At 39.2% G+C, this 72089-nt stretch overlaps 1 protein-coding gene across 1 annotated transcript; it reads right to left on the reverse strand.

Moving 5' to 3' along the window:
* Positions 1–21301: 21301 nt before the first annotated feature.
* LOC309826059 (interferon-induced very large GTPase 1-like) lies at positions 21302–52702 on the reverse strand. Its single transcript, XM_082660035.1, has 3 exons — positions 52636–52702; positions 46485–46554; positions 21302–30345 (listed from the first exon to the last, which is right to left on the reverse strand). Exon 3 carries the CDS (start codon positions 30341–30343, stop codon positions 23045–23047), a length of 7299 nt encoding a protein of 2432 aa, XP_082516161.1. The 5' UTR covers positions 30344–30345; positions 46485–46554; positions 52636–52702; the 3' UTR covers positions 21302–23044.
* Positions 52703–72089: the final 19387 nt, after the last annotated feature.

Consider the following 72089-nt stretch of genomic DNA (forward strand, 5'->3'; position numbering starts at 1 on the left):
GCAAGAAGAGACTGGAGTGAAATATTTCAAGTTTTGAGAGAAAAAATCCACTGACTTAGAATTGTGTACCCTGAAAAATGATTCTTCAAAAGTGAAGTAGAAATACTTTCACAGACATCAGAAACTTAGATCTGTATAAAGAAAGGAAGAGCTTTGGAGAAGAAACAAATAAAGGTTAAAAAAAACAAAACAAAACACAACTTATTTTTATTTAGTCTTAACTGACCTAATAGATAAATTTGTTCAAAATAAAGAAGGAAGGGGGCTTCCCTGGTGGCGCAGTGGTTGAGAGTCCTCTTGCCGATGCAGGGGACGTGGGTTCATGCCCCGGTCCGGGAGGGTCCCGCTTGCCGCGGAGCGGCTGGGCCCATGGGCCGTGGCCACTGGGACTGCGCGTCCAGAGCCTGTGCTCTGCAGCGGGAGGGGCCACAACAGTGAGAGGCCCGGGTACAGCAAAAAAAAAAAGCAGACATAGAGAATGGACTTGAGTACATGGGGAGGGGGAAGGGTAAGATGGGACGATGTGAGAGAGTGGCATTGACATATATACACTACCAAATGTAAAATAGATAGCTAGTGGGAAGCAGCTGCATCGCATGGGGAGATCAGCTCGGTGCTTTGTGACCACCTAGAGGGGTGGGATAGGGAGGGTGGGAGGCAGTCGCAGAAGGGAGGGGATATGGGGATATATGTGTACGTATAGCTGATTCACTTTTTTATACAGCAGAAACTAACACAACATTGTAAAGCAATTATACTCCAATAAAGATGTTAAAAGAAATAGCAAGAATATATTTAATTATGTATGCTTATGTATACATCTTTTGTAAGTATAGGTTATGAATGCTTATTGAAAGTGAAATGAATTGGTAGCAGTGATATAAGGGACAGAAGGTCAGAATTCATATTTTCTCATTACAAGGTACTTGCACTACCCATGAAGCACTATAATGCTCTTTAAAAGTGGGTTTGTGGGGCTTCCCTGGTGGCGCAGTGGTTGAGAATCTGCCTGCCGGTGCAGGGGACACAGGTTTGAGCCCTGGTCTGGGAAGATCCCACATGCCACGGAGCAGCTGGGCCTATGAGCCATAACTACTGAGCCTGCATGTCTGGAGCCTGTGCTCTGCAACAGGAGAGGCCACGACAGTGAGAGGCCCGCGCACTGCAATGAAGAGTGGCCCCCACTCGCTGCAACTAGAGAAAGCCCTCGCACAGAAATGAAGACCCGACACAGCCAAACAAAATATATAAATAAATAAATAAATAAATAAGTGGGTTTGTGTTGCCTTGGAAAACATGACTAAAGCGTAACTGAGGATTGTGTTTCTCTGGCCTGGCTTCTCACTTGTATCATAAAGGTGATGGCCCAGACGTTAACTGTTCTGAGTAGCATGATCTGTTTTTGTTCATCTGCTTTCTGGGATGGGTATACAACCTATATACTCATTACGTTTTTCCCACTATCCCAACTAATAGTGTCATGCTCCCTCTTCCTCTACCAGTATGTAGCCTAAATCCAAAAGGAGAAAACTGGATCACCTATTTTTCCCCAGTCTTACACATTTTGTTAAGCCATTTCAGAAACCATAAGAGATGACCTGCTTTCTCTAGTATACTCATCAATTCTGACACATGGAATAGCAAATAAAACTGGTTTATATGATGCCAGTGTCTTTGTACTTCCGCACTTTGGAACAAGCACATTTCCAAATAGTCAGCTCCAGGAATGTTAAAAGGTCCTCAAAATATTAGGAATAATATCATCTCTGGTAGTCATTTTTCCTAAGGCAACAGTAAATAAAAATTTAACCATTCTTGTATATAAGCGTATTATTCTTTTCCTGAATAACATGCAGATGAGTAGCATATTAATGGCTGACTTTAAATTAATCTTGATTTCTCTATCATGTAGGCCTAAAACTCACTGTAAGGGATTTCAGTTTTTTTCTTCAAGTGACAATTTCAAGCTTCCTAAATACTCACACAAGTCTTTTTTCTTAGGAAAGAAAATAAGGCTAACCTTGGCCACTGTAGGCAGCTGATAGTTTTCATATATTCCCTGAAATATTTCATACTTAAAAATGAAATTCTTCCTTAAAATATCACTGTAATATACTGCATCAGCATTTTTCACTCATTTTCAATTTTGTAATCACCTTTTATGAGAATATTTCCCAAAATTTAAAAAATCATTTCTTTGTGTCATATAACAAAGTAATTTTATGTTAAATCCATGTATTAAGGGGTTTAGTCTTAAGTATATTTACTAATCAAAACTTTTAAACAAATTTGTACATTAATAGTATTCTAATTTTTAAAAATTGTACCAAAGGCTATTTAATGAAAAGTGAGTTTCCTTACCATCCCTTATCCAGTCCCTTAGGCAGCCATTGATAGCAGTTTAAGCATTCTTCCAGAGGTATTCTATGCATATCTAAGGGCATCTGTCTATATCTCTTATTTTAAAAACAAATGATGGCATATAATATTTGCTGGTTTGCATCATGTTTTTTTGTTTTGCTTAACATATCTAGTTTATAATAACTTACAGTGTAAAAAAATATACAAAATCTTTAATGACCTAATGTGAAAACTTTGCATTTGTCTTTAAATATGTAATGGTTTATTTTTATAATTTTTGTGTCTATACGGTTCGCAAGCCATATGTAAATAGACTTTACTATTAATAGCAAAACCAATTTGGATAGAAAAAAAATGAATTTGGATTAGTTGTATCTTTCAGAGAATAGAAGCAGAGGGAGTACTTCTTGACTCATTTGATGTGGTTAGTGTTACCCAAATACCCAAACCGGACAAGTCAGATCAAAAACTGATAGCTAATATTTCTCATGCACATATGAAAAAAATCCAACAGTGTATAAAAGGAATTATACACCACAGCCAGTTGGGATTTATCTCAGGTATGCAAGGCTGGTTCAGAATTTGAACATCAATTAATGTAATACATCACATCAACAAGCTAAAGAAGAGAAATAGCATGGTCCAATAAATAGGTGGAGAAAAAGTGTTTGATGAAATCTAACATTCATTCATTATCAAAACTCCTGGCAAACTAGAAATAGAGGGGAACTTCCTCAAATTGATAAAACATACCTACAAAAATCTTAATGGTGAGACACTAGGAGCTTTCCCCCTAAATTCCGGAAGAGTCAAGGATGTCCCCTATCACCACTCCTGTTAAGCATCTTCTAGCTAATGAATTAAGATAAGAAAATGAAATTAAACATATATAGATTGGGAAGGAAGAAATAAAACTATTTGCAGGGGACATTATTGTCTGTAGAAAATCCAGAAAAATCAACAGCAACAAAATCCCTGGAACATAGAGAACCAGGGAAGTCCCTGTTGGAAGATTTTTAATCACAGTTTCAATTTCATTACTTATGATTGGTCTGTTCATATTTTCTGTTTGTTCCTGGTTCAGTCTTGGAAGGCTGTATTTTTCTAAGAATTTGTCCATTTCTTCCACATTGTTCATTCTTTGGTATATAGTTGCTTGTAGTAGTCTCTTACGAGCCTATGTATTTCTGTGGTGTCAGTTTTAACTTGTCCTTTTTCGTTTCTAAGCTTATTGTTTTGAGTCTTCTCCCTTTTTTTCTTGATGAGTCTGGCTAAATGTTTATCAGTTTTGTTTATCTTCTAAAAGAACCAGCTTTTAGTTTCATTGATCTTTGCTATTGTTTTCTTCATTTCTTTCTTTTAAAAATTCATTCATTCATTATTTATTTTTGGCTGCACTGGGTCTTTGTTGCTGTGCACGGACTTTCTCTAGTTGCGGCGAGCGGGGGCTACTCTTCATTGCGGTACGCGGGCTTCTCATTGTGGTGGCTTCTCTTGTTGCAGAGCATGGGCTCTAGGCACACGGGCTCAGTAGTTGCGGCTTGCGAGCTCTAGAGTGCAGGCTCAGTAGCTGTGGTGCATGGGCTTAGTTGCTCCATGGCATGTGGGATCTTCCTGGACTGGGGATCGAACCCATGTCTACTGCTTTGGCAGGCGGATTCTTAACCACTGTGCCACCAGAGAAGTCCCTGTTTTCTTCATTGCTATTTCATTTATTTTTGCTCTGATCTTTATGATTTGTTTTCTTCTATTTACTTTGAGTTTTGTTTGTTCTCTTTCTCTTACTACTTTAGGTGTAAGTTTAGGTTGTTTATTTGAGATTTTTCTTGTCTCTTGAGGTGGGATTGTATTGCTATAAAATTCCTTCTTAAAACTGCTTTTGCTGCATCCCATAGGTTTTGTATCATTGTGTTTCTTTGTCATTTGTTTCTAGGTAGTTTTTATTTCCTCACTGATTTCTCCAGTGATCCATTGATTATTTAGTAGCATATTGTTTAGCCTCCATGTGTTTGTGTTATTTACAGTTTTTTTTTCCCTGTAATTGATTTCTACTCTCATAGCGTTGTGGTCAGAGAAGATGCTTGATACGATTTCAATTTTCTTAAATTTACTGAGGCTTGATTTATGACCCACGATGTGATGTATCCTGGAGAATGTTCCATGTACACCTGAGAAGAAAGTGTATTCTGCTGCTTTCAGATGGAATGTCATATAAATATCAATTAAGTCTATCTGGTCTAATGTGTCATTTAAGGCTTGTGTTTCCTTATTAATTTTCTGTTGGATGATCTTTCCATTGGTGTAAATGAGGTGTTAAATTCCCCCACTATTATTGAGTTACTGTCGATTTCCCCTTTTATGGCGGTTAGAATTTGCCTTATGTATTGAGGTGCTATGTTGGGTGTGTAAATATTTACAATTGTTATATCTTCTTCTTGGATTGTTCCCCTGATTATTATGTAGTGTACCTCCTTATTTCTTGTAATAATCTATATTTTTTAAAGTCTATTTTGTCTGATATGAGTATTGCTACTCCAGCTTTCTTTTGATTTCCATTTGCATGGAATATCTTTTTCCATCCCCTCACTTTCAGTCTGTATGTGTCCCTAGGTCTGAAGTTGGTCTTTTGTAGACAGTATATATATGGGTCTTATTGTATCCATTCAGCCAGTCTGTGTCTTTTGTTTGGAGCATTTCATCCATTTACATTTAAGGTAATTATCGATATGTATGTTTCTATTACCATTTTCTTAATTGTTTTGGGTTTGTTTTTGTAGGTCTTTTTCTTGTCTTGTATTTCTTGCCTAGAGAAGTTCCTTTAGCATTTATTGCAAAACTGGTTTGGTGGTGTTGAATTCTGTTAGCTTTTGCCGGTCTGTAACGCTTTTAATTTCTCCATTGGATCTGAGTGAGTTCCTTGCTGGGTAGAGTAATCTTGGTTGTAGGTTTTTCCCTTTCATCACTTTAAATAGGTCTTGCCACTCCCTTCTGGCCTGCAGAGTTTCTGCTGAAAAGTCAGCTGATAACCTTACAGGGATTCCCTTTTATGTTATTTGTTGCTTTTCCCTTGCTGCTTTTAAGATTTTTTCTTTGTATTTAATTTTTTTTGTTGTCGTTGCGGTATGCGGGCCTCTCACGGTTGTGGCCTCTCCCATTGCGGAGCACAGGCTTTGGATGCACAGGCTCAGTGGCCATGGCTCACGGGCCTAGCCACTCCGCGGCATGTGGGATCTTCCCAGACCGGGGCACGAACCCGTGTCCCCTGCATCGGCAGGTGGACTCTCAACCACTGCGCCACCAGGGAAGCCCTATATTTAATTTTTGTTAGTTTGATTAATATGTGTCTTGGTGTGTTTCTCCTTGTATTTAACCTGTATGGGACTCTCTGTGCTTCCTGTACTTGGTGACTATTTCCTTTCCTATGTTAGGGAAGTTTTCAACTATAATCTCTTCAAATATTTTCTCAGAGCCTTTCTCTTTCTCTTCTTCTCCTGCGACCCCTGTAGTACAAATGTTGGTGCATTTAATGTTGTCCCAGATGTCTGTGAGAATTTCCTCATTTCTTTTCAATCTTTTTTCTTTATTCTGCTCTGCAACAGTTATTTTCACCATTCTATCTTCCAGCTCACTTATCCATTCTTCTGCCTCAGTTATTCTGCTATTGATTCCTTCTAGTGTATTTCTAATTTCAATTATTGTGTTTTTCATCACTCTTTTTTCTTTAGTTCTTATAGGTCCTTGTTAAACATTTCTTGTATCTTTTTCATCTGTTCCTCTGTTGTATTTCTGAGATCTTGGATCATCTTAACTATCATTACTCTGAATTCTTTTTCAGGTAAATTACCTATTTCCTCTTCATTTTTTTGGTCTTGTGGATTTTTACCTTGCTCCTTCATCGGTGCATATTTCTCTATCTTCCTATTTTGTGTAGTTTACTGTGTCTGTGGTCTCCTTTTCACAGGCTGCAGGATGGTAGTTCCCGTTGCTTCTGGTGTCTGCCCCCTAGTGAGTGAGGTTGGTCCAGGGGCTTGTGTAAGCTTCCTGGTGGGAGGGACTGGTGCCTGCACTGTGGTGGGTAGATCTGAATCTTGTCCCTCTGATCGCCAGGACTGTTTCAGGTGATGTGTTTTGGGGTGTCTGTGAGCTTAGTATGACTTTAGGCAGCCTGTCTGTTGATGGGTTGTGTGTTCCTGTCTTGCTGGTTGTTTGTCATGGGGTATCCAGCCCTGGAGCCTGCAAGCAGTTTAGTGGAGCCAGGTCTTGATGTCGAGATGGAGACCTCAGGGAGAGCTCCTGTTGATTAATATTCCCTGGGGCTGGAAATTCTCTGGTATTGCAGTGTCTTGGTCTCAGTGCCCTTACCTCAGAGTCTCAGGCCCAACCCCTGGCCTGGGAACCAAGACCCTGCAAGTTGCATGGTTTGGCAAAAAAAGAAAAAAGAAGAAAAGTAAAGAAAACAGACAAAGAAAACCAAAATCAAATGATAAAAACAAAACCAATCAAAGAAAAGAAAAAAAGAAAATGAAAATCAAGAGAACAATATAACAAAGAAAACAACCCCAAAACAAAAACAAACAATAAAAACAAAACTAACAAAAATGAAAAACAAAAAGCAGAACAAAAACAGAAAGCAAACTAAAAAATAAAATGAAAAACAAACACACAAAATCCATCCAAAATAAAACCCCCAAGAACAAAACCAAAAACAAGAAAAAAAACAGAAAACAGCAGAAAAGTCAAGTCATAATAGAAAAATAAAAAATATATAATATATATATATTAAAAAATTGAAAAAAGAAAAGGAAAATAACTAAGAAATAAAACAGCAGACAAGAGAACAAAATGAAACAAAAAGAGAAAACAAAACAAAAAAATAAGAATTATTATATTTTCCTGAGGCATCCACTGTCAGTGTCCTTGCCCCCCCACCCCAGTCAGCCACATCCAAACCCCACCTCCCCAGAAGGCCTTCCAATACCTCTAGGTAGGTCTCTGGATCCACTGTGATCACTGTGGGAGCAGCTCAGGCTCTGACCTGGCCCAACTCTCATGTGCACTTTCTCCAAAGTCCACAGCTTCCAAAGTTAAACCAGTCTCAGTTGTGGGAGTTCTCATCCATTCAGATATTCTGCAGATGCAGGGTTTACCAAGAGCATCATGAGGATTTATTTTGCAGCTTGTGCAGCTTCACAGAGAGATTTGCATACCTCTGCCTTAGTCACATAGCCCCTGGGGCTCAGCTTTGGCTTTGGCCCCAGTTCTGCATGCAGGCTCCCCTCAGTAGTCTGTTCCCCACCAAGGTGAGAGGGGGCAAAAGCAGCTGCTGATTGGGGCACTTAATCATTCAGGCCCGGGAGGGATAAGGTGGACACAGCTGGGGCATGCGTGAAGTTCCTGTGATGGCAGATACCGGCAGGAAGATGCAACAGACTGGGACATGCTCGCTCTGGTGGGAGTTCCAGTGCCTGGGGAGGCAGGGGTCATCGGGCGGGGAGGGGGTTTGCAATGGCAGCCCCGCCCCTTGGGCGCCACTCAACAGTCATGCCTCATTTCCAAGGCAGACTACACTTCCTCTTGGAGCATTCCCAGCCATGGAGCCCCTCACTCCTGTCCCCTTAGGTTGTCTCTGCATAGCCAACAGCGGTCCTCTCCCTGGGTCCACTATCCTAACCCCACCTTTTAGAACTCAGCCCCCGCCAGCATTGGCATCTTGCTGTCTCAGGTTGGAGCACTCAGGGCTGATTCTGGAGGAGGCTTTGGTGTGGGCAGTGCATGCAGGCCCTGTGTGTGGTCAAAGGAGGCTTTGGTGGTGGCAGCGCTCAGGACCCTGGAGTCTGCGCCAGCGGAGGAGACCTTGGCTTGAGGGGCGGGCCATTTGCTTGGAGTATCTTCCTCCAGCCCTTTATTTTGAACCTATGTTTATTTTTAGAGCTGAAATCAGTCTTTTGGAGGCAACATATAGCTGGGTCTTGGATTTTAATTCATCCAGCTACTCTGTGTCTTTTGATCGGTGATTTAACCCATTTATATTTAGGGTGATTATTGATGAATGAGGACTTAGTACTGCCATTTTATCTTTTGTTTTCTGGTTGTTCTATATAAGTTCTTTATTCCCAAGCTACCTTAAAAATTGTTTCTTTGTTATTGACTTTTGACAGTTTTACTCTAATATGTTTTTGAGAAGGTCTTTTTGCATTGCAGTAATTAGGTGTTCTCTTAGCTTCATGGATTCGTACATCCAGTTCCTTCCCCAGATTTGACAACTTCTCAGTTATTATTTCTTTAAATGCACTCATTTCCCTCTCTTTTCCTAGGGGATACCATTATACTTATGTTGCCTTTCCTAATAGAGTTGGATAGTTCATGTAGAATTTCTTCATTTTGAAAAATTTAGTTCTCTTTCCTCTTCTACCTGTATCATTTCTAGATTTCTGTCTTTGAGCTTGCTAGTTCTCTCTTCAATACAGTCTGTTCTAATGCTTTGTAGTGTGTTGTCTCATTTCTTGAGTCCTTCAGTTCCAGGATTTCTGTTTGGTTGTTTTGTAGATTTTTAGTCTCTTTGGTAAATTATTCCTCTGTTCATTAATTTTATTCCTGAGTTCATTGAACTGCCTTTCTGAGTTTTCTTGTAGCTCATTGAGTTTCTTTATGACAGCTATTTTGAGTTCTCTGTCAGCTAGAACATATTATTTTGTGTCTTTAAGTTTGGTTTCTGAAGAATTGTCATGTTCTTTTTGTTATACTATGTTACCATGGTTTTTCATGGTGTTTGATGAGCTGTTTATCTGCTGGTGCATTTGAAGTAGTGAATACCTTTCTTTAGGCAGAGCTTTTTTCACTTGATTCTATTTACTCAACAGATGAATAATTAGAGCACTTCCTTTTGTTTTTCAGTAGGTGGCACTATAGCAGAGGTTTCTGGTTTCTTTTACCTGAATTACCCCTGGTTAAATATGAGTGTCTACACTTTCCACCCTCTATCTCTGTCAGAGATTTTGTCCTGTGCCGTTGTTGTTGTTGTTTGTGCCTCCAGGGTTGCCAGTGACTTGCTGCTGCCAGTGCTGCTGTTATCAATGGTGTTGCCACATGGGACACTCAGATGGCAGTTACCTCTGTTTTACCTGGAGTCATCTGGTTCATAGGCTCTGTTATAATAAGGAAAGGTGGGGAGAAGCTGGGGTTGTGGGTGCCTCTGCCATGTCCACGGTTGTCAGGTTTGTGGGTACCACTACTGCAGGTGGGGGAGTGGTGCAGAGTCATGGATACTTCCACTGCTGGAGAGACAGGGTGTCAGGCTCTACTGTTGCTGCTGCCCCGTTCCCTGTGGCTGAAGGCATCGTGCCTGGGAAGCTGGAGTCATGTGCACTACTCCCCTCTTGCTACTGGGTTCTCTGGGGCTGTGGGCTCAATTGTTGTATCTGGGGGTCCAGGATTATAGGCACTACCTCCACTGTTAACCTGGTCTGCCTCCTCTATGTTTTCTAGTTCACCCACATTTAGATGTACGGATGTGTGGAACTCTGGCATCCTAGTGTGTTAAGCAGAGGAAACTTTGTTGAGTTAATGAATATTTTACTGGTTGTAGATTGAAGGGAAGAGACAGAGGGAGTGTCTCATGCTACCATGATGCTGACATTACCTTCTTCTTCAGCTGTTTTAGTGGTTTTCAGTTGGATTGGCCTGTACCAGTAGATGGCATGAATTCCCCCAGTGAATGTGAAAATTATGATTCTCCTAATAGTAGTTGCAGAGGCTAATTATGAGAAGGCAAGTATACTCATCAGATGGGCTGCTCTACTGGTTACCCAGGTACTTAGATTCTCTGTGTGAGGAATCCATGGCCGTTGCAAAGGCTGGAGGTTATTTGAGAGCATCAGTCTGTTTCTGTGTCAGTCCCTGATGCTGCCTTTGGAATTTTTCATATGACTCTCTTATTCTCTTTAGTGAGAGAATTTTTCTTGTGGCTTTATCCTAGACTGGAAGGCCACAGCTCTGATTCCTGGGACTGGTTCAGCTTTTCTGTAGCTCTTTAACTTTCACCTTGAGCATAGCATGAGCACTACAGTTCCCTGATCCAGCTGTCTGTGGTCTTAGGGATTTTTCAGGTATTGTTGGAAAAATTTACTTAAAAACAAACTTCCTTTTTCACATATGCTAAGTTTCACATGTCTATATCTATATCTATCTGTATAATTTACCTATATCTCTACATATATGTGTATCAGGTTTCATATATATATATATATATATATAGCTGTCAGTTAGAGGCCACGTACTTTACATTGCCTAGAAGTTTCTCAGCCTTTTTAGTCCACTGGAAATTTTGTTTGAAATGCACAATTTGTTTGAGCCATCTACATTAAAGGAATAGAAAACCTAAGTAAAATAATTGTCATGAAAATAATTGAGAAAGGTGTCAAAACATTGTCTGTGTTGTTCTCTCTTTCCTTACAGAGTGGAATGAGATAAATGAATTAGGCCCAGATAGTTAAAAAGGAAATTCTATTAGACTTCAAAGAAAAGTAATGCCAATGACATAAGAACAATTCCCAGACTTAAAGAGAGAAGGAAATCCTCTAAATTATTTTACAGATTCTGTTGTGATTAAAAGTGACAGCTATGGAATCAGGCCACCCGTATTCAAATTCTGGCATCATCATTTACTAGCAGTATGATGTTAGTCAAGTTATTTAACCTCCTTTGCATCAGTTTCTTTCTATTAAAAAGGGGATAAAAACAGTGCTTACATGTTGTTATTGTAAGGTATAAGTGAGTTAATACACCTAAAACTCTTTGAATGTTTGGTATAGAGTAAGTGTGTAAGAGATATGTGCTACTGTTATTGTTGTTGCTATTATTATTATTACTATTACTACTACAGACTGACAAAAATATTCAAAATAAATGTACATATTAATCTCACTTATAAATAATTGGGTCAACATTCTAATTCCAGTTAGCAAATAGAATACACAAACATTACAAAATAAAATACACAAGTGCGAAGTATGGCTTGTTCACTATTAGGAAATATTATCTTTTCTGTGGATACAGAAAATGCATATAATAAAAATACATATCCATTTATGAGTAAAATTCTTAATAATGTAGGCATAGGTAGATACTTCTATAGAATGGTAAAAATACATATCTCAAATAAGAAACCCATGTCATCTTTAATGGTGAAAAGCCAAAAGTATTTTCACTAAGGCTAAGAAAACAAAGATACCACTTTACTATGATACTACATCCACTTTACTTAACATTGTTATATGTAAGCAAATTAATGAGACATGATAAGAACAAAAAGACTTAATACAAATTGAGAAAGTGGGTGCCTGCAAATGATAAAATAACAAACCTGGAGAAACAATGTAATCAGTTGAGAACCAGAGAATAAGTATAATAAAATTATTCCATTATTTGGTATAAGATTAATATTTAAAAATCAATGTTTTAGAGCTTTTATCAATATCAATTATAAATGATTTTTTATATGTAAAAAATATGTGGTCAGAAAATATAATAGAAAAGTTGATTTCGTATGCAATGGTAACTGAAAAGAGATAACAAATTGGACTAAATATAATGAGAAATGTACATACTACTGTTCTGGAGAAATATCTAAAGCCTTTGGCTGGTACATAAAATACTGAATAAATGAGATACATTTTTCTGAGGAAGCTTTTTTGCTGCAAAGGAATATATTGTTCTTTAAGTATACATTTAAGTCAATCTCAATAAATATGTAACATTTATGTTTGGAATTAGTCAAGTTGATATATTCAGAGAAATATATGAATGAGCAGTCAAGGAAATTAAAAGATAGAAGATATAAGCTTGTACTATTCTTGCAAGATATTCACAAATAAAGGAAACTTCATATTTAAAAAGGGTTTGGTACTAATACTCAAAAGTCCATAAAAGGAGTCATATTGACTCTGTTTATGATTAAAATTTTATTTAAAACGAGTGACAAAAATTGGATTATTCAAAAACTACATGGCCATAAGAAAATAATATTGACCCTCTACCTTATTTATTTTACCAAAATAACTTACAGTAAAGTACAATTTCAGGACTTCCCTGGTGGCGCAGTGGACACGGGTCCTCCTGTCAGTGCGGGGACACGGGTTCAAGCCGTGGTCTGGGAAGATCCCACATGCCGTGGAGCAACTAAGCCTGTGTGCCACAACTACTGAGCCTGTGCTCTAGAGCCTGTGAGCTACAACTACTGAAGCCTGCGTGCCTAGAGCCAGTGCTCTGCAACAAGAGAAGCCACTGCAAGGAGAAGCCAGTGCACCACAACAAAGAGTAGACCCCGCTCACTGCAACTAGAGAAAGCCCATGTGCAGCAATGAAGACCCAATGCAGCTAAAAAATAAAAAAAAATTTTTAAAGTACAATTTCAAAAAAGTCCAAAAATTGATAAATATACTAGAAGAAAATGAAATGTTTTATTATTATTCTTGTTGTTGTTGTTATTATTTTTGATATGGAGAATGCCATTCCAAGCAAGAAACAACCATATACCAGAAAGGAAAAAATATGTACCTGTGACTACATAAAACTCATTTCTGTAAGTTAAGAAATGCATTATACAAAGTCAAAAGAAAGGTGTCAACTGTAAAATATTTGCAACCCCTATGTGAGAAAGAGTACGAATTTACTTAACATATGAAAGGTCTTACAAATAAATAATCAAAAAAATGAACAACTCGAGCTTCCCTGGTGGCGCAGTGGTTGAGAATCCACCTGCCGATGTAGGGGGCATGGGTTCGTGTCCTGGTCCGGGAAGATCCCACGTGCCGTGGAGCGGCTGGGCCCATGAGCCATGGCCTCTGAGCCTGGGCGTCCGGAGCCTGTGCTCCGAAATGGGAGAGGCCACAACAGTGAGAGGCCCACGTACCGCAAAAAAAAAAAAAAAAAAAAAAGAATGACTCGAGAGAAAGAAGCAAATGACAACAACAGTAAGCAGAAAGAATAACAAAGTATCAATAGCTTGTAAATAAGTGAAAGGATCCTAAAGTTACTAACAATGAAATAACAGGAAATTTAAAAATGTGAGATACTATTCTTAAAAAACTTGATGATTCAAAGGGGTTGGTGAGCATGTGAAAACAAAGACAAAGGATGTGTTAGATACTGCAGTATCTATGAAAATTAAAAATTACTTTTTTAATTTATTTATTTTTGGCGCTTTGGGTCTTTGTTGCTGTGCACGGGCTTTCTCTAGTTGTGGCAAGCGGGGTCTACTCGTCGTTGTGGTGCGCGGGTCTATCTTTGCGGTGGCTTCTCCTGTTGCGGAGCACGGGCTCTAGGTGCTGAGCAAGCTTCAGTAGTTGTGGCACGCGGGCTCAGTAGTTGTGGCACATGGGCTTAGTTGGTCCGCGGCATGTGAGGTCTTCTCTGACCAGGGCTCGAACCCATGTCCCCTGCATTGGAAGTTGGATTCTTAACCACTGCGCCACCAGGGAAATCCCAAAAATTACTTATTATGTGATTCAACAATTTCTACAACTTAAGTGAAAACTATTCTTCAGATGTATTCATCATTGCAGCATTTTTATTTTTGTAATAGTCAAATTAGGAGATAAGCCTAAATGACCATCAGCATCTGGTTAAATAAAATATTGTGCATCAATGAAATCAGTGAACAGAATGAAGCAGCTCATATGTGTTGGTAATGAAAGATTTCCAAAATAATTTAAGTAAATAAAAGTGTGAGGGGGTTTTAACGTCAGTTTGGTCCTTCAAGAAGCAGACGCCAAGATGGGATTAGACATGTAAGAGATTTATTGGATGAAATGCCTGTGAAAGGTATAAGAGGAGAAAGCAATGAAAGCAAGGGAATCCTTCAGACCACAATGCTGGTCTGACACCTGAGAAAGGAGAGAGGGAAAGAAGGGTTTGGTAAAAGGAGTCTCAGACCACAGTGAGTTTAGAACAAATCCTGGCCAGGCCTATAGGGAATCCTGAGCAATGATTGCTAGTTAAAGGAACTCCATGATGAGCAAGATTGGGCTTTTCCATGCTGAGTTATTGAGGGCAGCCTGGGGGAGGTGTGGCCTCGGTGTGAATGCCCTGATAGATCCAAACGGGTGGGCAGTGGAGGCTCTCAGTTACCTCTACTCACAGAAGTTTTTATTGAATGAGATCTAAGTGGTGCATCTTCATGACCAGCAGAATCTAGTTCTTAGGCCATATAGATTTACCTTCCAAACATGTTTGGAGGGCAATTCCTCCTTGTTGTCCATGGGCCTCTCTTCCTGAGGAGAAACTTAGAAGAGGAAGGTTAGAAGTGAACTATAGCCTATATTGCTTCCTTTGGTCTTGGGGGTGTAACCATGAATTCTAGCTTTCCCTTATCCTCAACTGTCTGGGTACCATACCTGTGGATCAGCCATTTTGTACATCTCCAGATAGTGGTGCTAATCAAGGCTCTGCATACAGGAAAGGCAAACGCACACCCAGAATAGGTATCAATCCCCATGTTGACGAAGTGTTGGACCTTGCAGGATGGAAGGAGTAAAATGAAATTGACTTGCAAACAAGCGTCTATTTGGACTTTTTGAGAATAATGACATATTGGTGGTTCAGCATAGGTCTCTGTTGTTGGAAGTTGGACATTGAGAGGCAGCGTTAGCTAGATTAGCCTTGGTTCCTGTTATTGCATCCATGCATAGCCTATGTATCTACTGTCCTTACCATTTCATTTATGTGCCTATCATGCCAGTTCTTGGAGGGTTGATGAGGAAGAACAGATAATATGAACTGGTTAAGTCATTTTTCCAACCTGGTTGTTCAGTGTCCCTTCAGTGGTGGGTGTTTTCTGGTGGGCATGTGTGATATAAAGTTCTTCACACTTGGTGCCCACTGCTGTATGTCCATGCACATGCTCTACCCAAAAGCTTCTAATTTCTTATTGGCAACTTCCTAGGAATTTGTACATATTCTCACCTTATGCTACTTCTCTTATCATACAAAGCCAATGACTAGGAGCAACATTTGCAGTTTTTCCATTTGGGAAGATATTTTTTTCCTCTCTACTGCTTTTCAAGGCTGTTTACAAATGTGGCTTTAATGCAGCTACCATCCATTTTTAGGTTGTACACAATGTGAGGCCAACTTGTCCATAAATCGAGCTTGAGCTTTTTCTTATTCCTTTAGATGTTTGGATGTGACCCCCATAAAGCTATAGATGTGAGCTGGGGGAGGGTTCCGGGTGCAACAATGGTAGGTGACATGGGGGTTGGGGCTACCTGTTCATGATTAATAATGCCCTCTGTTCCTGAACAAACTTGATCTAGGATATACCATTTGCATCTTACCATGGATTGCTGCGGGGCCTTTCTGACAGTAAGCCTTGGTGGGTCCAACATAACCCAGCTCAAAATGGGCATTTTCAGTCACATGATCAGTTTGTGCCTCATGGTCAAGCATTCCATAACTACCAGGGATCAGTGACAGACCAGGAGCTGTTTCTCAAAAGGCATATAATTCTCTGGTGCAGATGACATGGCCTTACTCCAGAACCCCTGCATCATGATTCTCTTGCTGGGGCCTACCATAAACAAAGCATAAACAAACTTTTTCTATAATGAGCCAGAGAAAATATCTGAGACTTTGTCAACCATATGTTCTTTGTTTCAACTACTCAACTCTGCTTTTGTAGTGTGAAAGCATCTATAGACAATATTCAAATGAATGGATATGGCTGCATTTTTATAAAATATGTTTTCCAAAAATGGTGGCATACTAGTTCAACCCATGAGCCGTGGTTTGCTGATCCCTGGCATGAACTCCACAGCGAATCTTTTATCATAATTGACACCTCCAACCCCATAGGGTCTGCTGGACCATATGGCTCAGCCTTTGGGCAACTTGCACCACAGCCTGAAACTACTGGAGAATTCTTTCCTCCTCTAGACCCCATTCAAAGATGGTGGGCTTCCTTGTCACCTGTTATGGACCAGAGAAGTATTCCTAGGTGTGGAATGTGTTGCTTCCCCAAATCAAAGAGGCCTACCAGGTGCTGTGCTTTATTTTTTATTGTAGGAAATACAAGATGCAGTTATTTGTCTTTTAATTTGGAGGGGATATCGTGACCATTGGACCCTTAAAAACTTTTGTTATGGCAGGTCCCTGAACCTCTGTAGGGTTTGTTTCCCATCCTCTGGAGCACCTGTCTTAACAAGGCTACCAACTTACTAGCCACCTCTTACTTTCCTGGTCAATTGGCGTGATGTCATCATATAACTGATCAGTGCGATGTTCTCTGGGATGGTCCCCTTTCTTTACGATTGTCGTATGACAGAAAGCAGGAGAGTTAGTAGAGCCCTGGGACAAAACTCTAAGTAAATATATTTGTCCGTTTCATGAATGTGAAGTGTTTCTAGTAGTCTCTTACCACTGAAATAGAAAAGAATGCATTTGCCGTATCAGTGGCAAATACTATCTTAGCTCTAGCAATATTACCTTGGCCGGTACAGAACCTGCAGTAGGGGCTACCATTGGATAAGCTAGCAGCAATTTACAAGAAATTTTTAGGATACATCTGTTATTGCAAGAGACACACTGGCTAATTAAATGGAGACATGGTAGGGATAACCACCGCTTTAGGTTTGTTTTTTTTTTTTTTTTTGCAATACACGGGCCTCTCACTGTTGTGGGCTCTCCCGTTGTGGAGCACAGGCTCCGGACGCGCAGGCTCAGTGGCCATGGCTCACGGGCCCAGACACTCCGCGGCATGTGCGATCTTCCCGGACCGGGGCACGAACCCGTGTCCCCTGCATCGGCAGGCGGACTCTCAACCACTGCACCACCAGGGAAGCCCCCGCTTTAGGTTTTTAATGGTGGCACTAATCTTTGCCATCCCCTGTGTTGTAATTTTTTAACGATTTATTAACCAGAGTGGAGGGCAATTTTGAAGACTTCTGCTTAGGCTTTCTCATTATTAAAGCACTTACCTCATAGGACAAGAACCCAATTTTGGGGTTAGTCCAACTGCCAAGTTTGTCATTCCTCGATTATACATTCGGGGACTGGGGACAGACCACTCTGTGGGTCTGTCGACCCAGTGGACTGAATGTGAGCTTGACTTTAGCCTAGGAAAGACCCCATTTATTACCTAGCCTCCAGTTATGAATAATCATACTTCGTTTCTCTAGATGTCAGTGTCAACTCAGACCTTGTGTCTAATAATTCTCAAAATGTCTGGGTACTCCCCTTTCCCCAGTGCATATTTATCTGAATAAATATCTATAGGTCTCTTTAGGGATGATTATAATATATATTTGCCACAGTGCTGCAGGGTCTTTAATCCTGGGGACTCAGTCATCTTTTTAGTCGGTGTTTTGTTTTTGTTTTTGTTTTTGTTTTTGTTTTTAGTCAGTGGTTTTGAGAATGGCTGTAGTGAGTGACTAAGGGGGATAGAAGTAGATCAGAATGGTAATAGGAGCTGCATCACATCACATCACATCATATCACATCACATCACATGGGGCCTTGATGAATCTTGTGATGACTGACTTTCACACTGAATGAAAACTGGAGATTTCAGGGTTTTGAACAAAGGATTAAAATGATCTAGCTTACATTAAAAAAAGCTTTCTGACTGCTATGTTGGATGTTGTTATGGTAATCTGTTAGGAGGCTATTGAGCCTCAGTACCTGCAGTGGAGTGGTGGTAAATGGCTAGATTTTAGATATATTTTGACAGTAGGTTTAACAGGATTTATCAATGAATGATTGGGTGAGAAGAATTATGGATGATTTAGAGTATTTTTTGGCCCAGGGGATTGAAACAATGGATTGACCTTTAACTAAGAAGAGGAAGCCTATAGATTAGAGCAGGGTTTGAGTGAGGGGATATTTAGAATCCAGTTTTGGGCATGTTAAGCTTGAGATGTCTTTGAGACATCCAAGTGGAGATGGTGAGTCGGCATGTATTCGACATTTAGTGAGAGGTGTGGTGAGACAAATGTATTAGGAGTCATCAGTGTGTAGGTGGTATTTAATGCAGTGAGGACTGGTGACCCCTTAAGAGAGAGAGAGAGCCTAGATATGGAAGGAAGACCCAAGATTGAGCCCTTGGGGTATATTAGCATTGAGAGATTGATAGAAGTGGAAGAAGCAGTAAAGAGTGACATAGGAGGAGAGAAGCAAGAGTGCAGTATTCTCAAATACAAGTAAAAGAAGTGTTTCAGGGAGATGAGAGGGACAAAATGATGCTGGTAGGTCATGTATATGACTGTGAATAAAAAATTGGATTTAGCAAAGTGGAGGCCATTGGTGACCTTTACTTAGTTGATGTCAGCTGCATTTTCCCTGTTTGAAATACCAGCATCATCTTTGATTTCTCTCTTTTCCTTCGAACTGTCTCCACTTCCAACTCCAGTATTTACTAAGCTTGTCCTCAATTGTACTTAAGAGCCATGATTCATCACCTACATTGGGGTAAATACCATTCTACATGCTGAGCATATGGAGATGAACAAGACGTGAACTCTTTTTCAGGAATTTACAGCTGAGAATGTGGTACAGGCATAAACACATTTCATTGTAATGGAAATGATAATAATTTTAATAACTATAGTAATTTCTTCTTTTGACATGACTTTTGTTGCTTTGCTGCTGCTGCTACTAGTGCTACTACTACTACTACCGCCACCTACTATTATTGGAACTATATATGCTGTGCCAAGGATATCTCAAGAAATCCTTAACACTTCTATGAGGTGGCACCATTTTATGGATGAAAATGAAGCAGAGACAGGTTGAGAAAGTCATTCAAGGTCACACAGCTACTAAATGGTGGAAGTCCTATTCAAAACCAAACAGTCTAATTTTCGAGTTTGTGGTTGTTAACTAGAATTGAAAGACATTTTCTACCTCTCAGAATTTGCATACTTACTAATTTATTCCCTCACCTTAAGTTACATTCCCCCTCTTGCTTACCCTTATTCTTTTTTTACTGGGATAGCTTTTCTAATAAATCAATTGTGTGTGAATCCAGGTCTTGGACCTTTTGAATAACCTAAGACATATTATCTTCTATGCTGTTAAAGAATTGTGACAATGACTTGTCTACGTCTTTGACTGATGGATTAGTTTTTGAAAGAGGTATGACTACAGATAAAGTACTGTGGGACATCAATATATCGAGATTCATTTTGAGCCATAAGTTATAACCACATTTATTGAGAACTTACTGTATTCTCAATTGTGATTTCCCAAGGGGTCCTGGTTGAATATTCCTGCCAATGAACCTCAGATGAGACTATCTTAACCCATCAGTGTGTTCCTAATAAAATGCTACTCAAATGCAAAGGAATAAGGAACTTAGGAGTGGTAGTATAACATAATAATAACTTACACTTATAAAGTACTCTGTGTTTGCTTCTGTCTTAAATGTTTTTTAAATAGGAATTCATTTATACTTCCCAGTAGCAGAATGAGAAATGCACTCTTACAGACAGGGCACTTGAACAAAGAGAGGTTAAACTACCTGCCCAAGATATCACAGTTACTACTATTGCAAAGATATCAGTACAGTCATTATCATGATACTATTATTGGTAGTGCTCACATTTTCCTTCTCTGTTTTGTCTATTTATGTGTCACAGCACTACTAGAAAGGGCTAAATGGCTTTTTTAGACCTTACTGAAGGGTTAGACTGATTAAAGAGAATGATTAAAGATAATTACAAATTTGAAGGAAGGGGAAAAATTAAAAGTTTTATGTTTCATATGTTTTTTTCCATAGTCTAAGGGAAAAGCATCCCAAACCTTAAGGGGGCCAATTTTTAGGCACACCTCATTTTAGTCAGCTTGGGCTGCCGTGACAAAACACTACAGACCAGGTGTCTTAGACAATGGAAATTTATTTCTTCCAGTTCTAGAGCATCTAAGATCAAGATGCTGGCTGATTTGGTTCCTGATGAGAGCTCTCTTCCTGGCTTGCTTTATTACACATATTGCAGTGTGCTCATATGATCTTTCCTTGATTCATGCTCCTGGGGAGGGAGAGAGATATCTCTGATGTCTCTTCTTATAAGGACATTAATCTCATCATGAGGACCCTTCCCTCATGAACTCATCTCACCCTAATTATCTCCCAAGGCCCCCTCTAAAATCACGCTGGGGATTAGGGCTTCAACATATGAATTTATGGATGACAGAAATATTTTGTCCATAACACACCTTATTCAATTGACCTTCCCGTATTTATATCCTCTCTCAGAGAGAGAGAGAGAGAGAGAGAGAGAGAGAGAGGGAGAGAGACCTAAGTGAAAATCTTTTTAGTGCAAATTTCCAGCTTCATTTAAGCAACTCACCTCTTATTCATGTTATTTGAACTTGTCTTAGAATCCAACACCCTCCTAGCCCCATCCCTGCAGGCCTTGTCCTCTCTTGCTTAACTTACTCTGGAAATCCCTGAAGTCTATTGATGTGGTGACCCCCAATTCCTATGTTTCCATGATCCCCACTTTCAGTGACTCTGAGAGACCTGTTCCACTGACCATGTGAACTATACCTCTATTGACCTTACAACTCTGGCCATCTCTAATCTGTGACCTACACTGGGCCCGTCATCTCCCATTTTTGATGACCATATGATTCTCATCCCTACTGACTCCATTCACCCTACTCCACTGTTCCTAAGATCTCCCTCAGTGACCTCAACCCACTGACCCTTTAATCCTTACCCTATGTTGATGGCACTTTACCATCCACTACTATCATAGAAAACCACATTTACACATAGCCATCTTCTCTCATTCCCAACTTATGTCTAGCCATTTTGGGTTCTTGACACAGCCTCTGAATTTCATTTAATAATCACTCTACTTAAATGCCTGAGGAATTTATCAAAAAATTAATTTTTTTATGCACAACAATTTGGCGTGAAAAATCAAAGTTAATATATGATATATAATACTTTTTAGTTAAAAGTTTTAATGGATTCATTAAACAAATATGAAAGGCATTCAGCGAATGTTAACATTGCACAGTTATCAAGGATGCAGCTATGTCAGAAACAGGTATGCGTATATTATGCATGGGTTCTGTTTTTATCACTATTTCAACTTTATCCTACTAGTTCCAACTCTCAGTGAGGCTATTTTTTTAGAGAACAAAAGGGAAACCCTACTGTCCAAGAACATCTGTTTTCCATATAATTTTTCTGTTCCAGGATTTCTTCTGGAAACATGGTCATTTGACCTGAAACTGAGAGTATGCTTGAAGCCTTGGGGCACAAAGATAGCAGAGTGAACGCTCCTGTCTCCCAGCTCTGAAGATCCAAGTCCTTTGATTGCTCTTTGTACTGTCTGTTTTCACTGGCTATGGACGGGTAGACAGTGTACCCTGAAATGGAAGCCAATGGATGCCCTTATGTCAGGCATGAATAATCTTTTTTCTTTGCATCAGGATTCCTTCAGATCATCAGCTTTGAGAACCTAGCAAAAGTCATTGCTTTAGAAGGTAAAAGTTTGCAGAAGGGAGATTTCCTTCCCCTCTCAGATCCTTGGTTGGCTTCAGCATGTTCTTCATTTTTATTTCTGATCATGACCCTATGGCTCAAATACTGTGAAAAGTCACAAGGGTGCCTGATTTGGAGATAAGCATTTTCTTACCTTTTAATACGTAAAAAGCATCTCTTTTTGAAATATCACCACACAAAACTATATATTTTTTGACATTTTAGTCTTGAAGGAATAGTTTTTTTTAATCATTAATGATTAAATGATCATGGCTTAATCAAATTTGACCTTGTCCACAGCCTTGATTAAAATGGCCCTTTTTACCTTGTCATAAATCTTGTTCCATTAACCAGTCCTTTTCAGACTTGTACATAGCTCTAGGCTTTGAATACCTAAGCTCCTGTGAATTTTTTCTTTTCCTTTTTTAAAAAACATGCACAGGCAAGTGCCAAGGCACCAGGGAAGAGGAGGATAATGGTTAAATAAGAAAAAGTTATTTAACTTCTATTTTCCATATTTTTTGAATAATGTTTCCAGAATTGATGCAGGCTCTATGCTGGTCAAGTTTCTGGGCTTTTTTTTTGTTTTTTTTTTTCATTTCCTATAACAGGATATCCCTAAAAAGCACTATATTTGGGAATTGGGAATCATGAATTTTCCATGAATGTTTTTGCATTCAAGCATTAATAACTCTTCCTCACAAATTTCTGAGGGTAAAAAAAATACACTTAGAACTGAAAAGAATTTGTAGATTCCAGTCAAGAACTGTATATTGGTTAAACTGTGTAGTTATTCTATAGAATTTGTGGCAGTCTGCAATGATTTTAACTTCCCTCTATGAAAATGACTTTCTTGTGACTTTAAATAACATTATATATTTAAAAATAAAAAATAACATTCAGAATAATAGTTTAAAATATGAAGTAGGTATTTTAAATGGATTTTATTTGATTTTATCATGTACTCATATATTTTAGTAATCTGTTTTTAAAGCAAAAGGAATTGAGGCAAAGAAAAATGAAGTTCTTTCTCAGCAAGTCTTCAACTCTTGCTGTTAACTGATTTAGTTTTAGATGTTTCAATTGAAAAAATTGATATAAGGGATGTTTTCCTTATGAGTGGGTGATATTTTAGCCTTCCTCAGGTAATGTGCCTCCTTTGTTCAGATACTGGGGCTGTTTTGTGGTCATTGAGTATTAATTTTCTTTCAAGTCATTAAGCACATCCTGTTTCTTAATTTTGTCCCATGCATCAGGAATTTTACCTTTACCTACAAATCTTTGGAGATATTTTTCTTGTAGCTTTAATCTGAAGTGGCAGACAAACCATTTCCAGTATGGCTGGGTGGATGTGTCTGGGGTGATACTCCACCTGGCATATTCCCCTCCTGCCTGTCGATAGTTCTTATATGGGACTTCCCTGCCATCTCCGAAAACCAAAACACAATCACTTGCTACCAGACTGGTACAGCAATCAATGACAAAATGGTCTGTTTTGTACCACCTTCCTCCACTGACAGCCTGTGGACGATGGAAGGGAACACTGTGGTCTCCATCATGCATAGGGATTGTGTTTGTACAAATTGCTCTACAGCAGGGACACTGTTTCCAGCAGCCACAGAGATGTTCAGTGAGCATTTTCTGGATTTCAGGAACGATTTCTTCTACAAACATATACAAATCATTCTGTTCTACTCTCTTCATTTCAGGATCCAAAGCTGTACTCATGGCTTCTTTGAGAAAATCAATATCTTTTATCTCCTGGTGTTCAATGCTTATCAAGTCTTTTCGTGGAAAGATCAAGTTACTCCCCAGGTGATCACAGAACAAATCCAACCACCCAGACACAGTGCTGCTTTTATCTTTAGCTACTGCTGTGGATGCCTGAATAGCTGAGAGGATGGCATTCTTGATTTCATCTGAACTTATTTTTAAAAATGTCTTCATTTTTTCACTTCCTTTGTCAGAACAATATCTTTTAATGTGGTTTTCAATGTAATTCTTAAAATATGATTCCGGATTATGAATGTACTGCCAAAAATTATCAAAATTTTCCTCTTCTGCCAGAGAGATGAGAATGTGTTTCTCCAGGTTAGCCCTGTTTCCATTGAATGCCGGGCAGGTGGCTTGCATGTCCCCAGCAATTTTGCGGGCCATGTTTTTCTTTATGGTGTTGGAGACAGCAGTGGTGAGTTTGTGCCACAGAAAATCAACAAATGTTTTAATTGAGGTTGCTCCCTGACAAGAGATCTTAAAACTCATGAAGAAATCATCTTTCTTGCTTTCCAGATAGTTTACAGGATCATTTGCTCTCTTGAATTCCTTGTGCATATGATGAAACTTCATTGATGCTCTTTGGAATAAATACAAGGATAAGTCTATTTCATATTTTCTTGTAAATGTGTATCTTTCCTTAGTGGGTGCAGATTTCACCTCCTCATCTATTATTCTCAGGATTTCATAGAAATAAGCTGGATTGTAATCATGCTTTTGCCTACAAATGTTGTCAATAGTTTCATTAACTTTTGAAACAATGCGGTTAGTAGTCATATTTATGGACTCTTTATCCTGGACCTCTAATGTCATTGTAACTAAGTTCAAATATTTCTTGTTCATTTTGATATGTTTGTCATATTTGATTTCAAAGTTTTCTCCATAATTTTTATTCAGTATGCTTGCCCTGTCTTTCTCCTTTTTGAAATAATCCAAAAGGATGTTTTCAGAATCCACTTCAATTTTAGGCTCTGCGATTGGAGAGTGAGTTGAGGACAAATCATAGACCCATTTTTTCCAAAGTGTGTTGAATTTCTCATGTAGCTCTTCCTCACTCAGTTGGGTGCCCTTTACAGTTAAAGCCAACTCTCGGCTTTTTTCCAATAATTCCTTTTCATAACCTGATTTTTTGTTATGCAGTTTTTCTTGATTCTTTTTAAAACTAAGAAGTTCTTTGGCTTTTCTTTGGCTGTCTAAAATGAATGCCTCTTTAAGGATTATTAGCTTATTTTCAAAATTTCCTTTCCACTGTACCAGCACTTCACTATCTGGGTCTTCATTAAAATATTTTTCAAGTTCTTGCTTGATGGTTTCATATTTCTCTGTAACTGGAGCCTCAATTGTGTGTGTTTCGAGTATCTGGATTTTTTCATTCTGAATCTGGTTGATCAGCTGGTCCTGTATGCTCAGCACATGACTCCTCAACTCCCATGTCCAGTAGTTATACATGGTTTCCAGTTTGCTCATGGCCATGACCTCTCGGGTATTCCTGAAACTGAAAATAAAGTTTTCATTCAATAGTGCTCTCCACAAATCTTGAACTCGGAATTTTACATCTGATATCTTCATGATGCTTCCCCTAGATTCCTGTTGGGCAGTCACAAGAATTCTGCTTTTCAGTTCTTGGACATTGTGGCTATAACGAAGATTGGGAGGGGCCATTGGGGGATTGCCATCCCAGAGGTGAGCAAAGTAGTAGACATGGGTATTAACATCAAACTTAATGACATCACGAAAGCGGGTTACATCTGAGCACTGCTCTTCTTCAGCTGCTGTTGCTGCCATTTCATCCAGTCTCTGCTCTAGCCGCCTTCGTCCTTCCATAGTTTGGTCTTTAGCTGTAATCTCTCCCACATTCTGATGAACAAAGAGGCAACTAGGAGATATTTTTACTTGTTTCATCCTCAGAAAAGCTTGGACAACTATTTGTAGAATATCTTGCATTTCTGATGGATTTTCCCCAAAAATATTGATCAGAGTCAAGTTTCCAAGTCCGATGACAAAGGTTGCCAACTCATTGTCACGATTCTGGGACTTGTTGCTGAGTTCTGGGGCCCGAAGTCCTTCTGTGTCCACAACAAGCACAAAGTCAAAGCCAAGTTCCTTTGCAAATGTCTCCTCCACCTTCAGAAGCTGCATGTAGGCCCCCCGGGTACACCTCCCAGCACTGACAGTGAACTGCAGCCCAAAAAGTGCATTCAGCAGGGTGGACTTCCCTGAGCTCTGCAGGCCAAGGACAGAGAGAACAAAGAGCCGTTTGTTTCCAAGTTTCTCAGAGACCTTGTCAAAAACAGCTGCCACCCACCTCAGGGGCACATAAGAAGCATCCCCATCCATTAGCTCAATGGGAAAACCAGATAGCATCAGATCTGCAGCAATGTGGGGAAGGGAGAGAAATAGGGTATCTTTCATGGATGAAGCTTCTTCCAGAGCTTCATAGATCTGGCCAACTTCTCTGAGAAGTTGCTCAATTCCCAAGGTGCAGTCACTAATCTCTCTGGAGATAACTTCTATCTCATTCTGCAAGCCTTTCAGAGAGTTGCTCTTTGGTGCCTCTTGCTTTTCTTTTTGGACCAGTGACCACAATGCCTTTTTCTTCTCATTTAGTTTTTCCAAGTGTCCTGCAGTCAAATTGTCTAAAAACACACTCAGCCATTGCAAGAAGTAGAGTTTGGTATGAGTTTCTGAATGATTTTGGAGAATTTCAAGGACAGAATGCATTAAATCATTGAGAGGAAAGGCTTTTCTCAACTGTTGACATCGTATCATTTGTTTATCTGTCTCAATCTCACTCTTGTGTTGTTCAATGCTTCGATTCCCTTTTTCTCTCAGATGATAGAGTTCTTTGTCCTTTTTACACCAAAGTTGCCACAGTTTTCCCTGAAGGGGTAGTAAATTTTCCTTCATCTGAGGTATTTCCATTTCTCCCAGTAGGGCCATTAGAATCTCTGCCTTTTCTTTGGCTTCCTTGCATTCTCTCTGGTCTTCATCAATAAGCAATCCTTGCTTGCGAGCAATTTGGGCACAGTTCTCCAAGCTGAGTGCAGTGTCAGAAAGCTCTAACAAACGTCTGATTGTAGTTGTGAGCTCCTCTATTAATTCTGCCTCATTTCTGTTCCTGACCCCAATTCTCACTCTTGGGCCAGAGTTATTTGCCATGGTTTTTTCTTTATCATCAAGCAAACAGATTAAAGTTTTTGATTTCTGACACAGGTCATGGACAATTTTTCGGGTTTCTTTATTGTCATCAGAAGTTGACATGAGGACCACAATGAGAGAAGAGACCTCCTGCAAAAAGGCAAGTTGCTTCTCATGTTCCTTTGCATCTCCATGAAGATTGATGAAGGTCAGGCAGTTGTCAAACCTGTCCTGATCTTCACCCCCAGGACAGAACCAGGCAACTTCCACCACACCTCCCATCAAGAGACAGTCTTTGCTGCTCCCTTTGCAATGTCGGTGAAAAAAGACATCATGTTTCCTTTTACTGAGAAGACAGTTCATGATCTGAGATTTGGAGGCAGAGAAGCCGTTTCCAACTCTAATAAAAGACACAATGGGGGTAGAGACACGACACATCTGCTGATTTTTGTAATTGTCCTTCTCCTCTTTTATTGATTTCCCTGTTTGCTGCCAGCTCCTCCTAATTTGACTGAGAGACCAGAGAGAGAATTCAATTTGAGCATTGCAAGGATTAGGTATGAGAAGGGGGAGGGCAAACTGACAAATGGAAAGTTTGGCCAAAATGTATTGTCTGGCAAAATCATCTGCACAGTGAAGAATTGCCATCTGTATATCCATAGGGTGAATGTAGGGCCTGGCATTAGTGGTTGCTGAAGGATTAGTGGTGCTATTACTGTCTTCAAATAGATCTTCATATGGATCAAAAGCCTCCTTTTCTTGATTTGAGGTGCTTGGATAGACTTGCTTCTCTGTGTATTCATCATCCTTAATGATCAGGTATCTCAGCCCATAATCCAGCATCAGTAGCTTCTGTAGGAAATAGAAGGGAAGCTCTCTTTCAGAGCAGGGCTGGGTGTTGTACACAGGATTCTTGTAGATCATATGGAAGTTAGCTCTGCTCATCATTTTTGGGTAGTAATGTTCTAGGCCTAGACGCTGGAGTATTTCTAGGAAGGCTCTATTTTCTATGACCTCCTGTTTGTTACTTTCATTATCATGTGGTTCATGGGGCTGTTTCTTTCCATGGAAAAGACTTTGCAATTGTTTTTTCACATCCTCCATTTGCAATGAAGAGACGGTGGCCTCATAATCCTCATCAATGAGCAATCTCAAGTCTTTTTCTAGGTTTTCCCAATCATGATCTGCCCCAGGTTTGGTGAGGACATGTACAACTTCTTTAGACAAAGACTGTCCCATGTGATGTCTTACTAATGCCAAGCGTTCTGTTTTCTCTTCTGGAGAAGCAACTTTGATGCCAAGTGTAGCTGTCAGACCTGTGAGCACCAGGAATGCCTGAGCCTTGTAGTTGCAAATATTTTTGAGCTCTTGGTATTTATCTAGGGCAGTTTGCATTTTATCCAGTAGGAAGTCTAACTCATCACACCCAAGGAGATACTGAAATGTATTGTTTACCACATGATATCCTGCACCAGCTGCAATCAAAAGTAGCAAGATGTGTGTGTCTGGCTGCCCCGTTTCTTGGAGGTATCTCAAGAAGCAGCCAAGAGACAAGGTGACCTCATAAGTCACCTTGCTTTGAGCTTCCTCCACTGATTCTGTGGATTCAGACTTGGCCTTAACTTCCATAAGGTCATTCTGGTTTTTTTTAAAGATTTTAATTAATTCAGAAAATTGGGTGATATTGACATTCTCTTCCTCTGGTTCTGACTGAAATAGCCACTGCATGATGGAATGAGCCTGAGGAAAGTTTGTCACTTTGTAGATGTGAGGATCCAAAAGGCTGCGCAACTGAGATTTAATAAATTTAGTTTCATATATGGAATGCTTTTTGCAGAAGTTGACAGTGTCTACCAGAAAATTCTGCAGACCCCTATCTGTGAGGCATATATTAGTCCAAGTGTTATAACTTTTTATTTTTTCACTCAATCTTTGCATGAAATTTATCAGCTTTTTAAGCTGCTCTTCAGGATCAGATACCTCCCAGGATTTCACATCCTCTAGGAAAAGCCTAGCCTCCTTCTCAACACTCAGTAATTCTTCTCCCTCCTGGATCTGGGCAGTAAGACCAGTCAGAGCAGTGTAGCTGTCTTTCAGGCAGTTAGCTACCTGACAAGGATCCTTAAAATCGCTTCGGTGGCTGGTGAGGATGATGTCCCAAACGGGCACCAGCTGAATTCCCCGGTCAATGACACACCAGGTTTGATTATTGGCAACGAGGCCAGCTTTCCACTGTGAAAGGCCATTTGCTTCTGGTGGGCCACCTGTCTGGGCCACAGATAATTGGACTTTGGTTTGGAGATTTTGGAAGGTTGTTCTCTGAGAGGCTGTTTTTGAATGAGAGTCTGACACATCCACACCTGCAGCAACATTCACTCCAAAGCCACTGTAGCTGCCCCTTATGTAAATATCCAGGGCCTCTGCAGCTTGCTGTTTCACTTCTGCCAGCTGCTCACTTTGGAAGCCCTCTGAAATGGCTTTCCACCAGTAGATTCCTCCCAGGTGCAGAGGGCCCTGGTTAGCATGAGAGCCAAACCTGTGGAAGAAGGCTTCAGTCCTGCGCCTCAGCAAGGGAAGTTTGTCTGGGTCTTCTGGCTGACCTGAAAGGTCTTCAATGCATTTCAATTCCTGTAGAGCAGCCTTGGAGAGCTGGAGCTGGTCAGTGGGAAAGTGGCAGGAGGCCAGTGGGATGTAGCTGAACTTGGTTGAGCAGAAGTAAGAGTGCTTAGAATGTGACTGTTGGGTTTCCTTGGATTCTGAATGTTTGCTCTGATTCATAGCAGCTTCCAGGCTAAATCCCCAACCTCCACCCTTTGCCGAGGCAGTTACACTGAAGCCCAGCTTCTCTACAGCCTGGATGAACATGGATTCTTGTTGAGAAGATGTAAATTCCTTTGTTTCCATCCGTGTACTCTGCGCAGGGCCACAGAGTGAGAACTCCTTGGGGACACCGAGTAGCTCCTCTTTCTTCTCTGTCAGGCCCCTTTGATTACTGGTTTTGTAAACTCCCTGAAGGGCTAGTCCTCCAGATGCATGTCGCACCAGCTCTCTATCTGGAAGGTTCTTCCTGTGAGACAGTGTCTCCTCCATAAGTTTGAGTTGTCCCAGCATGTTTTCCGTGACATCTCTTAGGGACTTTTCGGGACGTGGCCAGAACTCTTTGGGGATCTCCATTGCCTGCATCAGCTCTGCTTCCTTTTTCCTCACTGCCTCTTCCTGTCGCTGCCTCCCTTCTGCCAGCATCTCTCTTAGCTCCTGCAGTGCCTGTTCTGCCTGCTTCTGCCTTTTCTTTATTGTTTCCACCTGAGACTCCTGTAACTCTGAAAGAGTATTTGAGTATGACAGGTTAAGCAGCTTCTCCAGGGCCCTTTTCTCCCAGGGATGTTGTGCCTGGGATTGCAGCTTCTGGAGTTCTTTTTCTTCTAGGTGTTGTAAGGCTTGGGCACAGGTCACACCCAGGTGTTCCTGCAGCTTGGGCAACCAGTACTCAACTGCCAATCCTACTTCTCTCAACATCTCTTGGAGATCTTGCCCATTTTTGTCTCTGAGCAGGAGCTCATTAGGGGTAGACTCTTCTGTGTCCATGGCTGTGGGACGAAAAGACACTCATTTAGCCTTTGGCATGTTAATATACAGAACTCTGTGATTAATTTGCAGAAATCTGATGCTTTTCTATACACTAATAATGATCTATCAGAAAAAGAAATTGAGGAAGCAGTCCCATTTATGATCACATTAAAAAGAATAAAATATCTGGGAATAAACTTAATCAAGAAGGTGAAAGACCTATACTCTGAAAACTATAAATACTGATGAAGAAATTTGGAAATGATACAAAGAAATGGAAAGATATCCTCTGTTCCTGGATTAGAAGAATTAATGTTGTTAAAATGTGCATACTACACAAAGCAATCTATAGATTTAATACAATCACTATCAAAATACCCATGACACTTTTCACAAAAGTAGAACAAATAATCCTAAAATTTATTTGGAACCACAAAAGACCAAATTGCCAAAGCAGTCTTGAGGAAAAAAGAAAGCTGGAGGTATCACATTCCCTGATTCAGACTATACTACAAAGCTACAGTAAGCAAAACAGCATGGTACTGGCCTAAAAACAGACACATAGATCAATGGAACAGAATAGAGAGCCCAGAAGTATATCTACACACTTATGGTCAGTTAATCTACAACAAAAGAGGTAAGAACACAATGGAGAAAAGACAGTTTCTTCAATAAGTGGTGCTGGGAAAACTGGACAGCTACATTAAAAGAATGGGATTAGCAAAAAATGGGCAGAAGACCTAAAAAGACATTTCCCTGAAGAGATGGCCAACAAGCATGTGAAAAGATGCTCAACATTGCTAATTGTTAGAGAACTGCAAATCAAAGCCACAATGAGGTATCACCTCACACCAGTCATAATGGCCATCATCAAATAGTCTACAAATAATAAATGCTGGAGAGGGTGTGGAGAAAACGGGAACACTTGTATACTATTGCTGAGAATATAAGTTGGTTCAGCCACTATAGAAAAGATTGTGGAGGTTCCTCAAAAATTAAAAATAGGACCACAATATTGTCCAGCATCCACTTCTGGATATATATCCAAAGGAAGTGAAGACAGAGAATTGAAGAGATATATGCACTTCCATGTTTATTGCAGCATTATTCGCAATAGCCAAGATATGGAAACAGCCTAAGTGTCAGTCCATGGCTAAACAGATAAAGATTTACTACACACACACACAAGGGAATATTTATATTATTCAGTCATGAGAAAGAAGAAAATCCTGCCATGTGTGTGTGACAACACAGATGGACCTTGAGCGTATTATGCTAAGTGAGATAAGTCAGACAGAGAAAGACAAATCTTGTATAATATCACTTATGTGTAGAATCTAAAAAGCCAAACTAGTAAAAACCAGAGAGTAGGATGCTTGTTACAAGGGGTTGGAAGGTGTAGGAATTAGGGAGATGTTGTTTAAGGGTACAAATGTGCAACCAGTAGATAAATAAGTCCTAGACATCTAATGTTCAGATAGTGATTATAAGCAACACACTGTGTTATAAACTTCAAATTTACCAAGACACTATATCTTAATTGTTCCCACCACAATAAAGAAATGATCTTGTGATGTGATAGAGGTGTTAGCTAACTCTATGTTGGTAATATTGCAATATATAAATGTATCAAATCAGCATGGTGTATACCTTAGACTTATGCAATGTTATATGTTAATTATGTCTCAGTAAATAAATAAAATGCACTTCTTACCTGGTTTCTACTTGTCGCTCACTTCTTACTCTTCATCTGACACTAGTTAATAATATCTTTGTATTATGAATAACTTTTATATTATGAACTGTATATGGATTATGAAGATCTCTTTTCTACTGATGCCATCTTAATGTGTGGATGTAGGACCAAATGTTCTAGTATTCAGTGTTTCCTCAGTGTTATGTTTTTCTCCCCAATGCCTTTGGACATATCTTTGGGCAGCAGATGAAATGAGATTTTACGTGTCGCAACTTCACACATTATTCAGGTTTCCCCTCTTTTTGGAATTCCTGTCCTACTGAATGTCACTATCGTACTTCTGTGTCAATGGGTGTCCTACTCATCCTTCTTCCTGCTGACATGAATGCAGTTCACCATGTCCTTTCAATTTATCCATTTAAATCTCTCTTCAATCTCAATTCTTTTTAATCCCCTACCAGCTCTCCAAAAGATTTTGCCTTCACCTTGTCTTTATTGGATTTCTATAATTGTCATCTCATCTACACTCATTCTTATTTTGTGCTTTCCATCTTCCCCAATGTCACTTAGATTTATGGCAGACTCAGAAACTCAGAACAACTTTTTCAACTGAAGATATCTAAAATATCTAGATAAATTTTTAAGACAGATTCTTTGGAGCCTCAAGGAATTTACTGGATAGTGAAGTAATATCTGATGGAAGAGGTAAATAAATTTTAAGCAACTGAAATATTTCCACTACAAATTAAAGCCAACATTTAAGACCTTGGCATACACCAAGGAGGGCAAATAAATTCACAATCAGACATATCATAGTGGAACTGCAGAAAATAAAACAAAACAGCAAAAACAAAGCATTTAGAGAAAAACAGATTTTATCTTCAAACAACTAATAATTAGAGAGAGGGCTGACTTCTCAGCAGCACTGATGGAAGCCAGAAGCCAGTGGAATGGAATTTTAAATATTGAAAGAAAATAGCTGACAAACTCGGATTCTATACAGAGTTAGATATCCTTAAAGAGTTACGGTGGAAGAAAAACATGATTGAAAAGAACACGTTGACAGAGTCTGCTACTTGGAAATGCACATTGAATGAACTACTAAAGCATGTTTTTTCAGGAGAAGGAAAATATCACCAACAGGTCCTTGCGGTATTTGAGAGGAGGGTCAGAGATTCTATTGATTTTGGTGCCATTTGTTAAGTAGAATATATGTTGCAATTTCTAATATAATGTCAAACAGAAGAGTAACTGTCCAACTAACAGAGAAAAAATGAAGTAACAAAAACACTTGATCATAGAGCTTATCAAAATTTGTGGGCTACACTGAAAGCAGTGCTTGAGGGAAATTTACATTGAATGCATATGTAAGAAAAAATTATCTGAAATCAATAATCTAAGTTTCCACCTTAGGAAATGAAGAGGAAATTAAATTTAAATATGCAAGAGAAAAGAAATAATGAAAACTAAAGCAGAAACCAATAAAATTGAAAACAGGAAATCAGTAGAGAAAATCAATAAAACCATAATTTGATTCTATGAAAATACCAACAAAAGTGATAATTCAGACTATGAAAAGAAAGAGGGAAGGCACAAATTACTAATACTGGAAATAAAATAGGGGTTATGAATATGAATCCTACAGACATTAAGAGGATGAAGAAAAGAGTACTATGAACAACTGTTTGCTCTCAAATTTGATAACCTAGATGAAATGCACTAGTTCCTTGGAAGACAACAAGCTATCATAGCTTACATGAAAGGAAATAGGTAATCTGAATAGGCCCGTGTGTATTAAAAAAAATTGAATCAATGATTAACAACCCATCCAAAACAGAAAGCATCAGTCCCAGTGGGATTCACTGGTGCATTCTACCAAACATTTAAGGAAGAAATTGTACCAAATATGTACAATCTCTTTCAGAGGACAGAAGCAGAGGGAATACTTCCTAATTTAATTCATGAGGTCAACATCACCCTGATACCAAAATCAGTCAAGGACATTACAAGAAAGAGAACTATAAACCTATATCCCTCATGAAAAAAAAGTAACAAATTAAATCTAATAATGTGTAAAAGAATAATCCACCACAACCAAGTGGGATTTATCTCAGGTATGCAAAAGTGATTCAACATTCAGAATCAATTAATGGAATACACCACAACAGACTAAGAAGAAATATCACATGATCATATCAATATATGGAGAAAAACTATTTGACAAAATCCAACACCCATTCATTATAAAAACTTTCAGCAAACTAGGAATAGAGGGGAATTTCTTGAAATTGATAAAAAGACACTAACAAAAACCCTACTGTTAACATCACACTTAATGGTAAGAACCTAGAAGCTTTCCTCTTAAAATGGAATTGGTAAAGGAATCCCGTTTCATCACTCCTATCACACATCCTGTTGGAAGAGTTAGCTAATAAGAAAAGGAAATAAAAATATACAGATTGGGAAAAAATAAATAGCACTGTATTTGTTTGTAGATGACATGATCGTCTATGTAAAAAATGCCAAAGAATCAACAACAGAAGAATCTCCTGGAACTGGTAAGTGAATATAGCAAGGTTGCAGGATGCAAGGGTTAACTTACAAAAATTATTGTTTTTTTATATGCTAGCAATAAACAATTGGAATTTGAGATTAAAAACACAATATCATTTAAATTAGCACCCTCAAAAAAGAAATACTTAGGTATAAACCTAATAAAATATGTTCAAGATCTATATAAGGAAAACCACAAAACCCTGATGAAAGAAATCAAAGAATATCTGCATAAATTTAGAGATATTTTGTGTTTAATATTAAGACCAATTCTTCCCAACTTAATCTATAGAGACAATGCAATCCCAGGCAAAACCCAGCAAGTTATTGTGTGGATATCAACAACTTGATTCTGAAGTTTACAAGGAAAGCAAAAGACCCAGAATAGCCAACAAAATATTGGGGGAAGAACAAAGTCAGTATACTGACACTCCCAGATTTCAAGACTTACTGTGAAGCTATGAAGGTGCTTTGTGACCACCTAGAGGGGTGGGATAGGGAGGGTGGGAGGGAGACGCAAGCGGGAGGAGCTATGGGGATATATGCATATGTATAGCTGATTCACTTCGTTATAAAGCAGAAGCTAACACACCATTGTAAAGCTATTATACTCCAATAAAGATTAAAAAAAAATAAAAGACAGTATGGTACTGGCAAAAGGAGACAAATAGAATTGATGAATGGGCTAGAAGATCCAGGAATAGACCCACACAAATGTAGTCAACTGATCTTGAGAAAGGAGTCAAGGTAGTCCAATGGAAGAAAGGATAGTCTTAACAAAGGGTGCTGGAATAACTGGACATCTACATGCAGAAAAATGAATCTAGGTACAGACCTTGCACTCCTCGCAAAATTAACTCAAAATGGATCGTATTACCTAAATCTAAAACGCAAAACTATGAAACTCCTAGAAGATAACATAGGAGAAAATGTAGGTGACCTTGGGATTGACGATGACACTTTAGATACAAAATCAAAAGCATGATCCATGAAAGAATAAGTTGATAAGTGGACTTCATTAATTTTAAAACTTCTGTTGTATGAAAGATGCTGTTTAATTAAAAAAAGGAAAGATAAGCCAAAGCCTGGGAGCAAGTCTTTGCAAACTATATATCTAATAAAAGGCTGGTATCCCAAATGTACAAAGAATCCTTAAAATTCAACAGTAAGAAAACAAGCAAGCCAATTAAAAATGGTGCAACATTTTTGAACAGATATTTTAACAAAAACATATACAAATGGCAAATAAACATGAAAAAATGCTCACCGTCTTAGTCATTAGAGAACTGCAAATTAAAACAAGATGCCACTACACACCAATTAGGATGGTTAAGAACCCTCATACATTGCTGGTAGGAATGCAAAATGTTACAGTTACTTTGGAAGACTGGTTGGCAGTTTCTTACAACAAAACAAAACAAAACCCTGTACTCCTACCGTATGATCCAGCAACAAAGCTACTTGGTATTTACTCAAATGAGTTGAAAACTTAAGTTTACACAAAACCTCCCCATGATGTCTATAGAAGCTTTATTCATATTTGCAAACTTGGATGCAAACAAGAGGTCCTTCAGTAGGTTAATAGATTAACAAACTGTGGTACATCCATACAATGGATTATTATTTAGCAAAAAAAGAATTGAGCTATAAAGCCATGAAAAGACATAGAAGAACCTTAAATCACATTGCTATGTGAAAGAAATCAGTCTGATAATGCTACATAATTTATGATTCCAACTATATGAAATAGTGGAAGCCAAAACTTTGGATACCGTAAAAAGATCCGTGGAAGCCAGGGGTTGTGGAGAGAAAAAAATGGTGCCAATAGACTTGCTTGATGCAGGGTTGCCACAAACCTTCAATTTGTAATAAAACACAATAGCCATGAAGTGCAATAAAATGAGATATGCCTAAGTACCTATTAGAATGGCCAAAATCCAGATCACTGGCAACTCCAGTTGCTGACAAGGGTCTGGCATGAAAGAAGCTCATATTCATTGCTTCTGGGAGTGCAAACGGAATAGCTACTTTGAAAGTCAGTTTGGTTCGTTCTTAGAAAACCAAATATTCTTTTTCCTTATGATTAGCAATCATGCTCCTTGGTATTTACCTAAATTATACCTCACAAAAGCTGGCACACAGATGTCCATAGCAGCTTTATTTATAATTTCAAAAACTTGGAAGTAACCAAGATATCCTTCAATAGGTCAATGGATAATAAACTGTGGTACATCTAGACAATGGAATATTATTCAGTTCAAAAAAAAATGAAAAGAATGAAGTGAAATTAAATGAAAAATGAGAAGACATGGAGGAAACTTAAAAGTATATTTCTAAGCGTAAAAAGCGAAACTAAAATGCCTACCTACATACTTTATGATTCCAACTGTATGACATTATGGAAAAGACAAAACTATGGTGTCAGCAGAAAGATGAGTGGTTACAAGGAAAGAATGAGTAGGAGGAGCACAGAGGATTTTTAGGGCAGTGAACCTATTCTGTATATTTAAGGGTTCATTACACTTCATTAGACGTTTTTCAAAACCCATAGAATGTGCAAGACCTATGTAAACTTCGTACTCTGAGTGATAATTGATTTTTCAATGTGGGTTCATCACTGTAACGGATGTGCCACTTTGTTGGGGGATGTTGATAATGCAGGAGATGACACGTGCGGGGGCAAGAGGTATATGGGAAATCTCTGTAACTTCTGCTTATTTATGTGTAAACCTAAAAGCTCTCTAAAAAATAAGTTCAATAAAAATAAAACAAAGTTTACAGAATTACTTGGTGAAATTGATAATCCACAACTACTTTGGCAAAGGTTTAGTATTTAGTATGTTTTTTGGTACCTGATAAAACAAACCAAGAAAAAATAAGTAAATACAGAGAGAACTCGAACAATATGATTAGCAACCCAACCTAATGTCCCCATGTAGAACACTGCTCACAACATGTTTTCATTGTGTTGCTAATGAGTTGTAGAAAGCCTTTAGGCTGGGCAGGGGACAGCCACGTGTTTGGGGATTGTTGGTGGATAGTTGAGGGGAGAGGAGAATAAAGTTGAATACCTGGGTGAGGGCATGAAGACATGCATTTGGAGAGCCAATCTAGGGATCAGCCTAAGACAGAGATGTGGTCTTCACCAGCCAGAACTCCCCATGAAGTTGGATCAAAACAGGATGTCCCAATTGGACTCATCACCTGATTTCCAAACCTCTCCCTCCTTTTGTTTTCCCATCACAACTCATCCTATTTTAATTTTTCCAGTGTCTCAGGTTCCAAATCATCACCTTTGACTTCTATCTCTCTTTAGCTCACTACAGTCAGACATCATATTCTCAAATTTTTCCATCCAGTTCAAACCCATGTACTACATATCATAGACTATGTGCCAGGTGTTCTGCTCAAAAATGGGGTTATAGGCATGAATAAGACATGGTCAGAGAGGGTTCTGCATCAGTCTAGGAGGAAGGAAATGATGAGAGTAGTCTAGGAGGAGGGAGAAACAGAGCTTTAATTGGAGCCCTAATCCTCATTAGATGACTTTACTTCTTGATTCTCTAGAGAATGCATAAGGTGTCATGAAATGTAGACAGTTCTGATGCTAATCATGGGAATCTTCTGAGGCATTCCTCATTTGTTTCTAACTTTTCTAGTTTCTCTTAGAGTTGTGTTTGGTTTTGGGTGCCCACTTTCTATCTGTGATCCAGTTCTTTCACTTTGTACTTGGTGTTGGTGTTTGGTGGTGTTGGATTAACTTCTGTGGGTAGGAATATGTCTCATACTAATTACAGACTCATTTCCAGTTCTGGCTCCTGTCTGGATTCAGCTTTAGACCACATATATCCCCCAATGATAATGAGGGGAGAGTGGTATGGGCACATTTGTTTTCTGGACACCTTATTTCATAGTTTTCCATCTATAACTTTTCATTTTGGGGCATCTACTATATATTGGGCATAGATTATCCTGTATATCACCTGTATCAATTTGCTCATGAGTCTATTACCTATTCCATATACACACTGCCACTGGGCCTTCATCTTTGCTCTGGTATATTCAATAATTTTTTTCCTCTCTTGTAATTCCTTTTCCACATTGCATCCAGAGTCATCCTTTTGACATCCAAATTTAAATCATGTATTGTTTTGTTTAGAAAACTGAAAATTCTACATTGTCTCGTGATAAAATTAAAATGGCTTATCATTCAAGGCCTTTATACTTTAACAAGAATCATACTCTGCCGTACCTTTCACAACCACTCCTTTTCCTTTTCCTAATACTTACCTCACTCTCTCCCTTAAAAACCACACTCTGCCATCTTCCTTCATTCTCATGGCATTCTTGACTCTAAATATTACCCTGGATGAGCCTTTCCTTCCCACCATTTCTGCCAGGGGTTCTATATTCCTTCTGCCCTAATTCAAGTTTTTCCTTATTTGTGAAGCCTTTCATTAATCTTTAGGTTGAGTACATAGCTCTCTTTTCTGAGCTATCAATAGCACCTTGTACTTATATATATATTATATAGATTTTCCAACAGTTTTTTTTTAAAGCTTTTTTTTAAAAATTTATTTTTGTCTTCATTGGGTCTTTGTTGCTGCACACGGGCTTTCTCTAGTTGTGGCAAGCGAGAGCTACTCTTTGTTGCAGTGTGCAGGCTTCTCATTGCGGTGGCTTCTCTCATTGCGGAGGCTTCTCTCATTGCGGAGCACAGGCTCTAGGCACGCAGGCTTCAGTAGTTGTGGCACGTGGGCTCAGTAGTTGTGGCTCCCGGGCTCTAGAGTGCAGGCTCAGTAGTTGTGGCGCACGGGCTCAGTTGCTCTGCGGCATGTGGGATCTTCCCAGACCAGGGCTCAAACCTGTGTCCCCTGCATTGGCAGGCGGATTCTTAACCACTGTGCCACCAGGGAAGCCCTCCAACTGTTTCTTAAATTACCTGTTTAGATCGTGTACTCCCCTTCTTCCCACACTTGTAGCTATTATGCATCAACCACCATGTCAAATTCATGTTTTGATCTTAAGAAGTCTTATAGTCTATCCTTGTGTCTCTGTTTTTAGTCTCTGCTCCTTTTGACTTTTTTCATCGCTGTTTCTTTTTCAGTCTCTGTGTCAATTCTTATACCCCTTTCTCTTCTATTTCCCTTCATTCTTACCAACTTGTCTCTTTAAGCCAAGCTCCTGTTTTCAAGTTGTTCCAGAGATATGTGCATATAGAATGGGTTCTTTTCCTGAGTCTCTTAGAGGTAAGGCTGACTGCTTTTAGTTTAGGCTTGGCTTCCTGTGTAGCACAGGGTCTGATTTAAAAATAAGATAAGGAAGTAAAAAAAAAAGAAAAAAAAGAAAAACTTTTTACTGTGTGTTAACATTTGTTATCTTGCAAAGACTCAAGGATCTTGAATTATGTGTTTAATAATGACTCAAGTTTAAAAATTATCATAAAAAGAGGACTACTGATTATAAGGTGGGTTGTCCTGTATGGGTCTGAGCGTGAGTGCCCCTGGGTGGGGCATCACACATATGAGCCCTATTCATCACCCAGCTGTCAGGGTCAGCCCTTCCTTCACTTCTACCAACTGCTGTGGAAAGGCTTTCAGTTTTATTTCTCTCTCCCTCTCTCATTTCCCAGAAACAATAGTTTTTTTTTTTCTTTTTAAGTCAGCAGTGCCTTGGCAATGATGGAAAACTTTTCCACATAAAGAAATGTTGCCATGTCTTATAGATCCTGTCTCAACTTCATTTTTGCAACAGAATTTTGATTTTATCTAAGTTGCTTTAACTTCCTAGAAATAAACATTTCTGCCTGGCCAGTGCTGTTTTTACATACTGTGACCCTAATTATAACTATAATTATGATGTCTAAAATTATAATAGAGCCTGAGAAGTTTTGGTTCATGCATATTCTTCTACAAAGGCTTGACTTAGAATATTATTTGACATTTATCATATGGTGATACTGCAGTCTTTTATTACTTTGCCTGGTGAAAGGTGCCTAAAGTCTTCTGGAGCTCTGATTACTGAGAGTTAGAGTGGCTAAGGGTCTATCTTTTGTGAGAAGCTCTCATTGAGATCAGAAATGGGTTAGGTGTAGGGGAGAAGAACAGTTGATAAAAGGGTTAGAAAAGAATCCAAGAGCGTTTTTAGGGAGGAATAAAATCTCAATCATAGGCCTTCAGTTCTTGGCTGGGTTGGGAGACCTTTCTTATAGACATGCTCTCAGTGCTTTCTCAGAGACCTCTGTAAACCTCTGTTATGCCCTCAGTGACCATATTTCATGGTATGATGGAACCAGCCTATACTGCCTAATGAGAACCAAATGTCAAATGTTCAGGAATTTTGTAAGGCAGTTATTAAGCACAGCCATTATGAAAAATAAATTATATAGGAGCACATCCACAAATATGAAAGGATAAGTAGCTCCAAGGGCGCATCCTACTGAAACAATAAACAAGCAAGAGAAAAAATGTCAGAATCAACTTTGTTGGAAATCTGGAAAATAATCAAAGGTCTATAGTAACCAAGTATCTGCTGATCAAGAAAAAGGCAACTTAAAAATGGTAGGGGAGTGTTGTGGCATTTTTACTTGCCTTTGGGCCACCTTCCTCCCCTGCTTGAGGGAATCTTGAAGATATCAGCCCATGTTCCCATTGTGAGACCCTTGTCCCTGATTTCAAAGGGAGAAGAGCAGACCTTGATCTCAGAGAATTGTGTTTGTCTATTTGGAGCCCTCTGGGGACTATCTGAAGGACTGACGACAGGCAGTTTTGTGTAGCACAGAGCTTCTTCAGGGCACAAAAGCAGCCAAGTGGAGGGCATTCCTTGCAAACAAGAAAGGTAAATGGACAACCCCTACTGTCTGGGGGAAGATGTTAAGGTTGAGACAAATAAAAGACATGCTGAAACTTGGTAGGAAAGACTGGTGAGAGAGATTTTGTGTGGAAGTGGAACAGTAAAAAGTTCCCTGTGTGTAGGATTTATACCTCTAAATGATCCTTAGGTTCAGAAGCAGAAAGTGAAGGCTAAGGCAGAGTTGTAAAGGGCCAGGTTAAGCATTGGAGGAATGCTAAACACTGAGCCAGTATGCAAAGCGAGGTGTTTTTTGTTTTGTTTGTTTGCTTGTTTTGTCTTTAGGCAAAAAAATCTCAGTCAACACATAGGCTCATGATAAGCTAAAGAACACATTTCAGAGAGCACAAACCACAAATATCTTTAGAGAAAAAGGTAGAAAAGTACTAAACATATAACCAAAACCCACAGGAACAAACCCTGAGCACGAGAAAGATTATGATTTCAAGTGTTACCTTATTATAACATTCAAAATGTTCGGTTTTCCACAAAACAAATTTTAAAACGTGCAAAGAAACAAGAAAATATGACCCATTCACAGAAAAATGAATAGAAACTATCATGAGGAATCAAGTCATAGAAGGTATTCAGCAAGGCCTTTAATTCATCTGGCTTAAATATGCTCAAAATGCTAACATCGATCATGGACAAAGATTCAATAACACCAGGGGAATGATGTGCCCCAAATAGTATATATCTCTGAAGAGATACAAATTATAAAAAGGGACCAAACAAATTCTGGGGTTAAAAATTACAATAACTGAAATGAAGAATTCACTAAGAATTTCAACATCAGATTACAGCAGGCAGAATTAAAAACCAGAGAAGTTGAAAATAGGTCATTTAAAATTATCCAGTTTGAGGAACATAAAGATGAAGGAGTGAACAAAAATGAAGAGAGCCTAGGAGACCTGTGGGACACCATCAAGCATACCACATACAGATAATGGAAGTTGCATAAGGAACAAGAGAGAGAAATGATGTAAAAGAATTTTGAAGAAACTATGCCCAAAAAGTCATAATTTGATTAAGTACATGAATTTACACATTTAAGAAGCTCAGTGAACTTTAGGGAGGAAAAACACAAGAGGTCCACACTGAGACACTTTATAATAAAACTTTTAAAGGCCAGAGACAGAGAGAATCTTGAAAGCAGCAATAAAGAAGTGACTGTCATATACAAGGGAGACTCAGTAAGAAAAAGACTGGATTTCTTAGCAGGAACCATGGAGGCCAGATGGCAGTGGGATGACATATTTAAAGTACATAGAGAAAGAGAAAACCCATAATTCTGTATCTGGCAAAACCATCATTCAAAAATAAAGAAGAGGGCTTCCCTGGTGGCGCAGTGGTTGGGAGTCCACCTGCCGATGCAGGGGACATGGGTTCGTGCCCCGGTCCGGGAAGATCCCACATGCCACGGAGAGGCTAGGCCCGTGAGCCATGGCCGCTGAGCCTGCACGTACGGAGCCTGTGCTCCGCAACGGGAGAGCCACAACAGTGAGAGGCCCGCGTACCGCAAAAATAAATAAATAAAATAAAGAAGAAGTTAAGACATTCCCAGATAAGCAAATGCTGAGGGAATTCATCACTAGTAGATATGTCCTACAGGAAATGCTAAAGGGAGTCCTTCAGGTGGAAATGAAAGGACACTTGGCAGTAACTTGAATCCACATGAAAAAATAACACAGGTAAAGAAATATATAAGCCACTATTATTGTATTTTTCATTTGTGACTCCTTTTTCTTTCCCAATTTGATTGAAAGACAAATGAATAAAATGATAATGATAAATCTATGTTAAATGAGCACACAAAGTAGAAAGATGTAATTTGTGACACAAAAACATAAAGGGGAGGAGGGATGGAGCAGTGTAGGATCCAAATTTTTATATACTTATGGAAGCTAATGTGATATTAATTCAACATAGATTGTTACAGGTTTGAGAGGCTAATTGTAAGCTCCAGGACAACCAATGCTAAAATAACTTTTAAAATATACAGAAAAGGAAATTAGAAAGGAATCAAAATCATACACTACAAAAAAATCAAACACAAAAGAAGGCAGTTAATGGAGACCTTGAGGAACAAAAAAGATATGAAACATATAAAAGACAAAGCAAAATGGCAGAGTAAGTGTTTCTTTATCAGTAATTTTTGTAAATGGATTAAACTCTTTCATTAAAAGGTAAATATTCTCGTAATAGAGTGAAAAACAAAATGCAGTTATATGCTGTCTGGAAAAGACTCATTTTATATCCAAGACATATAGGACAAAAGTGCAAAGATAGAAAAGGTCACTCCAGGCAAATAGTTACTAAAAGAGAACTGAGGTATCTATGCTAAGATCAGACAAAATAGACTTTTAAGTCAAAAGTTGTTACAAGAGACGAGGAAGAACACTAAATATTGATAGAAGTGTCAACCCATCAAGAAGATATAAAACTTATAAACCTATGAACCTAACAACAGAACTCCAAACCATAGGAAGCAAACATTGAGAAGTGAAGACAGAAATAGACAGTTCTGAAATAATAGTTGGAGATTTCATTGCTGTGCTTTCAATAATGGATAAAAACAACTAGGTAGAAGATCAGCAAGGAAACAGGGTAGTTGAACAACACTGTAAACCAGCTAGATCTGATAGACGTAAACAGACTCTCCATCCAACAACAGCTAGCAGTGTTTCTGCTGAACAAATTTTCTCAAGAACTTTGTGGATCTTCTAAAGATTTCAGTGGGGTTCACTCCTTTAGACAAAAGCCACTTCTATGGTTCTTTTCCAGACAAACCCTTCTGGAAAAGCCTTGGCCTCCTGCTGAGATGGTAGGAAACAGTGACCAAAGCCTTGGCCTCCCGCTGAGATAGTAGGGAACAGTGACCTTAAGCTTCCTAGAGGACTTCTAATTTCGTTGATATCTGTGAGGCAAACGCTTATCTTCTTGACCATTTTTGTGCCTGATTCCTTTACCTTTTAATCTTTCTGAGGTTTTAGGAAAAGGTTGTACAATCATAATCAACAGAGATTCAAGACTGTGAATCTCTTTATTCTAATGGGTTTTGCCCTTTGCAGAGGCTGAGAAATTTCAAAATTGTAAGGCCTTGGCTCCTTTTTGTTTAACAGTTCTTTCCCCAATTTATCTTTCATTTCTCACATTTTATCATAAGCAGCAAGAAGAAATCAGGAGGCACTTTTAACACCTCACTTGGAAGTCTCCCTAACTATAAAGCCAGCTTTTAAGTATTTCCTTGTACATAACTCCAGGACATAATTTTGCTAAGCTTTCTATCACTACATAACAAGAATCCTCTTCCTTCTGTTTCTAATAACATGTCCCTCAATTTCTTCTGAGCCCTCACTGCAGGATACCTAAAGTCTGGATTTCTTCTAACAGTCTGTCGAAGGTATATAGGCTTTCTCTGTCATGCTCTTCAAAGTTCTTCTAGCTTCTGCTCACTTGCCTGATTCCAAAGCTGTTCCCAAGTTTTAGGTACCACTTCTAGGCACCAAAATCTGTATTATTTTTATATTATCGTATAATAGATTGCCACAAACTTAGTATCTTAAAAAACACACACATTATATCACAATTTCTGTCAGGAGTCTGACATGGCTTAGCTGGGTCCTCTGCTCAAGGTCTTACAAGGCAGCACTCCAGGTGTTGACTGAGCTGTATTTTCATCTAGAGCCTCAACTGGAGAAAAGCTGCTTTCAGCTTATACATGTTGACACAATTCATCTCCTTATGATTTTAGGACTGTCCACAGTTCCTTGCCACAATATCTTTTCTGTAGGCCCTCCTTCAACATGGTAGCTTACTTCTTTAAGCCAGCGGGAGGGAAAATTATCTCTAAAGAAAGGCCGAGTCGCTCTTTAAGGTCTTTTCCCTGATTAAGTCAAGCCTAGCCAGGATAATATTCCTTTTGGCTAATGCAAAATCAACTGATTCTGGACCTTAATTTCATCTGAAAAATTCCTTCATCTATGCCACATTCTATTAGCTAGCAGCAGGGGGAGGGCATTCCATAGGCCTCGAATCATGGAGCTACCCTCATCTGTGTGCCAAGTGACAAAATATGTAACATGCTCAGCCCAGTGTTGGACCTATTCTAAGGGTTCAATCAATGTTAACTCCTCCTATCATTTAATGTTTTTAAAGCCCTGTTGAAACCACAGTCTCAGTGCCCAAAGGAATGTGGGACTCAATGAGGTAAATCCCACTGAAGGGGAGGAGGACCTAAAGGAGGTTTCCACCACTAAGCCAAGGGAGAATCTGATTCTCCTAGTAATAAGAGCATGCCTCACATTTTAGGAAAATCTGGAGAGAGGAGCTGTTAGTGAGGACTTGAAGAGCTAAACCAGAGAACTTAGAAGGAATACATAGGAAGATTAGGTTCCAGGGAACTTTTCAGTGCATCAAGGTAGAGTATAGAAAAGGAATTAAGGGAAGCATAGCCCAGGGAGTGTATGCCAAGGAAACAAGTAGGATGGCTGTTATCTGGGGAGACATATAACCTTCAAGACATCCTTTTAGTTGGCCAAAGGGACTTGGAGTTTAGGTGGCTCAGGATTGCAGCTGAGCTATTCTGTACATGGAATTCATTTGGTGCCTACACCTATTCCAGGTGGTAGAGGCAAATTTTCAGAGAGGATATCTAATTAAGATTGGCCTAGGAACCAAAGTAACCAGAAAAGTGGCAAGTGTAATGGGGAAAACATCATGAAAAGAGACAAGGGCTGCTTGAATGGGATGAATAAGGCCCAAGGGCCATAGGATCCTATAGGACCAGGAATGGACATGTAGGAAAATGAGAAGCTCCCCAAGGTAGAGGAGCAGGCTCTAATCTGCAGGAGACTATGAAAACTGAAAGTAGAATGGCAGACCCACCACTCCAGGGAGCATAAATATAGGGTTTGATGACAATATATCAAGTACAATAAAGATTGGGAAGCTTACATACATTGGGGAATGAAAGGATCAGTCAAGACAGAAGGGTCTAAATTAAGGCCATGCTTTTTTTTTTCTTTCTTTCTTTTAAAATTTTAACTAGAAACTACATACCACAGCTGCAGTCAGGAATGCTGATCCTGAAGGTTAACTTTCAGAGGTGGCTTCCTGTCTCCTGGTGCTTCTGCCATGAGATAATGGGAAATATCAGCCATAGAAATTGCTGCAACATGGAAAATAACTTTCATCATTTTGGTGTAGACTGAAAGTTAAGGGAGATGCTGTGTCTCTTTTCTGCTAATGTTTTAGTTATTTTCTTGTTGTCTCAGAACGAGGAGTCTCTTTCCTTTAGGAAATGTGGGAGACTGTAACCCAAAGAAAGCCTCTTCAGCCTTTGAAATCCCATAGCCATTGACCTCCAAATAGGTTAGGAAGGAACCAAAAGGGTAGGACAGTAGCTGCAGCTGCTTTTTCTTTCTAAGACTTAGAACTAAGCCTGTTGAGCTAGAATTCTCATAGCTGTCGTTTCAAGGGCACAGACAAAGGCACATAGGGAGGAGGGCAGACTCCTCAATGATTGTCTCCACTGGACAGGCTGGTTCAGATTTGGACAGATATTGTCCTGACACTGGAGTTGGGGAGTCTGTGTGTCCTGTTACACTGTCAGGCTCTTCTCACTCTGCATGAGTAAGTCTGCTGGGCATTGGATAGGAGTTGAATGTGTCAGAAGACATTTTTCAAGATGACCTTCCCGGAAGGGAGCTAGCAGACCATGGATATATCCCCACATTAGGAGGTGATCTGCCAGTGATTTGGGAGCATTGGTTTATACCACAGTGGACACAACCTTTGCTCACTAAGCAGAATGGTACAAGTAAGACTTTATATTGACTAGAGAAAGTGTATTGTGGAAATCAATCCATATATTTAGTCCTTGCTAAAGACTGAGTCCCTGGTATTTATGTAACCTAACAAAATGATCTCTGCTGAAGACTAATGCAGTGGCCTTTACTAGGTGTATGTAGGTCCAGACACACTAGTATTTTCCTCAGAAGTAAATCAGTTTTACAGTTAAGGTGTATACCAGGATCCCTCCTTCCCACCCCTGTCTAGAGTGTCTGGGAAGAAATCCTTGAAGTCACATAAAAATTCAACTTTGTGAGTTCCAGCAAGGATCTATTAACAGTCGAAGACTTACATCCTTGTTCAAGGCCATGTTGTGTCTTTTCACTGACTTATTCTCTAAGAAAAATACATGTAAAATAGTGTGTATATCTGAGTGCTGTGTATAAGGCACTTGTTCCAATAGTTGCCCAAGGCAACAAGCCATTCTTTGTAGCTTTGTGTGCCTCAGAGCTGATACTGGGGTTGTCAATGAAAGAGAAGTAGAGATATGGGTAGTAGGAAGAAGGATGAGGAGAAGAAAAGATGTCTTTTAGTTCTTGTCTACTTCAGTGTTGCCTACAGTGAAGGACTTGTGGCCAAGAGGTAGATTATTTGCCCATACTTTGTGGTGCTGGAAAGATTTTGACAATGATTTCTCCACCTAGCTTATCATACAGTTTTGGTCTGTTTGAATGCCAAATTATAGAGATAGATTTAAAGAAGGCAGAAACTGCAGCAAATTAATGGCGGTGTTAAGGATTGTAATGTCCTCACTCCCCTGACGGATCGAACTGGACTTGGTTTTAAACCAATTTAAAGTTAAAAGTATGAGTTAATCTTTCAAAGTAGTTGTTCTCAGTCTTTATTTTGGATAATAACCACCTGAGGACATCTTAAAAATGTGGGTTCCCAGCCCCACTCACAGAGAATCTGACATGGGATGTCTAGCTTATTGCTCAGGAACTAAGGTTTTTATAAACCCCCCAACTTTAATTTTATAAATGCTACCAAGTGTTCAATCATATTTTGAAAAAAAAAAACCAACCCTATTCTAAGGAGACATTTTTAATGGAGAAAAGATGGGACTGAAAAAACTAAATTTGCCATTCCTGTTGGCCTGAACATGAAGATATCTCCTTTGAGATTCTTTACTTCTTAGTTTCCAACTGAAGTGTTCTTTCTGTCTCAGTATTTGAATGAATACACATGAAGGTTCCACTACTATGCTAGAATGTTCAACTGAGGGATCTTTAAGAATTTAACTTCAAAGGATAAAGACATGGAAAGGGCTATGAAGAGCTATAAAGCTCATTAAGGAGACAGGCAGGCTAGATCCAGAAATGCTGCCAACATGTGACTGAGTCTAATATGGTTTTCAGAAGGAGAGATCAGAAAGGATGTTTGAGAAAAACCATCAAAGAAACAATAGAAGAATATTTCCCAGAGCGGCAGTATGGCCTGATTCTCCATAATGAAAATATACATCAAATGTTGTACAGAATTAATAACAACAACAGTAACAACAACTCTAATATATCCTGGAAATATTCTCCTATTCTTAGAATAAAGAGTTTGAGTATTAAACAAATGAAAAATCTGGTTTATTTACAGATAAGTTTAAAGCAGACTGATATCAGAGAAACAATAGAAGAATCTAGGGAGCTCCTCTTTGTTGACCATCCCTTCTCTCTGTACCCATCATGATAATGTGCCTTTGAGTGAACTAGATCATACAAGTACCATGGATTGGAAGTTTGGCAAAGATTTAAAATTTCAGCATTTATTTCACACATATTTATTGAGGGCTATCATCATGCTGGGAAATGTTTTAAGTATTGTGTGTTGATTGATGAATAAGGCAGGTTAGATACCTGCCCTTACCCCTAGTGGAGGGAAGCAAACCATAAACTTGTAAGTATTTGAATAAGCAAAATAATTTCAGATTATTTTAAGTGCTAGGAAAGAAACAAGCAGATAATGGGATGGAGACTAACTTGAGGCTGCTTTCGATATGTAGTTAGAGAATGTGCGTTCAAAGGCTCTGCTGCTAATCGTGAGCTGCTTTAGACTCTTTATGTAGTGTCCAGCCTTTCCCAGTTTCTGTCAAATATAATGATCCACCAATGCCACTTCTGAGTATTTATCTAAAGGAAAAGAAAATATTAATTTGAAAAAATCCTCCCTCTCCCCCACCAGGTTCATTCCAGCATTATTTACAATAACCAAAGTTGGAAACAACATGAATGTCCATTGATGGATGAATGGATAAAGAAAATGTGGTACATTTCTAATGGAATATTATACAGCAGTAAAAAAAAAAAAGGAAGGGGGCTTCCCTGGTGGCGCAGTGGCTGAGAGTCTGCCTGCCGATGCAGGGGACACGGGTTCTTGCCCCAGTCCAGAAGGATCCCACATGCTGCGGAGTGGCTAGGCCCGTGAGCCACGGCCGCTGAGCCTGCGCGTCCGGAGCCTGTGCTCCGCAACGGGAGAGGTCACAACAGTGAGAGGCCCGCGTACCGCAAAAAAAAAAAAAAAAAAAAAGGAAGGAAATTCTGCCATCTGTAACAACATGGTTGGACCTTGATGGCATTATGTTAAGTAAAATAAGTCAGACAAAGATAAATACCATATGATCTTACTTGCATATGGAAATGAAAACAAAGCAAAACCAAAAACAAACTAAATGATACAGAGAACAGGTTGGTGGTTGCCAGAGGTGGGGGAGAGGGAGGGCAAAATGGGTGAAGGACAAAGGCTGAAATTTCCAGTTATAAAATGAATGAGTCCTGGGGATGTTAATGTGCAGCATGATGACTATAGTTGATAATACTGTATCGTGTATTTGAAAGTTTCTAAGAGGAAGACCTTAAAATTTTTCATCATAAGGAAAAATAAACTATAACTGTGTGGTGATGGATGTTAACTAGACTTTGGTTATCATCTTGGAATATATACACATATGGAATCATGTTGCACAACAGAATAATATTATATGTGAATTATAGCTCAATAAAAAAAAGTAATAAAATTTTAGCTTGCCTCTTAGTCTCTGCCTCCTATTATAGATTTTATTATTCCTTTAGCTCCTCTTTGGACTTGTTGGATTAACTGTGTTGAACAGCTTATCCAGTTAGAAACTCATCCTGAATTCCTAAGTCTAGCCATTTGGGGGTATCCATTCCTTTTTGATGGGGAAATGGTGATGTGGGCACCTTTTATTTCTTGGAAGCCCATTTTCCCTACTTTTTCCCCTAAACTGTGGTCCTTGTTAGTTACTTACTAAATGCTCGGCATTAGTTTGCTCTATTTGTTTGACTGCTCTATGAGAAGCTCTTGAATCTGTTATCTCTATCCTTGTTGTGGTCCATCTTTCACATTGCATCCTGAAACTTGTAGGTAAATCATTTACTTGTTTACAAAACTTGAAAACCCTTCATTGGTTTATGATATGATCAAATTACTGGGCCCTGGCATTCAAGACCCCTCACAATCTGGCAACAATTAACCCAATTCCTTTCACAACCACTCTTTTTCCTTTTCCTAACATCTAGTTCACTTACTTCTCTTAGAAACTATACTCTGTCATCTGTCCTCAGTCTCACAGTTTTCTTAACCCTGTATGTTGAGGGGGAGCAGAATATGCCACCTCCAAATCCGCCACTTTGGCATGTGGACTGTTTTGAGCTGAAGGCAATTAAGACCCAGCAGACTCAGGAAAACTTTTTTTAATTTTTTTTTTTTGCGGTACGCGGGCCTCCCACCGTTGTGGCCTCTCCCGTTGCGGAGCACTGGCTCCGGACGCTCAGGCTCAGCGGCCATGGCTCACGGGCCCAGCCGCTCTGCAGCACGTGGGATCCTCCGGACCGGGGCACGAACCCGTGTCCCCTGCATCGGCAGGCGGACTCCCAACCACTGCACCACCAGGGAAGCCCCAGGAAAACTTTTTACCTCTCCTTGAACTGCCTAAAAGAATCATATAGAGGGCCTGTACCAGAGAGAGCTATTACCAGAGACAACTTTTTATATCAGAAAGATGTACCTGCATGGCATGGCAAACATTTGCTTACCAATCATTTGCTCTTCTCATCTTGTGAACTGTCTTCCTCGCCTTTGAAGCCCTACACTCCTACTTCCTTCTCCTTAGCTTGGGATAGTATATATGCCTCAACTGCCAGATTGCTTTGAGTCTTCATGTCTTGGTGGGGATCTTGTAAGTATATAATTAAACTTAATTTTCTCCCGTTAATCTGTTTTATGTCAACTCAGTTATTAAACCAGCCAAAAAATCTAGAAGGGAAATTGTTTCCTCCCCTAAAATATTATGTTACATGAGCACTTCCCAGGACACTATGCTTCTAACCCAATTCAGGTTTCTCCTTATTTGTGAAGCCTTCCTTTATTCTTCCAGGTTGAGTTAGTTCCTCTCTTCTCTGTGCTTACCATAGCACCTGTTACTTACATGAATCATAATAACAAAGTTAAACTTTTCTTGAGTCCTTTACTCCTGGAAAGCAGTGATGGTTAAAGAAATCCATCCACCCTTTTGTGTTCTGAGAATTAGTTTACTGCAAAGAGCCACCTTTCCCCATATGACTTATATAAACTCATCTGTGTGTCCCTTTATTACTTATAGGGAGGCCAGACACAGACCGCCCCCCCACACCTTTTAAATTTATTTATTTATTTATTTCTATACAGTAAGTCTTTGTTGGTTACCTATTTTAAATATAGCAGCAGACACAGACCCTTTAAATTCCATTCTTTGCCTCATAAAGGATTCACTGAGCTGTTTGTCCCCCTGATCAATTGGAAAGTGTTTGAAACTAAACATTAGTTAAAATTCTCTCCTTTTCAGTCCCCTTAACTTTGACTCACCCTCCTCCTGACCCTGCATACAACCTCTCCTTAATGATCCCTCCTAAGGATAAAATATTCCCTGATTATCCCACTCCCTCTATACTGTGTTCTTCTTAGCCTGCTGACCCTTTCCTCTAAAAGAATATTCCTTTCTGCCTGACCTTTGAGATGCTTGAAGCTCTATGTTTGGATTATTTTCTCTATTACAATAGTCTCTTTCCCCTATTGCAATAATCCTTTCAAATAGTCTCTTTTTACCTAAGTCTAGATTTATTTTTAGTTGACAATAAAAATTACCAAGTTGTTTGTTTCGATAATGTACTCCCTCTCCCCCAGATTTGGAGCTGTTTATTGGAACAAGGAGAAAGCCAGGTTCCTATTTGTGTTCTTAGCATGCCTTAATCTGCCTGTGTCTCTGACTGTCCCTATGCCTGTTTCCATCTATTTCTGTTTTTATTTTAGTCTCTGAGTATGTCATTGTATCTCTTTGTCTGTCCCATTTCCGTCCTTTTCCTTCACCTACCTGTCTTCTTGAGGCCAAGCTCCTGTCTTCAGGTTGCTCCAGAGATATTACAGAGAAAGTAGAGCTGGTTCTTTCCCGGAGTCTGGTATTTTGCTGACTGAAATCTTCAGCCTAGATTTCAGCTGCGTCTGTGTCAAAGGGCCTTATTTTATCCTCCAGACAGGAAGTGAAAAACTGGTTTTACTTTCGGTTTTGTTTTTTCTCCGTTTAAAAGAAATCAGCTGATTTAAAGGAATCCTGCTTATTTATTTATTCATTAATTCATTTATTTGTTTATATTGTGATTCCTGGGCGTTAAAATAACTGCAAATGGAAGACTAATGTTGGTATATGTGTGTGCATGCATGTGTGAATCAGTGGTGGAATGGGGTGAGCACCAGATAAAGAACATGGGAGAAACAGGATAGGGAAAGAATTTAGGAGAAGAGACATGGGCACATTCGAGTGTCTTCCTCAGGGAAGTTGCTTTAACTGCTTTACTGTTCTAGCTCTCAAGTCACCCAAGGACAAAGAGGAAGCATGCTCTCAGTGCTAATGAAACTTCTTAGGTTTTATTTCCTATAAAAGATCTCTCTAGAACTTGCTGTTTTTTTGTTTGTTTGTTTTGTTTTTTGTGGTTGATTTGAAAATTAACCATGTTTCCAACATTGTATTAGCTGATTTGGATGATTCAACACCACCGCAAGATAAATTCTTAACAGCATGTTGTGTGTTTATGGTGAGAAAGAGAATTTTACAGTTGTCTATATTTTATATTAGAGCTTTTTAGTAATGTTAAAAACCTGACTGTTTTCTCTCACACCTAAATCCCATGTAAAGCATTTTGTTTCATTGATTATTATCTTACTGCATGATTTAATTCATTATAATTTTGCTTGTAGATCAGTACCTCCTGCTCCTGTGTTCTTCAGTTTCAAGCTTTATATGTCTACACACGTCTTCTTGGAGGTGAACATCATACTCATTTTTCCCAGGTCCTCTAGAAAGTCTACCCACATTGTTTCATATTTCCCCTTACCACTCCCAGTACACCTGCACATCTCCACTACATGGACCTATACTGAGCTCTTCTGCACTGTGCTCTCAGAGCAGTTATACCACTCTTAATGATGCTCCTATCATGTTGTGCTGCACTGTAGCTGTTGCTTGTCTATCTGATTTCTCCCATCCCCCAAACCTGAAACATCCCACCTCCCTGTGTTCGTCCCAGTTGTGGGGGATCTGTCTTCTTCATCATTATATCCCAGATGTAGTGCATGAAACATATAGATGAACAAAATGTGTGATGATTGAATAAGGAAATTATCATATCTGTCAGAGCTTGTTTCCTTAGTTATATGTGAGGATATTAATATTATATATTAATATATAGTATTATATATATTAATATATATAATATATTAATATAATATATATTAATATATTAGTATATAATATTAATATATAATATTATATATTAATATATATTATATAATATTAATATTAATTTCAGTGAGTTGACATGAGGCACAAAGAAGGTATAAGGGCAGTTGGCATGGTGTGCTAACAATAAGACTTCACTTTTCCTACTTTTAGAATAGGAGTGTAGGTGTTTTCTAGTAAACAAGAGTATAAATGTCAGTCATTAATTTGAGTCCGGGATCCAACAGTGACTAGCTATGTTTGCTTACGTCTTGAGTGTGGAGAGGGCGACCGAAGTAATGAGAAGCAGCCAGGTGGTGGAATGAATTTGTGCCAGTAGCACTACCCACCTCACATACATTAATGAGGATAAAATGAGATAGGTTAATCCCACCCTGTGCTTGGCCTGCAGCAGACATTCAAATATGAATTCTTTTTTCCCCAGCACATAATTTGTTTGAAGATCTAATCTGTCAGAACAAGAAACATCAAGTGGAGTGTCTTCAGCTGCAGTGCTCCTTCCAGTGTTTAATTTGATTAAGATTTCAGTAAATGTGTAAATTAATGAAGGAATTAAAGCAATCCCATAGAATCAAAATCAGATTCACAAACAGGTTCATTTCACCACACAGTTACCGCCTGTTCCTCCAGGTCAACCCCCAATACAGAGGACAGACTCTTGGTTTCATCTTTTGGTTTTCTCTCAATTCCAAGAAATGTTTGTTTTTAACGTGAACTTCGGTTAAATGATTAGTGAATGTTTTTTGAAAGATGTTTTCTCCAGGCTTTTTTGTTTCTTTTTTTACTGCCAGTTTTTAACTTATGTTCTCTTTAAAAAATTATAGCCTTATTCTGAATAAACTGAGGGAAAAGGAATTCACCCAGACCTCTGCAGTGATACTAGAGAGAGCCAGTAATCCACCCAGGGTTCCATCCAGGACTGAAACTAGAGTGAGGCAAGAGAGGAACCCAGGGTAGAATGGAAATTGAGAGTGAGAGAGTGCTTAAATTTTGTACTCTAGGTGCCTCACTTGCTTCACCCTAATTTCAGCCCTACTTTCAGCTTCGGCTAAAAATCCTGAGGAATGGGCCAGTCCATCTCTAATCCATTGATTACAGAGAGAAGGGCAGCTGAGATCACTGAGTCTCTCTTGCCTGGCATTTTCCCCTGACCCTTTCCTTTTAGCTGGCTCATCTTTGGCTAAGAGAATATGTCTTTTGAGGGAGTCTTTTGAAATCTGGTGGGTGATACTTGCCAACGAAGAAAGGGGGTGGGTGGTATTTCTCCTCTTGCCCTCTTCTTTCTTTTGCCTAGTCAAATAATTAAAATGACATAAGACAGATTAACAGTAGAAAATCAAATTTAATACATATATATGGAGGATTAACATAAGCATGAGAAATTTGAAAGACAGTAAGGCAAGATGAGGTACATTTATTTATTTTACAGGACTAAGGAGAAGGAGGTAGGGGTCTGGGATTTCAAAGGGAAGTAAGGTGATTCACAGGGAAATGTAGAGATTTAATGTTTGTTAAACAAATGTTTACTGGGCCATCTAGAGAGAATGGGATACAGAAGGACTTTGATTAAACTGTCCTTGCTACCACTACGCTGTCTACCACTCCTAGTTCATAATATACTGTAGTTATCTATAGTGTCATATAGTTATCTATAGTGATATCTCCCTCCTGGAACAGTCTGTCTATATTAAATTATCTTAGGCAGTTAGGTGGAAGTTCCAAGATTCTTCCTGAGTGTTTTGGACCTTGCTTGTCTGGAAATAATCTGCATGGCAGCGTGGCACATCTTGGGGCAAGCTTCACTGAATCCCATCAAAAGAGAGGAAGACAGGGAAGAAAAATCAGATAACCTAGGTGTTTTAGTAAAAACACAGTTTTCCTTTGTTTCAGTGCCAGATGCATGGAGGGGTTTCCCCACAGCAAGCAATTCTGCAACACCAGCCTGTTGTCCTACAATTTAACTTGATTCTGACACTATGTATCTTCCTAGATATACTGTTGGATCCCACAGTTTAAGGGCTCAGTCCCAGGAGACTGCTGCTGGTTTCAGATGCCAATTGCAAGTAGTAGGTCCCCAGATTACCCTCAAATTCTGTCTGACTTGGCTACAAATCAGAAGTTCCCAAGACCGCCTCTTCAGGTTTGATATATTTGCTAGAGCGGCTCAAGGAACTCAGGGAACACTTACTTATGTTTACTAAAGGTCTGGGTGGGTTCTGAGTGCAGGAGATTCTGTCTCTGTGGAGTTAGGGTACATCACCCTCTTGGTATGTGGATGTGTTCACCAAACTGAAACTCTCCAAACCCCATGCTGTTGGGATTTTATGGAGGCTATCACACATAATATTGATCTATTGTTAATTTCATTTCCAACCCCTCTCTCCTCTCTGGAGAATGGAGGGTGGAGGCCTGAAAATATGAAACTTCTAATCATGGCTTTGTCTTTCTGGTGACCATCACCCATCCAGGAGCCCACCCAGAGTTGCCTCATTAGAACAAAATATACTTCTACCACTCTTATAACTTAGGAATTTATGAGTTTGAAGAACCCTGTGTCAGGAACTGGGACAAAGATCAAGTATATATTTCTTATTATAAATCACTATATCATAAAGGGAAAGACACAGAGGCATCAGATTCTGCCTTCAGTGGACTTCTCTCCCTGTCTTTCAGGGCAGTGCCCAGCTGCAACCAGTAGTGCTTTGCTTGCCAGACAAGGTAGAAAGGAAGAACATCCTCCTTTTCTCCTGTAAACCCTGAGATTTTCCTGCTTCAGCTGTCTGATCATACCTCCAATCTACTCACTTCAGAAAATATGAATTTCTGAGAGAATATTCAGGTGGCATTATCATTGCCGATGACAGGGATACAAAAATTTGGGCTGACTTGTCCAGTTAAGGGATAGCTATTGACATTAGTCTCCTTGAAGTCATGTATTTATATGGAAAGTGGACTTAAACTCCATTGTCACCACTTTCTAACTATGCAACGTTGGGCCACTCATTTAATCTTTCAGTTTTTCAGTAACTAAGCTGGACCCTATGAGGCCTTCCCAGGACAGAACTGCCTGCCCTCCCATGTGCTCAACCTGCCTTGTTTGTAGAAAAGCTTTAGTCTCCCAGGAGTCCCCTGAGGAGGCCTGGCTCAAGAATTAATGATTGAAAGAATGTAAACTTGTAGTAACAAAAAAATAGCAGTTGGGCCAGGAGAACTGGTAACAATAGGTCAGCCATATAGCAAAGTCACAGAATCTTTAGTTCCCTCCTGAAGTACATAGATAATGGTGTCTGATGCAACTTCCTGAGTTGTTTTGCAGATACTATAAAACACCCACCAGATTTAAGAAGTTAACTGCATGATGACTGTGAGCACATGGCCCCCAGACTGACTGGAGTCTGAAGATTGACAATGTTAACCCCTGTGACACCACCCTGTTACCTCACCTTCAACCAATCTGAGAATTATGCACAAGCTGATCATGCACCTGTGATTCTCTCCCTCACCTTGCCTTAAAATAAAAAGACTTTCCTGAAATCCACTGGGGAATTTGGACCTTTTGAGCATTAGCTACTCATACTCCTTGTGTGGCCCTGAAACGAACACAGCACATTCCTTCACCACAACCTGATGTCAATAGATCGGCTTTACTATGTGAGTGCTAGTGGACTCAAGTTTAGTTCAGTAACATTTCATCTTACTACTTTTCATTGTATTGATGAAATGAGACAATTCTGGGCTTAACCTAAAGTAGGGGCTCAAAAAATTAATTCTTTCCATCTCTTCTTCCCATTCAAGTCCTGCTTAAAGGACCCTCCAGTGTAAACTCCATCTCAACCTCAGATGGGGATATTGAAACTGTTTATGAAAAACAGAAGATGGAATTCAAGGAAGCTTCCATCACCAAGCCAAGAGGAGAACCTCCTATGCCTTTCTAGACATTATGACAATTGTTATAATTGATGATATCGAATACTCTAGAATCCAGGATAAATATACACCAATATGAATCTAGAAAAGTAAATGTAGAGAATTTGTAGTGGATGGGGATTTAGGGTGGCCCCTATTTGAAGAACCTGAGGGATTTTCAGAATTGCCAGGTGGAGTGCAAAGGGCAATCAAGTCAGAAGCTTAATTCGGAGGAGTGGCCACCATGGAAGTGATAAGGATGGACTTAGGGAATAGCTGCCAGTAATATGGGAGCAGTTGTGGACTTTGCTCACTCTGAAAGGGATTCAACTGCATTCTGGTACCATTAGTGAATATTGAGAGCATTAGAAGAGATTACTAATTACTAACGGTACCCCTTGGGTTTGGGGTCATATTGAGGGGGAAGCAGATCCAGGATTTTTGTTAGTTTGGTCAAATAGAGGCTTGGAGTTGATGTAATTTGGGATACCATTTTAGGGGAATATTTTTGAACCCTCAAACTGGTTATCCCAGATATCTTGTTTACATATCCAATTCAAGCAAGTCTTATTGGTTCTACCATCAAATATATCCTGAATCAGGCCACAGACCATGTGTAGCACTAACCACCATCCTATAGAAGCTGCTATCATCTCTTTCCTGGATTGTTGCAGTAGTCTTCTAACTCATTCCCTTGTATTGTCATTGTCATTGTAGTCTACCCCATCTCTCTCAGTCTATTCTCCACACGGTATGGACAGTGACCCTTTTAAATTGAAAGCAAGATATCACTCCTCTGCTTAGAAGTCTCCAGGAGCTTCCCATCTCACTCTTAGCAAAAGTAACATTTCTTGCAATGTCCCACAAGGCCCTATATGAGTTTCCTCTCTGACCACTCTGTCCCTTGTTTTTGTGTGCTACAGCTATACTGGCTTCCTTGTTGGTCTTCAGGCATGCTTCCATCTTGGGGCCTTTGCTCTTATTCTGTTTGAAGAATTTTTTTTTTTCCCAGTCATACCTTCACTTTCTTCAGAATTATGCTCATATTTCACTGTACCCGGAAAAGTCTTTCCTGATGACCCTATATTAAATAGCAATCCTTTATGCCCAGTACTCATTAACCTCTTTATTTTGCTATAATTTTTTCTTCTTAACACTTATCATCATCTAACATACTATTTATTTGCTTGTTTATTTATTGTCTCTTTCCATTAGCATGTAAGTTTTATAAAAATAAGGACTTTATCTTTTTCTTTGTTTTAACTCTTGAGTCACTACCTTTTAGAATAGTAGCTAGAACAGAGAATGCAGCTCAATGACTTTTGAACATATAAAATAGTAATAGTTTCTTTATTTTACCAAAATTGGATCATATTATATACATCTATTTATAATTTACTTTGTTTATTTAATATGTTCTCATATTTTTTCTCTGTAGATGTACAAGGAGTTGCCTCATTTTTCTTAATTTCTGTATTAAATTCTGTTGAAAAGATAGACCACTTTTCTTCCTAGCAAGCTCAAAGTAATGAACTTTTAAATGTTTTTCACATTTTGTTTTTATGTGCAATTCTATGACAAGTACTTTCCATAATTAGCTTGTATGTGTTTATGTATTTACTTAGATTAAATTCCTAGAAGTAAAACTGTTAGGTCATGTCCTTTTTTAAGGCTTTTGATATACATTATGAAATTGTCCTCCAGTGTACTAGTTTATATTTCTACCAGCAGTATATAGAGTTTTCCATTTCCATACTTGCTGGTTAACAGTGGCATAATTATTTATTTTAACTTCTGTTAACTTTTTATTTTGTTTCTTTTTAATCTTATTTGGATATTAATGACATCTAAGATTTATTTATATTTTTTATTTCAGCTGTTTGGTTATGCATTTTAATATTCTACCCATTATCCTATGATGTGTTTATTTTTTCATGTTTACTTATACATTTAAAAATAAACTACATATTAAGGATGGCAAAATTTTGTCTTTATTATATACAGCAGATATTTTTTCTTTTCTGTTGTATCTTTAAATGTAATTGTTTTTGTTTTGCTTTATTTTTGCTATGTAAAAGTTTTAAATTTATATGAAATCAGATCTGTCAATATTTTCCTTAATATTGTCTGGTTTTGGTTTTATTACAAGGTTTTTCTCACTGAAATAGTATAAGTTACTCAAAATATTTGTCACTTCTATGGGATTTTTGTACATTTGGATTTTTATGTAAAGTATGTGTCATTATCTATCAAATATTTTTCTAAATGATATACCATTTTTTTCCACTCACATTTGCTGAGCACCCCTCCTTTCTGTACTTACATGAAATGCTGACTTTATCTTATATCAAATTTCTGTTTTTGGTCTTTTTCACTGAATTCTTTGATCTTTTAACTTTTGCTTAATAGCATACCATTTTAGTTGCTTGTGCTTTATAAATAAGTGTAATATAGCATAAAATGTGAGCAGTTTTCTCATCATTATTAATCTTTTAATTGTTATTTAATGGATATTCTTATAAAATTATCCTTTCAGGTGATCTTTATAATTATTTGGTCACATTCTCTTATGAATTCTGAATATAATTTTTAGTATCTTCTTCTAGCCAAAGATCCACCTGAAGGGAACTTCTTAAGGTCTCTCTCTCTTTCTGTCTCTGACCTGACCTCATCTTTTTGATGACTTTATAAGTGGCTGTGTGATCTTTTTAGTAATTTTTGTTTGTCCGTCTTTGCTTTGTCACTCCCACTAAGGATGCGATGCTCTTGTATTCATTTTTATTCTGCTTGCAGTTGGCAGAACTCTTGGATTATAATATGTGGTCAGGAGATAATTTCTGAATGAATTGATGATTTTTCTCTCTGTCCTTCTCTAAACTGAAGTTTCTGCAGCTTTATGGGGGGATAATACCATGCAGAAGTTTCACTAAGAGAAACAGATAGAATAACAAGTTTAGTGGGCCTAGCACAGGGCCCTACCAAACAGTTAAGCTTTGTTTTTTGTTTCCCTCTCCTTTGCTGTGGCATCATCATGGTAAGAAAAGAATGAGGATTTTTCAGCCAGATATATTTAGCTTCGTTATTTTTTTGTTTTGTTTTTGAAGGTGACTTTATTGAAGTATAATTCTTAAAATAAAATTCACCAATTTTAAGTACATAATTGATGAGTCTTAATGAGTATATTCCATCACATAATCACCACTAGGATAACAATATAGAACATTTCCATCATTCACAATTTCCCTCTTGCCCCTGTGCAGTGGATCACCTCTCCCAACCCAGAGCCCCAGGAGACTACTGATCTGCTTTTCATCACTATAGTTGTGTTTGTTGTAGAATTTCACTTAAATTGAGTCATATAGTGCATATTTTATGGTGTCTGGCTTCTGTCATTTTGTTTTTGACATTATGGTTGCATTTAGCAGTGGTTTCTTTAATCAATCACCTGTTTGGTTTTTTGTTTGTTTGCTTGCTTCTTTATTACTGAGTATTCTATTGTATGGATATACCACAATTTGTTTATCTATTAATTCTTGATAGCTGAAGGTTATTTCCAGTTTGAAGTTACCACGAAGAAGCTGCAATGGACATTAGATTATAACTCTTCCTATGGATATGTTTTCATTTCTCTTGGTTAAATAACAGTAAATGGGAATGCTGTGTTTTGTTTTGTTTTCTTTGACATCTTTATTGGAGTATAATTGCTGTACAGTGTTGTGTTAGTGTCCAACAAAGTGAATCAGCTATATGTATACATATATCCCCATATCCCCTCCCTCTTGAGCCTCCCTCCCACCCTCCCTATCTCACCCCTCTAGGTCCTCACAAAGCTTCAAGATGATCTCCCTGTGCTATGCAGCAGCTTCCCACTAGCTACCGATTTTACATTTGGTAGTGTATATATGTCAGTGCTACTCTCTCACTTCGTCCCTAGCTTCATTATTGAACCTCCCTGGTTCAATACTGTATGGGTTAATGCAGATATATCCCTCATTTTATGGTCTATATCTTAGTCTACACTCAAACCAGGTTGTAATCCTGAAGATCAAATCTGGGCAGACAGGATCCCTTTTCTTGTATTTGTAATTTGAACTTCTGTGACCCTCCAGAAGGAAGAGACCACATAACTTGTTCTGTGCCTTTCAGGCTTTTCTTCACTATCTTGTGCTTAATTGTGCTCCAACTTGTGAATATGTCTTTGCTGTCCCTGTATGCTCGGAGGATGCAGTGGGTGGAACCAGACCGGATGTTGCCCTGCTTCTCATTTCCCCGAAATGAAACTTCAGCGTGGCTTTGCAAGTAATGTTTGTTTGTCTCAGTCATTTAAATCATTTAATGGAGAAAATATCCATAGATTCAAAAACAGTCTTACACAAATGTTCACATTTCTTACTTGGCTTCTTCCTTGTTAATCATTGCAGAATTTCTGTTTCATTTCTCAGTACCCAGAAATAAGCCGACTTTTACTGTCAGTAGGGATTTTGGCTAGAGCAGAAAACATTTGTCTAAAATATGGCTTTAAGTGAATAGATATTGTACTCTTCTCTTTACTTCATAATTGAAAAACCCCAGGACATCTCTGAGAAGGAAACAAACTTTCAAACATTGATCCAGTGACAGCAGCCTTTCAACCAAGTTAGAGTTTGGAAAGGTAAAGGCTCTAGCATTTGAAAAAGTTGAAGTTGACCTGTTTTTCTAAGTATAAAGTATAGAAATTGTGATATTTGAGTCACCAGGTAGTCTACTCATTTCCCATTTGTAGTATCTGGTGATGTTAGAAGGCTGCAGCAATGAGCTGTCTCCTGATTAGGTTCCGTGGATTTTCACCTGTCTCTCTTTCTCTATCTTCCCTCCACTCCACCTTCAGGACGCTGGGGGTTAGAAGATTGTGGTGGGTAGGAGATAGAATTCACATTGTGGAATTCCTGGCTCCAGGCTTTCTGAGCAGGGGAGCATGTTCTTCATTGTATGGGTTGTCTTTGAGTTTCTGACTCAGTTGATTCTCTTGTGTATGTTTGTGTGGGGGTGAATCTGCTCATCTTCTGTGAGCAGCTCAGGCTGTGGCTTACCCTGGCCTGCTTTATCCACTATCAGTCTTGCATCCATTTTCAAAATCTCCCATCCCCTCACAGACCTTCTTCTGTTCTCATCGTTATATTTACATCAAAAAGGTTTCTGTGTTTGTCACTATCATTTTAGCAGAGTCTCTGAAGGGAAAGGGAATAAATATGTGAGTTCAGTCTGTCATCTTTCCTTGGAACCCTACTGGCTATTAAACTGGCTAATATCAGGAATTCCCTGGTGGTCCAGTGATGAGGTCTTGGCACGTCCACTGCTGAGGGCAGAGGTTCAATCCCTGGTTGGGGAAGTAAGGGAAGTAAGATCCCGTAGGCCGCACAGTGTGGCCAAAAAAATTAAAAAATATATATACAGACATACACAGAGGCTAACGACTCTTTCTTTTCCAAAAATCCCTTTATCTGCCACCTCGTTTACCTTCACCTATCACTCTGCCTTCATCCTTGGCTTCTCAGAAACTTTGTGAAAGAATTATCTATGCTCATTGTCTTTACTTTCTCACATTCTACTGTCTCCTACCCACTCCTGGCTGATATCTGCTGTGTCAGTGTACTTAAACAGCTCTGGATACGGCTGTCAGTAGCTTCCATATTGCTCAAGAGGCAGGTTTTCTTTTTTCTTTTTTTTGTTTTAGTGTTCTCCTTATCCTTAGGAGGTGTTAAAGTTCAACTGAGTAAATTTTAAAGATCTCTTTGGCTTTCTTTAATGATTCATGTGCAGGTCAGAGTCCAATCTAGTAGACAGAAGAGATCTCTGAAGAGCTATACAGTGAAGTAATTTTATAGACAGTGGGGAAAAGGAACAAGGGAGCTGTACTAGGCAAAAAGGCAGATTGGTTATTTCCTTATAGGAATGGCAAAGATTTATCAGGCAGATTACCTAACCAGTGCTGATCAGGCAATTCCTGATTGACTGACTCAACTTTGGACCTGTTATCTTGTTGTTGTTGTTGTTATTTTAGCGGTATGCGGGCCTCTCACTGTTGTGGCCTCTCCCGTTGCGGAGCACAGGCTCCGGACGCGCAGGCTCAGCAGCCATGGCTCACGGGCCCAGCCGTTCCGCGGCATGTGGGGTCCTCCCGGACCGGGGCACGAACCCATGTCCCCTGCATCGGCAGGCGGACTCTCAACCACCAGGGAAGCCACCAGGGAAGCCCTGTTATCTTGTTTTTAACAGAGCGTGTGACAATGTTCCTGTTTCTTGAAACCACCACTGACTTTCATGACACAGCACTTTTCTTGTTTCCCCCTTTGCGAATCTGGCTGCACTTCTCTTCTGCTGGCTTTGCAAGTTCATCGCACTCTGTAGAGACATGCACTACTGTATTTCGTTATGGCCTCATGTAAAACCTTCCTCATCTACTCTGTACTCTCACTCTAAATGACCCCTTGTCTTCACTGGTCAACCATGTGCAAATTATTTTCTTATTTGTTTGTCAAGCGTTGTGTCAGAGTTCTATCCAAGGGATTTATTACAGGGTTGTGATCTCATGCAATAAAATGACTGTTGCATCTGTGATTAGTGCGGGGCCTGAAGCCACCAGGACAGGCACTTGGGGAGGTAAGATGAACATGACATGGGGGAGGATAATGGTAAACTGGAATCCATGAGGATGAGCTGAAGACTGTTTTGGTCTCTTACAGCCTCCAGTCATCCTATCACCTAACTCTGATAATTCATGTGATCTGCAAAAGAAGCTGGTGCCCTTTATCACTATATTAAACTCCTACCTAGCTTACATGTCGGAGAAGATGAAAGAGGGAGGCTGGATGGGAGCTGATGGAGGTGTCGCCTGAACCACTGTGCCACATCTACAAGGTGAGTCAGTGACAACATCTGTGAGCTGCAATAGTGTCCCTAATCAACTTTCTACATGGAATACAAAGAATATAGCTGCTTCACCTCTGCCTTCTAAATCTCACACAGAATATCTCTGTGGTCTACACTAACCTTGAACTACAAAGGGAAGGAAGTTCTAGAAGATGTAGTTTCACTTTAGCTAAGTAGACACAGGACAACTCCACTACAAGTCTTGAGTTACAGGCCCATAAAACTAGGGTGACCACATAGTTTGCTTTTAAAATGGGGCACTTTAGAGAGTGGAACATGATGGGGCAAATGCTACAATCCTCACAACAATCCAGACCATCTATTTCAGAACATATACTCTAAACCTGCAAATCATCTACTCTAGAGTGGACCTCTCAAAGTATTTCCTCTAAGTGCAGTTTCTGACGCTAGTCAACTTTACTCTTATTTGCTGTAATCCTATCATCATTCTAAGTTGTATTAAAAAGACACATTTCTATGGCAACCAAAATTTTTTCCCTGGCTTTTACAGTCTCCTGCCATGATGGTCTCTCTAATAATGTGCTCTAAATATATTGTTTTCCTATTTTCCATTTACTTCAGCTTTTTTCCGCCATGGAATCTTCTCAGTTTAAGTGAGTTTTAAACTTTAGCTTCTTTGTTGTGTTTTTAAATCCGTATTTGGGCTTTGTGTATGTACTAATGGCCTTGTAGTTTAATTTGGGGGGCACCATAATTTCAGGAGTTTGTCTAAATTACATCAATTCATTTGGTGATTAAAAACCTATTTGTTTTCAAATTCACATTTGAAAGTTTTTCATTACTTTTGTTTTTTTGCGGTACGCGGGCCTCTCACTGTTGTGACCTCTCCCGTTGCGGAGCACAGGCTCCGGACGTGCAGGCTCAGCGGCCATGGCCCACGGGCCCCGCCGCTCCGCGGCATGTGGTATCTTCCCGGACCGGGGCACGAACCCGTGTCCCCTGCATCGGCAGGTGGACTCTCAACCACTGCGCCACCAGGGAAGCCCTTTCATTACTTTTTGATCTCAGAGAAGCATCCCACCTAAAATATTTTTCAGAACAGAGATAGAGGATTGGAAATTCCCGGGTTTAGTGGATCTTTTCCTTTGCTAAACAAGATTGTCCTCTCTCTTCAAAATGTTCTCCTTGATGAGTCAATATTCCATCATTCTCAGGAAAATGGGAGAAATTTTAAAAAGGAATTAAAAGCCAGATAGGAAAGCAGAGATTCATGGCTGAATGCTAGAAAATTTATCTCAAATGACTGCTTTATGTTTATAGTGATCATTTAAGAAATATGGATACCTAAAAACTTGGAGGAAAAATCCAAGAAGAGGAGGAAACCAGATCAGGAACAGACTAATGTAAAATGAGCCATGGTCTGAAGTAGAACACAGTTGAATCTGTATTCCATGCATGGAATCAACACACACAGGAAAATAACCAAGAAGTGACCTATTCAACAGTATGATTCAAAGACATGTTTGGTAGAAGAGGAAGTCATGTCTTTGAATGACACTGAGAAGTAGCCACTTTAAACTGTCACAAATATCATTACTAGCTTTCTTGGGAAGTATAACTTATTGAAATGATAAATATTTCTTAATTAAAAATATAACTTGAAGCAATAGTTTTCCTGCAGACTAGATCTTGGAGTAACTGTTTCTTCTAGGGGTGGTCAGATTTACCAAGTACGTGAAGAAAAACTTTCTGTCCTCTTGACTTCAGTGCTTCCACCTGCACAAGTGGAGAAGGAGCCCCAGAGCTCTGTGTTATCTTGGCAAGATCCCTTTACTTCTCAGAAGTTTCCCAAACTCACAACTCTGCCGTCACTCTCTGCCTTGAGCCTAAACAGTTAACCCCAGATTTACGGGTTGAATTGTGTCCCCTAAAAGATACATTAATAAATCCTCACCCCCCCAGTTGCTCAGAAGGTGACCTTATTTGGAAATAGGGTGATTCCAGATGTAATTAGTTAAGATGAGGTCATATTGGAGTAGGGTGGCCCTTAATCCTATATAACTGGTATCCTTGTCAGAAGAGGAGAAAGAGACACACAGGCAAAATACCATGGGATGATGGAGGCAGAGATTGAGGTGCTGTAACTGCAAGTCCGGGAATGCCAAAGGTTGCCAGCAAATCACCAAAAAATTTGAAGAGGCAAAGGAAGATTCTTCCCTACCGGTTTCAGATAAAGGATGGCTCTGCTGACACCTTGATTTTGAACTTCTAGCCTCCAGAAACTTGAGACAATGAATTTCTGTTGTTTTAAGCCACCCAGTCTGTGGTACTTTGTTACTGTAGCCCTAGGCAACTAATATACACGGTATATGCTTATGTCCTTCATCTCTATGCTTGATACAAGAAACCCACGGCGTACAGTTCAGCATATACCTCTGTATGTTAAATTCTCATACGATTTAAACAGCCTCCTTTTGACTATATCTCATGCCCCTGTCTAAATCTGAAATCTTTTTCTTGTGTCCTGTGGAACATGAGGTCAGACAGCAAAACGAAACCAGACTTTCCTGTAAAGTCAAAGCTTCCTGTACTAACATCTCAAATACATCTGGCACATTCCCTTCTAAGGAATTTTAAACTTGCTGTTATCTTCGTTCAGAATGCTCTTCTCTCAGATAACTGAATGACTCCCTCTTTCAATTCCTTTAGGTCTTTAATTCAGTATAACTTTCTCAGAAAGGCCTTTCTTATCACTTTATGTGAAGTTGCCACCCTATGCTTGCTATTCCCTTTCTATTTCTCTTCCCTGATGTATTTTTTTGAAGTATAGTTGATTTACAATATTATATTAGTTTCTGGTGTACAATACAGTGATTCAGTATTTTTATAGGTTATACTCAATTTAAACTTATTACAAAATAATGGCCATATTTCCCTCTGCTGTACAATATATCCTTTTTGCTTATTTATTTTATACATAGTAGTTTGTATCTCTTAATCCCTTACCCTTTTCATCCCTGATGTGTTTTTTACCTTAGCACTTTCCACCATAAAATGTAATTTATAATTTGTTTGGAAGGAAAAATTCAATAGGGTGTTGTATAAAATTGATATAAACACCTAATAACAAATGAACTATTAAAAAGTGCTGACCTGAAAGAAATAGACTGCAAGATATTTCTCCAACAAAGATGGGTTTATTCAGGATCAGCAGAGAATTGCAGTTTGGGGTCTGCATCTTTGGCAAGCCACATGCAAGTCCCCACACAGTAAGGGAAGGAGAATACTTTTATAGAAGGAGTAAGGAAGTTGGGAAAGCCATAGTAAACAAAGGATCCATGGCTTTTCATTTTGAGTCCTTGACAGGAACAAAGAGGAATCTTCCTTCTTCCTGTTGGACTCTGCTATTGTCCCAGAGTGTGAGAGCTTCCTCTTTGGTCTCCTGACTCTATTTAATTGAGGTTGCTGTTTATTATTTGTTTTACACTTTTCCCCTTTTTATCAAGATTTTTCTCTGAAAGCATTGCTGATCGAGTCAGGTTTTCCAATTTCAGTGGCTTTTTTGCCCATCTGTGCCAGGAAGCACCTTTCTTCCTGTAAGTGTACTGTGAGTGTAGGGTCTCACATTGGAGGGAAAGTGCACAGATTGGAAACCTATTGGAGTCACATCTGAGTAACGAGGGGTAAGAGGGAGAACTCTCAGGCACTTTTTATCTGAAGCCCATATGTTATCAAGATCATAGACATTGGAGGTCATCTGAAGTTTTATGTCATCATCAAAGGTTTGGTGACAAACTTCCAACAAACCTAATCTGGATATCTTGGGAAAACTGTCTCATCCAATGTCATCTGATTCAGTTCTGTGAAATCTTTACTTTCAGGTCACCAGTTGATGTGCTGTCCAATCAGGATTTGATGCTTTCTTTACATATGTCATGTGAATCCAAGAATCTATCTATTCCTTGGAGTTTGGTGACACAAGGATTGGTTAGCAGTGCCTGAAAGAGACCTCTCCAACTAGGTTGAAGAGACCTCTTCTGGAGGTATCTTTTCCAAAAGATGAAGTCTCCAGGTTGCAAACTTTGATGCTTAAGATCTTTGTCTCTTGAGAGTGCACTATGAAATGATTGATGTACCAAAATATGGTTATTTTTAATAGAAGCAATTAGGCCTTTGCAATATCAGAGTATCTCTGCTTTTATCAGTTTTGGATCAAAAGAATCAGGAGCCAAGTGCATTGGGCATCCTGTGACTCTCTCAAAGGGTGAGAGCTTATGAGTTCCAAAAAGGGTAGATCTGAAATATAGAAGGACCAACAGCAATGATATTGGCCAAGGTATTTGGAGGACCTTGTACAAATTTTGAAAATTGAATCTCAATAATGCTGTTAGTTTGTTTGACTAAACCAGAGCATTGAGGGTGATAAGCAAAGTGAATATGTTGTAAAACCAGCATAGTTGTTGAAGTATCTGTCCAGTAAAATGGGTTTCTTGGTCATTATTAAGTTTGAGAGGAGTTTCCTAGGTAGGGAATTATCTTTTCCAGAAGGACTTTGGCCAGAGAAAAGGCCTTTCTGCAAGGGGAGGCTTCAGTCTAGTGTGAAGATATACAGATCATGACTAAAACATATTTCTACCCATTAGACAGAGGAAGTTGTATGAAATATATTGACCAGACCTCAAATGATCCATTAGGCAGTTTAAATTGTTTAGTAACAGTTCAAACAGGCTTCCTTGCGTTGCACTTTGGGCAAGTGGAACAAGTGAGGTAGGCACTCTTTGCAACCTTGTTACTCTTTCCCACCAATATTGATTCATGAATGCCATCATTTTGTCAGTGGACCAACAGTGGTGAGGAATGGGCATTTTAGAGTCTCCAGGAGGACTGGTGTTACTGAACCAAACTTGGGTCTGCTTGCCCATGCACAGTAAACTCGATATACTGACACCTGGCTGTGGTGAAGAGAATTGAAGCATTTATTGCAAGGCCAAGCAAGGAGTATGGGCAGCTAATGCTCAAAAGACCAGAACTCCCCAATGGATTTAAGGGAAGGGTTTTTAAAGACAGGGTGAGTGAGAGTGTTGCAGGGTGCCTGATCAGCTTGTGGACTTTCTTCTGATTGGTTGGTGGTGAGGTAATTGGAAGTCAACATCATCAACCTTATGGTACCAACTGTTCTGGGTCTGCGTGCTTGTGGTCAGCATGCAGTTAACTTCTTCTACCTGGTCGTGGTTTCAGTATCTGCAAAACAGCTCAAGATATGGCTCAGATATTATATATAGCCTTTGAGAGGAACAAAAGTCCTTGACTTTGTTGCATGGCTAAACTATTATTGTCTTGTCTTGCTTGACTGTTTCCCTTCGTTTCTGTATTTTCTCAGTTCTCTGATTAAATTTACTCTTTGGAACTTGGGCAAGGCCTAGGAGGCTAAAGTTTTCCTACAAACAAGTGACAGGGGACATGGCAGGGTCCTGCTCAGTTACACTGGGTTTTTACTTAGTCCAAAGTGGAACTTTCTCTTGTTATCAAATCCATGATAAGAAGAAATGGGACTGTGGCTTCACAGTCAGCTTCAGTTGAAACTGTCTAATCTCAAATCAGAACAAAGTACCAAATGAGTACTGGCATAGAGAACAAGGCCTTAATGGGAATGTTAAACCTCAACATAAATCCTGAACAATGCCTTGAGAGCTTCAGACGCAAAGAGAGCATGAGCTCAGATGCAAGAGAAAGAAATACCTTCAAACTCCAGGGTCAGTGAGAAAAGCAGTGAGCCTGTGGGGTCAACTGTGGCTATGGCACCTGTTGACTCACCATCTCCACAGCCTTCAGGGGTCTTCTCTGGTTCTTATACGGGCCACCAAAATGTTGGCCTAAAATAAATAAACTGCCAGATATTTCTCCAGCAAAGATGGGCTTATTCAGGATTAGCAGAGAATTGCAATTTGAGATTGGCAACCATGGCAAGCCATGTGCATCTCCCCACACAGCAAGGGAAGGAGAATGCTTTTACAGAGGGAGGAAAGAAGTTGGGAGTGCTATAGTAAACAAAGAGTCCATGGCTTTGTATTTAATTTTTGCCAGTTTGAGTAATATGTGTCTTGGTGTGTTTCTCCTTGGGTTTATCCTGTATGGGACTCTCTGTGCTTCCTGGACTTGATTAACTGTTTCCTTTCCCATATTAGGGAAGTTTTCAACTATAATCTCTTCAAATATTTTTTCAGTCCCTTTCTTTTTCTCTTCTTCTTCTGGAACCCCTATAATTCGAATGTTGGTGCGTTTAATGTTGTCCCAGAGGTCTCTGAGACTGTCCTCAGTTGTTTTCATACTTTTTTCTTTATTGTCTCTGCAGTAGTTATTTCCACTATTTTATCTTCCAGGTCACTTATCCATTTTTCTGCCTCAGTTATTCTGCTATTGATCCCTTCTAGAGTATTTTTAATTTCATTTATTGTGTTGTTCATCGTTGCTTGTTTCATCTTTAGTTCTTCTAGGTCCTTGTTAAATGTTTTTTGCATTTTGTCTATTCTATTTCCAAGATTTGGCATCATCTTTACTATCATTATTCTGAATTCTTTTTCAGGTAGACTGCCTATTTCCTCTTCATTTGTTAGGTCTGGTGGGTTTTTTTCTTGCTCCTTCATTTGCTGTGTGTTTTTCTGTCTTCTCATTTTGCTTATCTTACTGTGTTTGGGGTCTCCTTTTTTCAGGCTGCAGGTTTGTAGTTCCCGTTGTTTTTGGTGTCTGTCCCCAGTGGCTAAAGTTGGTTCAGTGGGTTGTGTAGGCTTCCTGGTGGAGGGGACTAGTGCCTGTGTTCTGCTGGATGAGGCTGGATCTTGTCTTTCTGGTGGGCAGGTCCACGTCTGGTGGTGTGTTTTGGGGTGTCTGTGGACTTATTATGATTTTAGACAGCCTTTCTGCTAATGGGTGGGGTTGTGTTCCTGTCTTGCTAGTTGTTTGGCATAGGGTGTCCAGCACTGTAGCTTGCTGGTCATTGAGTGAAGCTGGGTGTTGGTGTTGAGATGGAGATCTCTGGGAGATATTTACCATTTGGTATTACGTGGAGCTGGGAGGTCTCTTGTGGACCAGTGTCCTGAAGTTGGCTCTCCCACCTCAGAGGCACAGCACTGACTCCTGGCTGCAGCACCAAGAGCCTTTCATCCACACGGCTCAGAATAAAAGGGAGAAAAAGTAGAAAGAAAGAAAGAGGATAAAATAAAATAAAGTAGGGTAAAATTTAAAAAAGTTATTAAAAT

This window comes from Grampus griseus (assembly GCF_964374135.1).
Source record: "Grampus griseus genome assembly, chromosome: 8".
Classification (NCBI taxonomy): domain Eukaryota; kingdom Metazoa; phylum Chordata; class Mammalia; order Artiodactyla; family Delphinidae; genus Grampus; species Grampus griseus.

Excerpts from the sequence above, each read along its gene's own strand:
- LOC309826059 (XM_082660035.1), bottom strand. The coding sequence starts at position 30,343 with ATGGACACAGAAGAGTCTACCCCTAATGAGCTCCTGCTCAGAGACAAA.